The sequence below is a fragment of the Molossus molossus genome, unplaced genomic scaffold (genome assembly GCF_014108415.1).
Source record: "Molossus molossus isolate mMolMol1 unplaced genomic scaffold, mMolMol1.p scaffold_m16_p_1, whole genome shotgun sequence".
Lineage (NCBI taxonomy): Eukaryota > Metazoa > Chordata > Mammalia > Chiroptera > Molossidae > Molossus > Molossus molossus.
Genome location: NW_023425344.1, coordinates 142,865,696 through 142,937,784, shown reverse-complemented (window position 1 = coordinate 142,937,784; position 72,089 = coordinate 142,865,696). Strand labels below are relative to the sequence as shown.

Sequence of the window (72,089 nt, the reverse complement as noted above, 5' to 3'; positions counted from 1 at the left end):
ACAGGAAGGCATATTAGTGCATAATGCTACTAAGCATAGCAATTTTAGCTTCTACCCCAGCTTTAAATACTTAAAAAAAATCTTAGTCATGTGAATGAGGAACCACAGAGTGTCTCTAATTTGCATTTCTTTGATTACATAGGGGGACCACAGTTAACAGTGTTATTTGCACTTTGGTGAACTGCGTATCATTTGTATGTACTACAGACCCACTAGGGTCCTAAAGTTGTCAACTTGCAGGAGGCTTTCATACAATATTTTCTGTTTATAGCCTGGACTGCAGTGGCACTGTTGGTTGGGTATCTTCCCAGGAACCCTGGGATTGCCTGTTCCATTGCCAGGCAGGGCACATGCCCAGGCTGCAGAAATAATCTCCTGTAGGGGGCATACAGAAGGCAGACAATGATCTCACATTAATGTTTCTCTCTCTCTCCTTTTCTCTCCCTCTCTCTCCCTCCTTCCCACTCTATCTGAAGACAAATAGAGAAATATCCTTGGGTAAAAAATTTTTTATTTTTTTAAAAATTCTTGTTAAAAAAATTGCTGTACCACCCTGAATGCACCCGAGTTTGTCTACAACAATTTTACATATAACTTGTACCTTTTGCTCATTGCAAATACTGCATCACTATATTATAAAATGGTTTTAAGCAGCATTTTTCACAAAGGCATTCATTTCAACATGATTTCAATTTATTCCAATTAAATAGAAATGTCAGCAGTTTCTGAGCCAACTGCTGGGCACCTGGTTACTTAAGGTTTCCTGCATTTCCTGAACTGCTCTATCCCCATACTATACATTGTATTTACTATACATTGTATTAGTTTTGGGGCCCACAACACAAAATTTAGAGTCTAACAATTACCATGTACACTAATGATTTTATCTCTCTGAGTCCACCCTTTCTGCCTCAGTCAGGTGACTCCTACCTGATGGCCTTCAGCTAGCACACTCCCCAAAGGCACACAGCAGGCTCCTGTGCCCCAGTCTCCTGCTCCTGGAGCCTGGCTTCCAGTTTCCTGGCCTCTGACAATCCTCACTCTGGCCTCCAACCGCCTCTGTAGCTGCCTCACCTTGGATCTCAGTATTGCCTGAATTTAATCCTCAATCCATTTGAATGACTCACTGAGCTGTTACATTTCATGCAGTGAAGTATACCTTTCTTCTGTATGTATTTTTAAAAAGTACTTTGCTCTGTGTCTTGGACTTTTAAGAACATTTCTAAAAAGTAATTTTCCTCCATTTCTTCTCACATTATTTAATGTTACCATTTTAAGCCTAAAGTTTAATTACTTTAATGCACTAAAACAAGTGATGTGTGAAAAGGTAGTATCCCCAAGGCTAATCACATGACGTGTCATTCTATAAATGCTATTTTTATGTGCCAGGCATCTGGAGCTGACATTCCTGCTCTATCCAGCCTGACTTTTCAAACCATGGACAACTCAACTGATGCCACTCAGAGCCTGTCTTCTCACACATAATATGAATATAATTCCTATATTACCAAACTCAAAATATTACAAGGATCAAATAAAATGCATGTGGCATTTATATACGACAAATTGAGTACAAAAAATTGACAAAGTATTCACAAATTAACTCAAAACCAAAATATGAACATTTAGCATTTCACCAGAAAGTATGAAATGTCCACTCATTAATTAAACAGCATTTTTACTTCATATGTGCTCTGTCTGCCCCTTAAAGAAAAAAGAATGAAAGTCACACAATTAACAAGATTTTCTCTCAGGGTTTTTTGTTTCTTTTTAATAAGCAAAAAGACAATTCCCCTGATTCTGTTCACGTAGATTACTGGATGTCCTCTCCTTCCTTTTTTAATGTAACTTATCCTGGAGATCACCACATAGCAGGATAGAGATAGTTTATTCTTTTTTTATAGCTCCTTAGCAGTCTACTGCAAGAACATATCAGTTTATTTTACCACTCTCTTACTGGAATTAAGTTATTTGCAATATATTTTTTGAAAATAATGCAAGGGAAACAATGTGAATATGTTGCTTCCTATTTGTGGGTTTGTCTTCAGAGTAAATCCTCAGAGTAGGATTCCTGATTAATGCATCTGCACTGTGGGGTGAGTATGCCAACATCCCTTCCTGGGCGGAGCCATTCTGCACTTCCACCAGCAACATATAAAGTACTGTTTCTTCACAGCCCTCCCAAAACACTGAGTGTCAAGTTTATGGATCTTTTCCAATACCAGAGAATCTACAGTACAGTTTTATTTGCATTTATCTGTGTATGAAGTCATGTGTAAAAGTCATCTGCATGTGTTTTTCTGTGCCTTGTCACTGATGTCTAAAGCACTACATTTAGATTGACCTCATTTCTCTAAGTCAGCCTATTGGGGCCCTTACTGTCTGGTGTGTTTTTTTGCAAGACACTGTTGAGTCTCACTTGAAAAACTGTGCCAGCCTTCTACCCACCTCCCTGCTTCCTCCATGCTTACACAGTCACTTCTCTCTCACGCGCTCTCTGTTCCTCTCCCTCTCTTTATAGAATTAGCATCATTTCTCTACATATAATCCTCCAATGGTTTCCCATTTCAACTAGACTGAAATTCACATTTGTGTCAAGGCCCCCTCGGCACACAGGTATAATGCACCATATTCCTGCTCCTGGTGTCCCTTCATCTGCAGTTGCCCCATGTTTGCTGTGACTGGCCTGCACACTGGATTCCCATCTGGGGAACCTGCATGGAAGCCTTTTCTCCCACGGGTTCATGGGGCTCCCTTTAAATTCTAAAACTGCTCAGTGTCACTTAGAGAGAGCAGCTGTCATTAACCCTGACTTCCTTGCTGGTTCATGTGTTGTCTGACTCAGGATTTTTTAAAATGTCAAAGCCTGAGTTAAGCTGGGGGCTCTGCCTTGAACATCATTGTCCTGCATCTAGAAAGGTGCCCAGTAAATATCTATTCCAGTATTCCCAAAACCAATCAAGTTACTCCCAAGTTTTTAGAGTTTCTAAAATTTGATCGAATGTAATCTTTTGATTTGTCAATTAAGACCAGCACTTCTTTCCGATCTTAGAGTAGTATTCATTCAAATTTAGACACAAAACCCACAAAAAACTTATAGAAATCCTAACGCTCAGTGAAAAACCAATGGTGACTTAAAGTTGGGATACAAATATTTAATGTTAAAATGTCTTAACCACAACATGACATCCTAATTAAGTTATAAGAAAGTATACCATCTGAATTTTACAATGAATCTGTTTTTGTCTGTGTCCAAGAATAAAACATCATAATGGGTTGTGTACAGTTTCCCTCTGAAACATGGCCCATCATAACGGGTGGGCCCCTGAATGATGCTCCAACCACTTGAAGGTACAGAATGGCTGTTAAAAGGCTGCAGGGGAGCTCCTCAAAGTTGCATGAACGCACATCCTACAGTGCTCTCAGGGTCAGCACAGTCCCGGGAGCTTGCTGTCATTGCTTCTCTTTACAACACAGAGTTATACAGAGCACACGAAGAGTGACCGCATTTGTGTAAACTAGACAAAATGTAAAGTTTATACTCATACAACAAGTTCAGGAGAAATAAAATCATAAATATTAATACAAGTTCTGGGTATTCTCAGCATCAGTTAATGGCTTCTGGATTTTGTAAATCTTTTACATCAAATGCTTTTTTATACTGTCACACAAAAAAAGAATTGAGGGTTTAAAATAGCTACTGGAAAGAGTCAAGATCTGTTGCACAGAGGTAGTTTTACATAATGTTGCCAATTCATTCCCCACTCAGTCCTCAGGAAGGGGCCACTTGAGAGAACACCTTTAGCCAGAAAATTAGCAAAGCTCCCAAGGTCAGAACATAAAGGCTGGTGAACAGTTGATGAGCAATCTTGAAATTGGATAAAAGGACCTAAGGGGCTTTTTTGTGTGACTGATACCATCCATTGTTAGATGTACCATTAGACAAAGGCAAGGTAGTAGAAAACTTATTTTAAGTCTATCTGAAATCTATACATGGCTCTTAAGAATATCTTTTTGAAATGACTTTAAGAAATCATGTTTTGTTTCAAAAGGGAGAGTATCATTCAAATATAATTTTGTGTAAGTAGTCAACTCAATTCTCCATTGCAGAAATGCTGGACTGTATTACATCAAAGCAGGTATTTCTTAATTTCAGAGAAACTGATATAAAATTGTCTGAAATAAAGACATTAAATAAGCTATTGATGAAAAGAGATCCAGAATCATAGACGAAGGGAACAGACTGATGATCTCAGAGAAATGGGGGTGGGAGGGATGGAAAGAAACAAACCAAAGGACTTATATGCACATCTGCACAACCAAGCTACAGGGACACTAGACTGGGGAAGCAGCAGGGGGGTGGGAAGGTAAAGAGGGGTCATTGGGAAAAAAAGGGGGGCATTTGTAATACTTTCAACAATACAAAAATTAAAAAGTCTATATAGCATAAAAGATAAATAAATTAAGACATTAAAAGCAAACATTCAATGTTCTTGTACTTTATATTTGGCATGTTGAGCTTGCTTCTATGAAAACTCAGTAATAGGCAAATGCTGAAAATGAGGTTTTTCATATCATTTTATTGAGTGTCTCCCCCAAACTAAAACCAAACTAAAATGCAATGGTAACTATCATATAATACATAAAAATGTATATTCTATACTTATGAACTCTATTTTTCAACCATTCTGATTGAACATTACTTATGCGTAATCCTTGTTACGTCCTTGGCCCTCGTACCAGCTTCTCCTAAAGTCCCTCTGTGTCCAGAGCACTCTGGCATCAATATCCAGTCACACGAACACACTCTCTAAAATATATCAACTTATTAACTTGGTAAATTTATGCTATTTCATGATTTCTGCTTTTATTCTTATCCACTGTAATGAATTTATAGATATACGATGGAGTGGTAATGGTGGCATCTGACTGGTACACAATAATTTCAAAAGGAAATAATCAAGACTGGAGTAAGTTTAAATAAGCTCACATCATGGAGAAATGATCAAATACAAGCTGTATTCTAAAGAGCTTTTCAGCCCCACAGAGATGGAATCTGGCACATCTGCCAGCTCCACGTCAGCCCTTCTGCTCAGTAGCCGTGTTCCAGTCAGGTCACACCTCTCAGTCTCTGTTTCCTCAGCAGCAGCAGCAGCAGCAGCAGAATACACATGGGCCTTGTTTGCAGTTAGAAGGCCAGAGAAGATGTACATGGGACTGAGCTGTAAATCTTCAAGACTTACATAGAGGTCCGACACTACCCATTACTAACTGGTTTATGAAATCACTCAGAGGCTTACCTTACAGCACCACACAGAGCAGAAGTTTTCACTGCTATTCACTTGCTTTATGTTTAAAAATAAAATTAATTCACATCATTTGTTCATTTTTGTCACAATATTTGAATAATCTGAAAAGGGAGTACTTTTCAGTTACAAAGCCACGTCCATCATTTTGGTAAATCTACAGGCTTAATTAATTATTGCAACTTTTAAGAAAATTAAAAGTTCAACTAAAGTTTAAATAAAGTAAAAGCTATAATACATTTTGTGTATCAAATAATAAAATAATCCCTGGCATTTATATGAAACAAATGGACCAATGGGATTTCAACATCTTTGTGAAAGAATCTACTTCAAAAAACACCGTCTTCATTAGTTACCCTGTGACCCAGAATTTTTTTAAACCAAATGTTTTCTCTCTTCTCCCTCCTCCTCCTCTTATCCACTCCTTCTCTCGCTTCACCCATCTGGTCTTCAGAACTTTTACCTCAACATTCTCTCAGTTAAACAGAAATTGCCTGGCAGGAGGGGGAGAGGGAGCCATGGAGACAAACACTGTCATGCACATGATCTGTTACCTTAACTCCCAAGGCTTTATGTTACAAATTGAAGTCTAAATTCCTGTGCTCTTCTCTTTGGACACTTTTGACCAACAGTTTCATGTACATGCTCCCTCCCCTTCCCCTTTACAACAGGCAATATACAAGTGAGGTCTGTAAGTCACGATGGATGACTGAGACATATTTGTGTCAGAGTGGATACATGAAAGTGATCACAACTCCCTGGGTTCTCCTTTGTGGAAAAAATAGACAAAGAACCAAAAACTATTCTTTGTAGCACTGGCAGTAACATTTCACATTATCAGTAATTGTAAGTTCCCTCTCCCAGTGTTCAAATGACAGTTGGAAGGAATAAAGCAGCTGTTACCCAGGCAACTGCAAACAGCCTACATAAGAACAACATATAGATTCTATGTCAGTTTTGAATTTAAATAAGAAACTTTAAACTCTTTGCAGCTGAACTGTCCTAAGTACCAACTATCTTTTTAAAAATAAGAAAGAGATAGGAACATCAATGACAGTGAACATCAATTGGCTGCCTCCTGCATGCCCCCACTGGGGATTGGGCCCACAACCTGGGCATGATCCCTGAGTAGAAATCAAACGGGCAACCTCTTGGTGCATGGGTTGATGCTCAACCACTGAGCCAGACAGTACCAACTATCTTAACAGGTGGGGGCAATGGTAGCACCAGGCCCTACCTGGTTCCTTCACTTAAGTACCATATGGATAGGTAACAAATTCATAGAGTCCGACAGATATTAACAGAGCCTTAAGCAGCACTGTCTTAGGCTGAGATATAAAATAGGAATAAAAGAAAAACCTGAGCATTTGGGTAGTAAACAGGAATAGAAACTGGCCACACATATAGAGAAAAGAATAAGATGTGGGGATGCCATGAAGAGCCAGCTCTTGGAAAGCTGGCTCCAGACAAGAGGGAGCCTGAGGTGGTGGTTCCCCTCGAGGGGATCCTGGGAGCAGTGGGGGCCAGAGGTTCGCTTGAGAGCAGAGAACACCTAGTGCCTCCTTACCTGTGGGCATTTTTATGTCACTCATGCGCCACACAGGTTGTCCCACGTCGAAGTCTAGGTCATCCAAATCTCCATATTCCAGGGCAGCTATGGTTGGAGGTACTGCCACTGAGATCCTGGTGCTTGGCACACAGACATTAAGCTCATCGACGACTTGATTCACCAGCACAGAGTGCAAGACTGGACTGGGGCTGGCATTGGGGCTGGCATTGGGGCTGGCACTGGGGCTGGCACTGCGCTTCCAGCAACAGGACAGTATGTTGCCCATGACGGGACTTCACTCCTTACTGTTGTCAGTCTTTGCTCTGGAGTCAGCCCCTAACCCCCAACAGTGACAAAGTCTGGTGCACCCCAGGGGCCACTGGGCTGCCAGGCCCTGGGCAGCCCTGAGGGCCTGGCCACGCCCTTGCTGCTGCCTTGAGCTGCGGTCAAGCTGTTACCACCTCCACTGAGTTGACAAGTCTGTGAGGATGGTGAGTAGCCTGACTTACTAAAAAGATAATCAGTTAAAGACTGAAAAGTATAACCGCTGCAAGAAGAGAGCACAGCAGAAGCTCCTTCTCCCTCCACAGCTGCCTCTCAACTGAAGGCAGTTCATCTGGTGGGCACCAGCCAATCAGAACACATTCTGTGGTCACCTGGTTACGAGGGACCAATCACACCCTGAGTTCCATCCATGTGCCCACCTGACAGAGAAGGCATGTGGTTCAGAATGCTCCCCTTCTCCCTTTGCAGCCACACCACTGCTCTGTCCTTTCCAAGCACACACAGTGGCCCAGTCTTGGGCTCCACACACAATTTCCTACATTGTCAACTATTGTCAGGAAGGCAAAAAATCTACTGATGCCATTGGCTATGGCAACTGGGTGAAGAAGTGAACAGGACATGAGAGAGTGAGGAAAGCAACTGAGGGCTTCTCTTCCCAAACATTTGGCTGAGAAGAGAGAAGTGGTAGCTGTGAGAAGGATATACACTGCAAGGATCTTTTATTTTAAGATAAATAAATGTGAGTATATTTATATGTCAAAAGGTAAGAGTCAATGGAGGAACAAAGTGACATTACAGGAGAAGGGGAATGAACAAACAGGGCCCACAGCAGGCAGACATGGGTACACTCCACAGCAGGGGCAGGTTAGATCTGGAACCACAGAACAGCAAGGAGAATGAATGACTGTATGGCTATAGATACATTTCTGGTACAAGTGGGATTTCAGGTGGAGCTCATTTGATGACCTCTGTTATTCTTTATGTATTTTATTATTTTTTAAATGAATTTAGAGTGACAGGAATGGAGAGGGAGAGAGAGATAGAAACATCAATCAGACAGAAACAACATAGACTGGCTTCGTCCTGCACACCTGCTTAGGGGACAAAGCCTACAACCTGAAGCATGTGCCCTGACCAGAAACTGAACTCATGATTTCTTGGTGCATGGGTCCATGCTCAACCACTGAGCCACACCAGCCAGGAAATGGTTTATGTTAATAACTTTCTATTTGGAAAACTACTCGAGGAAAGAGTGGATAATGTGTAGAAAAGTATACACTTTAGACAAGTTCAAAATGCCTAACAAGAATCAAATAATATCTTCCTGCAAAGGTGGCTACATTGAAAAGAATTTTTAGCAAAGGCCAAGGAGCTCTACAATAAACAGGTATGTTTCCAAAGTAGAAAGGGAGCCTAATTATTTCTCATAAGTAGTCAAGAGATATAGCAACACCTCTGGAGAAGAATAAGAAAAAAAAATATGAAGAAAATGACAAGCAATAGAGAAAAGTGTAAACATTAACAAACCCTTTAATTACATAAGAAGTACCCCCAAATAAATAAAAGACCAGAGGGAGTGTTCCCCTTTATTTAAAAATTAGCACGAAGGAAAGGTCATTACAAATATCAGGGAAGCAGGGATGATTAATATTTAATTTAATAGTTTAAAAGAATAAGCTATATATTGAAATGTGGAAGACCACAGTGGAATGGGAAAGGATTTCATGAAGTTCTGATTCCGTAAACAGGATCTCGTTGAATCCTTAGGGACGAGTGACTGCATTCCATGGTAATACATTACTGTCTGAAGACCTAGAAATTCCACTAGATACATTTTGGTAAACATTAGACAACGCCTAAGATTATGTTACAAAACACTGCCTGCATTTAACAACAGATATGCACACAAATAAAAATGCATAACCTTTGCCCTGGCCAGTTTGGCTCGGCGGTTAGAGCGTCGGCCTGCGGTCTGGAGAGACCCGGGTTCGGTTCCCGCTAAGGGCATGTACTTCGGTTGCAGTTTGTCCCCAGCCCTGGTTGGTCGTGCGGGTGGCAGCCACTCGATGTGTCCCTTCACATCGATGTTTCTCTCTCTCTCCCCCTTCCTCTCTCTCCCTCCCACTCTATCTGGACAAAAAATGGAAAAATATCCTCGGGTGAGGATAAAAAAAAAAAAAAATGCATAACCTTTTTTTTTTCCTTTTCTTGTTAATCCTCTCCCAGAGATATTTTCCCATTGACTTTTAAGTAAAGTAGAAGGGAGCTTAGGAGGTGATAGAGAGAAACACTGACGTCAGAGAGACACATCAATTGGTTGCTTCCATAACAACTACCAGAGCCAGGGATCAAACCTGCAACCCAGGTATGTGCCTTTGACCAGGAATCAAATCCCAGACCCTTTGGTCCTCAGGCCGACACTCGAGCCCCTGAGCCAAACTAGCAAAACGAGAGAAAATGGGAGACATCTGTAATACAATCAACAATAAAGAAAAATGGATAACCCTGAATAATAAAGAAGTTTAAAGTTGCTAAGCATAAATATAACAAAAAGAATTAGAAAAATCGATTACAAAATATTTTGTTTGACAAGAACACTAGAGAGAAGTAAGAAAAACTGTCTCCTTCTACAAGAGTAGCAAGTCTGGGAGCGCAAAGGGCATCTAATAGAAGGAATATGATTTAAGTTAAGGAAGAGTTTGATTTTGTGATAGAAACAGACACCTTGCCTTTGTAACTGATGCTGAATATCCCCTGGGAGGGCTTTAAGGTCAGTGTTTCACATGGTCTGGTGTAAACTCATTCATTCAACCATTCATTCAATACCCATTCAATTCCCAAGCCTTTACCACATGTTACACACATTTTTAGGTGCTGGGAATGTTGTTTTGACCACGATAAACAAAATGCCTATTCTCATGAAATTTATTTCTAGTAGAAGGGTCAACACACCGCATTGCCCATTACACCTCAAACTCAGGTTCTGGATGGTTACTGGTCTCTACCTCTTTTATCTTCTTTCTAGACAGCAGGGTGGAATAAGATAAGGGAGATTTTTTTCAGAATACCCACATAGCACAGTGCCTACATATTACTGGCTTAAAGCCTAGTCACATGGCCACACAGAACTGCAAGCGAGGCTCAAAAAAAGTCATCACATAGCTGAGTAACTGACACAGAAGGGAGAACTGGATAGTGGAAAGTAGCTAGCACTCTATGCCACACAGTCTGTAAACAGAGGTTAGAAAAGTTTCAACTTCGTGAATAATGACAAAACTTCCCAATCCTTGGAAAGCATATATGAAAAATTTATACAAGCTGGTCTGTAATAATCTTTTCTGAAGGAAATAGGACAGAAACATTGGAGAGACACTTAACCTATACAATGAAACAAGGTTAGATGCAAGAAAGACTTGCTGGCAGGCAGTGATCAGGATTACAGAGCACATGCGTACTGGGACTAACAGGGCTCCAGCCTGAGTATTATGACCAGTGGTTCTTCCAGAACAGGAGTTTCTGTGTAAGTAACAGGTACATTTCTCCTGGGCTTAGTTTATCCTTATCATCATATTTGCTAAGACATATATAAACAAAAATGCTAAGAATATATCCCATTTGATATAAAATAACTCTCATTCTCAATTTCAGAAAATTATAATCTGGATACTGAGAAAGATGGGCATTCAATGGTGCTGATATTCACATTGTAGTAAACTGCCCTGTGTCTCTTTACACACCTTCTGAGCACTTCTTTCACCTTCTCTCTTCTCACAGCATGTAGGTTTCTTTCTGCCAAGTGAGTCAGTTGAGATGAAAATGCTAAGTGATTTGATATGATGTTCTCAGAATAATAATAAGGTGTTAGTTTACCTTACCATTGGGGCAGTTAATACTTACTGGACAGGTCAGTTTTGTCCCCTAAGGTCCACTGTGATTACAGTACCAAATTTGGGGCATTTTATGAGACAAGTTCTAAGAAGGGCCCGCAGTGTTTAGAATAGTGGTTTATTTTCCTTTCCTTTCAGTTCTGTTTAGGTATTCAGTAAGTTTATTAAATAATCCCAGTAGAAAAAATGTCCTTTCTCTCTCTGGTGAGTTCAGTGAGCTGTATGAGCATCACATATTGAATGGGATCAGGCTGGCTGCCTTTAAATATCCCTTCAAAAAGAAATAACCTGCCTCAGGTCAGCACGGGCTTCAAAGTTGACTATTCGTCATGGTTCAGCTGTATTTCCTGGTCCTTTAACAGAAACTGGAGCTTCAATAACATGACAAAAAACAAAGGTACACACAGATATATCTGTGCATCTAGACAGTCCACACCCCTCAGTAACAAAAATGTGCCAGTCAGTGAACAAATAATTCTATACCAGTCTATTATGAGAGCCTCATGCCCATCTTAACTGCTGTGCATATAGAATGTTAAACTGGAGTCTCAGGCAAAAAAAAAATTGTTAAATCAGATGAAAACATGAATAACTTCTATAAAAAAAATCAACAAAAATTTTAAATAATACATTTTTTTTGAAAAATGTTCTCCACCCTGGCCAGTGTGGCTCAGTGGTTGGAGCATCTGCCCACACACCAAAGGCTCACAGGTTCAATTACCTGTCAAGGCACATACTTCGGTTGCAGGTTTGGTCCCTGGCACAGTCAGCACATGCCTGAAGCAACTAATCAATGTGTCTCTCTAACCCTGACCTCTCTCTCTCCTTCCTCTGTCTCTACCCCCATACCTTTTTCCAACCTCTCTAAAGTTCAGTGGAAGAAATATCCTCTGGTGAGGATTAACAAAAACTAAAAATAAAAACTCTCCACTCAAAAATGTTTTTGTGGTATACAAGTCGTCAGAAGGTTCTTTTGACAGCTTTATTGAGATATAATTCACATCACACCAAATGTCAAGTGGATAATCCAAGGAGCTCTTTCTGTCTTCTGAGCATGCCCGGACCTTTCCCTCCATCCTTCCCCCAGGCTCATTCTGCTTTTCTTTTTCCGAAGCTCCAAGTGTCCTTCTTTTGCCTTGTAACTCATGTCGTGAACCTATTTCTTCTATGGCTCACTTCTTCTCCCTCGGTGACTTCCTAAATAAACTTTGGCTTATAGTTGGTTTGAGTCTAGACTCTGAATTCTTTCTTAGCCAGAACTCAAGGTCTGGTCGGACTCCACTGATCTAAAACCTGGTGTAGTTTTCACTGCCACCAACAGAAAGAGATGACTGAGCCAGTTCTTTTGGTGTGACAGCAGATGAAAACTGTCAGTATAACCAGAAATGACAGCAGACCACCGGGGTATGATTTTTTAGTTGTCCTGTCTGTTTTATCCACAGGACAATAGATCATCAACAGTCCTCCAGGTCAGTACTGCTGGATCTAGTTCATTTTTAAAAAATAGATTTTATTTTCCAGAGTAGTTTTAGGTTCACAGCAAAAGAAGTTATACAAATGTCCCATTGAGGTATCATTTTTCTAGAGTAACACTTGGAATTACATGATCCATTCAACAACAAACAAAATGATTCATACCACAGGAATAATCTCATGACTGGGTGAAGGAGTCACTATTTACTGAACTACTCTCACTTTGCAGATGAAGGGGAGACCCTCTGAGTGGCCCCGGGCCTAAGTATGCATGAAGATGCCCTATGTTCCTCTCTTGGCCAGTGAGAGCTTAGGGTCCTGCTGAGCTGGGGCACCTGCTTCCATAATTGTAGCTGGAACCTCATTTTTAAAGTTTTTAAATATATTTTTATTCATTTTTCAGAGAGAGAAACATCCATGGACTGCCTTCTGTGTGCCCCCTATAGGCATGTGCTATGACCAGAATCGAACCAGGACCTCTGAGTCCAAGGGACGATGCTCAATGCACTGAGCCACAGCACTGGCCTGGAACATCGTTCTTTACTCCTTACCTAGCGCATCCATGATCAAGTTCTGCTGATTTTAATTCCAAAATGTATGTCTCAGAGCAGGCCTCTCTTTCTCATCTTGTTAAAAATGCCTTATTTCAGGTCCGTGCCATCAATCACCCAGACTGCCACTCAGCCTCTTCACAGAAACTGCCACTGTCCTCAGACCTGACCCTTGAAATCCTACTAAAGCCAGAAGGATCTATCTGAAATACTGATCTGATCACATTCTGTCCTGTTTCAAACCCTTTAGTGCCCAGATGTGGCTGAGGGCCAGATGTGGCCACATGAGGTAAGAATGGTTTTTATACTTCAATATGAATTGTCTGGCATTCAAATTCCAATGTGTATAAATAAAGATTTATTAAAACACACCCACCCCTGGTCATTTGTACATTGTGAGGCTGTTTTCACATTGCAGTGATGTATTCAGAACTTTTGACGTTGACCACACGACCTGCAAAACCTGAACTATTTACTCTTGGCCCCTGAAAGAAAAAAATCTGCCAACCCCTGACCTATGGGATACATTTCAAGGTATCGCAGGCAGGCCCCACCTGACTCCCACATACTACCCACAGGCCCCAGTCACTGTCCCACACTTTCCCTCCCTCCTTCCTGTCCTCCCTCCCTCCCATGTCCCATCTGCAGGAAATGCCTTTCTACACCTTCCTCTCATGTTGCTAATTCCTCTTCATCCCTGAAAAGTCCTAGTTAAAGTGTATTTAAGAAACTGCTCCAGACCCAGCAAATCCTCCCCATCTAGCTTAGAGGCCCGTCATCTCCAGCCCTGGACACTGCTCCTTCCCTGTCCCCATCTCCGTCACACTCACTGCGGCCGACCCTGAGGGCAGACAGTGGGGATCAGGCCCTGGCCCCGGGGAGCTTTCAGCTGTAGATATTAAATGAACACCAAGTGTAACTACAACATAGGAGCAGGGCCTCAAAGAAAACGGGGTGTCACAGGACAGCACAATGGAGGGGCATTCATTGGGCGGGTCAGGAAAGGCCCTCTGAGGAGCTGTCACTGAAGCTCAGGCCTGAGGACACACAGGACAAGCCACACACACAGGCACAGGCAGAGCTGCCAAAGCTGAGTCAGAATGACCTGCTGCTTGAATGGCATAGAAACCAGGGAGGGGGAGCTCAGTGTGGAGGCCCTCGTGCCTGCAGAGGGGGGTCCACACCACACACTCACACTGCCTCACAGTAGCTGGTGTGCTCTGTGGGTCCCTCAGGAGTACAGGTTCTCACTTTTTAAAGTTAATTTTCATAACCTTTAAGGCCTCACCTGGTACCCAGAGCCAGCAGGTATCGATGAAAACGTGTCAAATGCACGAATGCCAGAGTGAAAATCATCGTCTCCCAATACTGCACCGTCCGTATGGAAAACACTGGCCACATGTGGGCATGTCAAGTTACATTTAAATCAATTACAACTATCACAGTAGAAGTGCAGCTCCTCAGCCACACGCACACATTTCACGTGCCCACCAGCCACATGTGGCAGTGGCTCCAGACTGCACAGAACAGACCGAGATTCCATCATTGCAGGAAGTTCTCCTGCACAGCACAATTGCGGGTTACAGTCTTCGCTTAGAATCTGAGTAAAGAAACCCTGAGGATCGGAACAGTTCAAAGAACGCCCAAGGGTCTGAGCGTGACTCCGAGCCCTCAAGGATCTGACCTTCACTTGAAGTCCCTGCAGTGACTTAAAAGGCTCCAGATGGTCTCTACCCCCAACCAAATACCCCCCTGCCCTCAATGCCTAGTCCTTCCCTTCCAGAGCATCAAAAGGACAGTGTCCTTGCTTGGCACACTGTCCCAACCCACCCCCCAGACACCTTCTCTGCTGCTCCCTCACCTCCCTCAGTCGCTGCTTGAATGTCACTTCCTGAGCGAGGCCCACACTGTCCACTAGCTCATGTCTTAAATGATGATGGAAATGTAAAAACCCAGCTAAAAGCAGAGAGAACCCCCTCCACTGATAAACAGGTTCCAAACACCCACTCTCCGCCGTTGCTGTTTATCTATCCACTGCCCACCCCATCGTCTTCCCTCCTGCCCTCTCACACACATTTTTTTTTTTTTTTTTTTGCTGGACCATTTTTGAAGCAAACCCTAGATATTATATTCAGTCACATTAAATTTTCCCATGAACATTTCATATAATAAAAACTTTTAAAAAACATACCGAAAATTACATTATCATTTCCAATACATGTATCTACCTCTTTATACCATTGCTCACATAGCCAGCATTCAATTTTTTTTACATTTTGACCATCTTATTTAACGTGTCTGTCCAACCCTGTCTGCCATCTTTTGATTAAAGCTGATCAGAACAGGCCCGTGAGTCCATTCTTCCAAAGTGTCACAATTTTTCCATTAAGTCACAGGAATAAATTACCTAAAGGTGAATACGTTTGGCTATGTTCAAGTTCCTATCCTGACAAGAGCTCCAGACGTCACTTAGCTCTCTAGGAACTGCCCAGATACCAGGACACTGGAGCCTAGAGGTTAGAAAACGTATTCCTTTTGCTAGTTTCTATAAACAAAATACCAAACACTTGGAAATGCAATTTCATTTTTTCACTTAACTTTTTTTTTGAAATAGTGGGTACATTTAAGCAATAAGTTCTATACAGATATTGATACTCTTCCTTTCCCATTCTAATTATTTCTAAATATATTAAAATCAAAAGCTGCCTCTAAAATTACACCACTATGGTTCCGGCATAGCCCAGACTAGCAGTGTGGCAAAGCCCAAGGTGGAGAGTACTTATGTATCTGTGAGCCCGCTCTGCGTCATGTTAGTACTTGTGCTGAGGTTTCCTAGGTGCTGTAACAAAGAATGCCGGTAGAGTATTGATTAGTGGGGTGAAGGAGACGGCAGATGTATTCTTTGTATTTACAGACCCAGTGGTCCTTCGCTGAGTATTTACTATGTAACTCAGTTGTGATTTATCTAATCTACAAAGATATACTAATGCAGCTAAATGGTATAATAGTCTAAACTGAGAGAATTTAAGTCCTTAACATTTAATGGATAACCCATACTTCTAGCTTTTTCTGGATCTCAAAGCAAAGGTTGAGAAATCTCCTGAGCCTGGTTTCCATCCTAGGCTAATCCTTCAGGCAGTGGGGCAGTAACAGCCTGGACATGTGTAGAATGTCCCTATGTTTTGTACCACAGTCATATTGATAAGGTGAGGTAACGGCTACAGACATGGAAAAAAGTCACTGTCAGCTGTGAAGAGGACACTTCTGTGGCCTGACATTTACGTGAAATTACAGTTTTCCTTTGTTTCCCCTGAGCCAACTTTAGTACCGGGAGCATGTTTATACGGCAATCTATGGGAAGAGGGAACCTATGTGTTTCCAAATACTGTTAAATGTAATAAATATATATTTACAAATGCCAATTGGAAGAGCAAAACCATGCAAGATGCATACAGCAATCCTAAAAAAGGTTATTTTCTGGTATGTGGATGACCTTGGATATTTCATAAAGCCTCTGGAAGACTTGTAAGATAATGAAAGTAAAAAGTTCAAATTCTGTTTTAGTGTTATTATAAAATTGTTGATTTCTTGGACCCCTGAAAGGGTCTCAGGACTTTCAGAGGTCCTTGGACAAACTCTGAGAACTGCAACCTCAAGTCTCTGAAGGAAGGAAAACTGAGTAGGAGGATGTAGATGAGGACCCTGCAGGGAACATATGTCCAGGCAATCAGGCAGGAGAAATTCCATGAACTCCAAGTTTTTACAGCAACAGACGGCAGAAGAGAACACACTATGTCAGCCCTAAAAAATATAAGGTCCTAGAAAACAGGGAGAATGTTTACTTTTTCTGACCAACAATGGCTTATTTACCTCAGGACCTATACTTGATTCTTTCTGACATCATGATATTACAGGCTCTTTGGAAATTTCTAGAGAAGCATAAAATACATTTTAAAATGAACAATAGAAACAAATTACAGCTGTTCTTCAGGAAATGATTGGGAGAACACAAAGCTTAGATAAAAATGGTAACTTTGGCAAAATCAAATATAGTGAACTAATAATGTTATCGGAGTAGTCAATAAAAAGCAAAAAATATTTTCCAGTACCTGAGACAATCCTAAATTTCACAAGCAAACTCCATATCTCAATAAGACTTCTTTCCCATAGTGCAAATAATATGCATTACTCACTGTACTCTGTACATTAAAATCTGTGTAACATCTGCTTAAAAAACATGAGGAATAAAGCTTAGAGTCTATAAAAAATACAGATCATTGTTGTTATGTCCTACTATGTGGCGAAGAACCAGCCCAGGCTGGTGAGGCTCAGGTGTACTGGGGATGTACAGGAGGCAGCCAATAGATGGTCTACTCTAACACTGATGTTTCCCCCTCTCTCTCCTTTCCTTTCTAAAAATCAATAAAGCAGAATAATGGAAATGACAGCGGAGTGAATGGAAGCTACACAGACCATCTCCTAAGACCAAACTGGAATTACAACAAAAATAAAGACAAATCATTAGGAAAAAGCAACAGAAAAGCAGCTTGGAGGACCATATAACCAGGGACCCTGACTTAATCCTGGTAGGATTGCGGAGGCACCAGAGGGGAACTGGGAGCCCACAGACAGCAGTGGCCTTAGCTGTGAGCAGTGCCCTTGGGTTACACTCCCAAGTGGCTCCACAGTGTGGAGCCGGAAAAGACGTTAAAATAGCCACAGCCACTCATCTTGGGCTCTGGTAGAGGGAGGGAGGACTGGATTGGAACTGTGTGGGGACACTCGGGATTTGGAGGGCACTCAAGAGCTTTTGCTGAGGTGCGGCCATGCAGGACATTGGTCATCTTACTCCTTCCCAGGGCTCTGGGGAGAGGTGGTGGCCCCTCCCTCAGAGATTCAACCCCACCCAGTGACCACTGAAATGCAAATTGAGGCTCAGCAACAACCAGCATCGGCCCCACCCTCAGGATATCCTCTACTCTGAACACCTGAAGGAATTTTTCATTCCACTGAGAAGCCAAGGCCCTTGAAGTAATTGGGACAAATTGCCTCTAGGCAAAAAGCTAGAGAATAAGCGAACCATTCCTGGGCTTGCAACTATGCTCAGAAAGGTAACACATTACAGTGGTATATAACAGGGTCCTCCCTGGCTCATCCAAACCCAGTAGAGGGAGCCACAAACAACAGAACATCAACACCCACAGGGAAAATTTGGCAGGTTCCAAAGACCACTGAGATACCCAAAATGGTGAAACAAAGAAACAAAAGCCAAATGAAAGAAAAGAGACCTCTACCGAAGATGAGATAAATGAGGTGCAGTTAAACAAGCTAACAGAACTAGAATTCAGAGCCATGATCTTGAGGAAGCTCAACAGCATGTGTAAGGACATGAGCACCATGAGTAAAGACATAGAAATGTTAAAAATCAAACCAGATGGAAATTAAAAACCACCAAGAAGAAATGAAGAATGACATATCAGAAATAAAGAACACATTGGAAGGTCTAAACAGGAGACTAGAGGAAACGAAAGACCGGATCAGTGAATTAGAAGACAGGGTAGAAAAAATCAACCAAACAGAAAACCTAAAGAAAAAAAAAAAAAGAAAACAGTTAAAAAACAGAAAGACAGCTTAAGAGAACTGTGGGACAACTGGAAACGTAATAATATTCGCATCATAGGAGTCCCTGAAGAGGAAGAAAATGAGTAAGGGTTAGAAAATATATTTGAAGAAATAGTGACAGAAAACTTCCCTAATTTGGTGAAGAAAGAAGGCATTCAAGTTCAAGAAGCACAGAGAGCCCCAAGTAAGAAGAACCCAATCAGGCCCACACCAAGACACATAAAAATCAAAATGCCAAAAATTTAAAACAAAGAGAGAATCCTAAAGGCAGCAAGAGATAAGCAACAGGTTACCTACAAAGGAACCCCATAAGACTCTCAGCTGACTTCTCAACAGAAACACTACAGGCCAGAAGGGCATGAAGTAATCAAGGTCATGAAAAACAAGGATCTGAATCCAAGACTACTCTACCCTGCTAGGTTATCATTCAAAATAGAAGGTATAATAAAGAGCTTCCCAAACAAAAAAAGGTTAAGGGAATATATTAGCACCAAACCAGCACAGCAAGAAATATTAAAAGGACTGCTTTAATTAGCAGGAGAAATAGGAAGAAAAATAGAACCACACCAAACAAAAATGGCAATAAATAAGTACATATCAATAATCACCTTAAATGTAAATGGACTGAATGCTGCGACAGAAAGACACAGAGTACCTGAGTGGATAGGAAAGCATGACTCATCTATATGTTGTTTACAAGAGACCCACCTCACAACAAAAGACTCACATAGGTTGAAAGTGAAGGAATGGAAAAAAATCTTCCAAGCAGACAAAAAGGAAAAAAAACAACAACAACTGGGATAGCAATACTCATATCTGATAAAATAGATCTGATAAAATGAGACTCATGAATCCATAAAAATCCTAGAAGAAACGGTAGGCAACAAAATTTCAGACATCATACGCAGCAGAATTTTCACAGATACATCACCTAAGGCAACAGAAACAAAAGAAAAAGTGAACACGTGCAACTACATCAAACTCAAAAGCTTCTGCACAGCAAAAGAAACCACCATCAAAATGGAAAAGCAACCCACTGTATGAAAGAGCATAATTGCCAATGATATATCAGATAAGGGGTTAATTTCCAATATATATAGAGTGCTCATACAACTCAACAAAAGGAAGACAAAGAACCCAATTAAAAAATGGGCAGAGGAGCTGAACAGACACCTCTCCAAACAGGACATACAAATGGCCAAGAGACATAGGAAGAAATGCTCAACATCACTAATCATCAGAGAGATGCAAATTAAAACAACAATGAGGTATCACCTCACACCTGTCAGAATGGCCGCCATCAACAAATCATGAAACAACAAGTGTTGGTGAGGGTGTGGAGAAAAGGGGACTCTAATACACTGCTGGTGGGAATGCAGACTGGTGCAGCCACTGTGGAAAACAATATGGTGTTACCTCAAAAAATTAAAAATTGAACTTCCATTTGACCCAGTGATTCCACTTCTAGGAATATACCCTAAGAAGCCTGAAACACCAATCAGAAAGAATATATATACCCCCATGTTCGTAGCAGCATTATTTACAATAGCTAAGATGTGGAAACAGCCCACGTGACCATCAGTAGATGAATGGATAAAAAAGCAGTGGTACATATACACAATGGAGTATTACTACTCAGCTGTAAGAAAGAAAGGTCTTTTATCCTTTGAGACAACATGGAGAGACCTGGAAAGTATTATCCTAAGTGAAACAAGCCAAGCAAAAAAAGACAAATACCACATGATCTCACTTATTTATGGAATATAATGAACATAACAGTCTGAGGAATAGGGTAGACCCAGAAACATGGAAGTAGGGTACAGACTGACAACCCTCAGAAGAGGGGGTGGCGGGGGAGGGAAGAGTTCAACCACAGAATTTATATGCCTGTATGCATAACCAGTGGACATGGACAAAAAAGCCAGGGCTGGGGCGAGGGGGATGGGGAGGAGGGTGTCAATGGGGTAAAAAAGGAGAAAAATATGTAACAAAAATAAAATTTAAAACAAACAAACAAACCCAAAAATGAAGCATATCGACCTCCACAGGATTCCTAAGACTCCCTCTTCAGTCCACATTCATTTGTATCTGTGGTTGTGGAAACTGCAGGCGCGCTGCCGGAGGCCGCCGCCAGGGGACGCTCATGCACAGCCGCGTCCTCATCCCAGGCGTCCTGAGGCGCTCTCTCCTTCTCTCGCTCATCTCAGCTTCCGCCGGAAGCTGTCCCTGTAGCGCAGCGCTCGGCCCCAATCTCTGGGCTGGCTGATTGTAGTGGGTTTGCCTGCGGAGCCGGGTGAGGTTTGGCGGGAGGGAACTGGAGCTGAAACCCAGCCCCGACGCGGACGCTCTGGAGTCGCAGGTCCGCTAGAGCGCGGTGGTGCACGACGAGGACTGTTGCTGGTGAGGAGCCTTGAAGCGCGGGGGCGGCGGAGAGGGAGGCTGGAGTGGGGAGGGCGCTGAGAGGGTTTTGAACCCACGCCCCCGTCGCGAGGGGCAGGGCAGGAGGCGGTGGTCGGCCCGCCCCACGCCTCCTTTAAAGCGTCCGGGCGAGGGCCGGGCACGGTGAGCCTGGCGGCGGGGAAGCGGCGAGCCGAGCTCCCGAAGCGCAGCGGGACCCAGCGCCCAGGGCTGCCCCTCCCGGAGCGGGTGCCCCGAGTTCCCCGACGCCCCCTGCGCCCCGCGGCCGCGCGCCCCGCTCAGGTGGCCGGCCATGCGCCCAAGCTAGTGCCCGGGGCGCCGCGCCCCCGCCCGGGCCGCCCCGCCGCCCGCTCCCCGCCGGCATGCTGCGCCCACTGCTGCTCGCCGCGCTCTGCCTGGCCGGCCGGCCGGGCCCCGCCCGCGGCTGCCAGCTGCCCACCGAGTGGAGACCCCTGAGCGAGGGCTGCCGCGCCGAGCTGGCCGAGATCATCGTGTACGCCAGGGTGCTGGCGCTGCACCAGGAGGTGCCTGGCCTCTACAACTACCTGCCCTGGCAGTAGGAGGCCGGCGAGGCGGGGCTCTTCTACTCCGCCGAGATCGAGATGCTGTGCGACCAGGCGTGGGGCAGCATGCTCGAGGTCCCCGCCGGCTCCAGGCTCAACCTCACCGGCCTGGGCTACTTCTCGTGTCACTCCCACACCGTGGTCCAGGACTACTCCTATTTCTTCTTCCTCAGGTGAGCCCGGCCCCTCGCACCCACAGCACCTCCTCTGCCGCTCTGGGTGACCGACCGCCTGAGGTCACCGTTATCTGGAGCCAGGTCAGGACTCCCACAGAATCCTGTCGGTGCCCTATGAGAATATGCCCTGGGGTCCTCCCCTTACTCCTCACTGACGTCTCTCCAAAGGTACCCAGTATCTCTGGCTAAGGGTGGTTAAAAACAGGAATGATTTGTGAGCTTCATGCAAAAAGTGTTCTCAAACCAGTTTCCAATACTTTATTTGAGTCAACTGTGTGTTTGTGTGTGTTTTTATTCCTCACCCCAAGACACTTTTCTATTTATCATCAGATAGAGTGGGAGGGAGAGAGAAAAAAACATCATGTGATGTCACATCAACTGGTTGCCTCCTGCAGAGGACCCGTGCAGGGGACAAACTGCAACCAGGCTGCGTGGAATCGCACCCGCGACTCGCCGGGCTGCCAGCCGACTCTCCAACCGCTGAGCCAAGCTGGCCAGGCCAGGGGTGTGTATGGTGTGTGTGTGTGTGTGTGTATGTGTGTGTGTGAACTGGACTCAGTGGGAGTAGCTTGGCTGGTGAGAAAGAAAAAGAAAACCCTTTGAGATCAGACTGTTGGAATTCTGGTTCTGCTCCTCCTGATTTTGTGCAAGTTACTGACCTGAAGAACCTCAGTGTCCTCACCTTAGTGACCTGAAAAGCAAGGTTGATTGAGACTGCAACACAGTAACTCACGGAAACACCTAGTGCAGGTTAGATGCAGAAAGAGTCACACTCTTCTCCCCACCTGCTTGAATGTTCGGAAGTGAGTGGTGTGGAATGCAGCCCAGCTGTCTGTCCTCTTGCTTCACTGATATTTGTTGGTATCAGTCTCATATCAGCTGCCAACAGACCTCAATGCTGAGCTATTCAAAATAGCCAAGGTTTGGGGGGGTGGGTTTCTGGGGGTAAGACTCTGAGTCACAGTGCTTCGAAGGAGGTAGAGGTGAATCAGGCAGGAGGCCCTCCCTGATTGGAAACTCCTGGACTCTTGTGACTTTCCATGAAAGTTGGCCTGTGGTCAGGATCGAGTGCACTTGGGTGAGAATTCAGTCAGTGGTTCCACTGAAGTCTGAAGCTGAGAGCAGCCGCCGGAGCCCTAAGTGCACTGGTTGTTTCCAGTTGAAATAGGAGGGGGATCCAGAGCCACCGAGAGAAGCATCAGCATGGAATCTAATACTTCTATTCAGAGAGTGAATAACCGACGTGGTGACTGGCACAGGTTCCAGTCTGCCCGGTGTGTGAAGTAGCAATAAGGGTGTTTGAATGATTGTGACCTGGGTCTGCAGATTCACTTGGAGCTCTTGGGATTCCACATTTCTCTGAGCCGGGAAACAGTGAGTTCCACAGAGGGCGTCCGTAAGCCCATGGCAACACATGTTTTCCATATTGGAGCCAGAATATCTAAGTTTAGAATACATGGTGTGCTTTGTGTTGACTTGAGTGGTTTAACTAAGTTCAGTTGATTTTTTTTTTCTTTGTTGGGGAAGTATATTTTCTAAATAAAGTCAGCGAGCACTGAGATTGTACCTTTCTTAAACAGGGAAGCTTAATTCATATTTTTCATATATTTATTTAGAAAAAACACCAAGAACCCAGCTATAAACTATACAACAACAGAACTTAATTTCTGCAAAGAAAAAAAAGCTGGAGTACTTGAATAGAAATTGGAGCAGGTGCTGCTTTCCCAGATTGGGATACTAAAGCTCAGAGGAGTTGAAAATTTTGTTTCGCGTCAGACAGGAGATAAGTAAGTAGCAAGGGCAAGATTTGAACCTGGGTCATTCTAACTAGCGTTCCGTTCACCAAGAGACGAGGAACACTCTCTATGAGAAGGAAGGCCTCTTGGGAGATATACAAATAGACAAAAATACGCATGAGCACACACCTTCCCCCTGCTTCACCTGAAGTCGTCGTTTTGAAAACCTTAAGAAGAGATGCATGTACCTGAGGCAGAGAAATAATTAGAAACAGTAACTCCTCTGATGAGGCCATGTGAGGCGTTGTTGTGTAATTGGCAAGCCCGTCAGTCTTCGCTGACACTTTGATTAAAGCTGGTACACCCCATAGGTGTCTCGTCTACATCTGCTTTTTTCGCCTTTTCCCACTAGGATGGATGAAAATTATAACCTCTTGCCTCATGGAGTCAATTTCCAAGATGCCATCTTTCCAGACACTCGAACAGAAGGATGTTTTCCAGCCTTTTCCAGTTTTCCAACTGCTCCCAAAGTCAGCAGCCGGCAACTTTCTCCAGTGACTGGGAGATCCAGGAAGACAACAGGGTAAGAACTGGCTGTACCCTGTGCAGCAGCAAAATAATAGAATAGCCACATCTTGTCTGAGTTTTGTGACTAAAAGAGTCATAAATACTCTTCCCGAAACCCATACCAAAGAGTATTATTCTCCCTTCTCCCTCCCTGGCAGCAGTAAAAACACTGTTCAGAAACTTCGGATTCCTGAGGCTTTCCTGTTGGCAGGGGCCTCCTCACAAAGTGAGGGAACAAGATGGGAGAAAGGTTGGCCCACTGTACCTCAGTCTCCTCTTCTGTAAAGTGGAGACAACAGTAGCATCTACACCATAGGGCTGATGCGATGTGATTTCACCATGTAAAATGTGCAAATCTGTGAAGCCCTTAGCATAGTGCTTGAGAGGGTAAGCACTGTACACGTGTGGGCCGTTGTGACTGTCCTCATCATCATCGTTGTTCTGGTGTTGCTATTGATAGCACGGGACTCTAAGAGATGTTCTAAGAGGAAAACATGTCCTTAAGGAAATGAAATGGAAGAATTATCATAGGTAACACTTCTGTGATTGTTCACTAGAGTTGTTAAGACGTAGAGGTACAGGGTGGTCCAGGTGGTGGTTGGATGGAAGGGTCAGGATGATTGGGGGAATGAAGATATCAAAGGAATCTTCCAATCTGGGGCAAATGCCAGAGTTGGGGATAAATTTTGAGGACTGTAATTTTGCCAAAGTGATGGCATTGCCACCCTGGAAGTGAGATGATTGTAGACCCAGGCAAGTCCTGTCTGAGACTTGTTAAGGCAAGTGGCAAACTACTAGAGAGAGTTCTCTGTGGGGTGTGGGTGTCCTGTGGGACAAGGACTGTTTTATGGGTCAATGAGCCAGTGCACATGTTCAGGAGAGACCCGGGTTTGGTTCCCACTAAGGGCACGTACGTACTTCGATTGCAGTTTGTCCCCGGCCCTGGTTGGGTCGTGCGAGTGGCAACCACTTGATGTGTCCCTTTCACGTCGATGTTTCTCTCTCTCCTCTCTCTTTCTCTCTCTCCTTCCCACTCTATCTAAACAAAAAATGAAAAAATGTCCTCAGGCGAGGATAAAAATAAATAAATAAATAAATAAATAAATAAATTTTTTTATCGAGATTCACATACTGTAAAACTCACAGTTATTTATTTAATTATTTATTTTTTTAAATTTATTTATTTCTGTTATGCATGTTTCTCCTTTTCCCCCCACGGATTCCCCCCTCGCCATCCCTCCCTGAGCTGTCCCCAGCTTTGTTGTCCATGTCCATTGTTCATGTATACATGCATATACGTTCTGTGGTTTATCTCTTTGCCGCCACCCCCTCTTCTGAGGGTTGTCAGTCTCTGTTTCGGGATCTGCTTCCATGTTTCTGGATCTACCCTATTCCTCAGACTGTTATGTTCATTATATTCCATAAATAAGTGACATCATGTGGTATTTGTCATTTTCTGCTTAGCTTGTTTCACTTAGGATAATACTTTCCAGGTCCCTCCATGTCATCGCAAAGGATAAGAGATCTTTCTTTCTTACAGCTGCATAGTACTCTATTGTGTATATGTACCCCTGCTTTTTTATCCATTTGTCTACTGATGGTCACATGGGCTGTTTCCAGATCTTAGCTATTGTCAATAGTGCTGCTACGAACATGGGGGTACATATATTCTTTCTGATTGGTGTTTCAGGCTTCTTAGGGTATATTCCTAGAAGTGGGATCACTGGGTCAAATGGAAGTTCAATTTTTAATTTTTTGAGGTAACACTATACTGATTTCCATAGTGGCTGCACCAGTCTGCATTACCACCAGCAGTGTACTAGAGTCTCCTTTTCTCCACACCCTCGCCAACACTTGTTCGATGATTTGTTGATGGCGGCCATTCTGACAGGTGTGAGGTGATACCTCATTGTTGTTTTAATTTGCATCTCTCTGATGATTAGTGATGTTGAACATTCCTTCCTATGTCTCTTGGCCATTTGTATGTCCTGATTGGAGAGGTGTCCATTCAGCTCCTCTGCCCATTTTTTAATTGGGTTCTTTGTCTTCTTTTTGTTGAATTATATAAGCACTCTATATATATTGGAAATTAACCCCTTATCTGATATATCATTGGCAATTATGCTCTTTCATACAGTGGGTTGCCTTTCCATTTTGATGGTTGTTTCTTTTGCTGTGCAGAAGCTTTTGAGTTTGATGTAGTTACATGTGTTCATTTTTCTCCTTTGTTTCTGTTGCCTTAGGTGATGTATCAGTGAAAATTCTGCTGCGTATGATGCCTGAAATTTTGTTGCCTACTATTTCTTCTAGGATTTTTATGGATTCATGAGTCACATTTAAGTCTTTTATCTATTTTGAGTTTATTCTTATGTATGGTGTAAGTTGATGGTCTAGTTTCATTTTTTTTTTGCATGTAGCTGTCCAATTTTCTCAATACCATTTATTAAAGAGGCTGTCTTTATTCCACTGTATGCTCTTACCACCTTTGTCAAATATTATTTGAGCATATTGCCTTGGGTCCATTTCTGGGTTCTCTGTTTTGTTCCACTGGTTTATATGCCTGTTCTTGTGCCAGTACCAGGCTATTTTGATTACAGTCCATTTGTAGTATAACCTGAAATCTGGTTTTGTGATCCCTCCTACTTTGTTCTTCTTTTTCAAGATTGCTGTGGCTATTCGAGGTCTTTTTTTGGTTCCATATGAACTTTTGAAGTATTTTTTCTAATTTTGTGAAGGATGTCGTTGGTATTTTGATGAGGATTGCATTTAATCTATAGATTGCTTTGGGTAGTATGGACATTTTAATGATGTTAATTTTTCCCATCCATGAACAATGTATGTGCTTTCCCTTTTTACATCTTCCTCTATTTCTTTCTTCAATGACCTGTAGTTTTCTGCAAATAGGTCCTTCATTTCTTTGGTTAAGTATATTCCTAGGTATCTTAATTTTTTGCTGCAATGGTAGATGTGATTTGCTTAGTTTCTCTTTCTGTGAGTTCATCATTGGTGTATAAGAATGCCATTAATTTCTTGACATTAATTTTGTATCCTACTACTTTGCCAAATTCATTTATTAAGTCTAGTAGAATATTTTTGATGGGGTCTTTAGAGTTTTCTATGTATAATATCATGTCATCTGCAAATAGTGACAGTTTCACTTCCTCCTTTCCAATTTGGATCCCTTTTATTTTTTCTTCCTGTCTGATTGCTGTGGCTAAGACTTCCAGTACTATGTTAAATAAGAGTGGTGAAAATGGGCATCCTTGTCTAGTTCCTGTTCTTAAGGGAAATGCTTTTAATTTTGGCCAGTGAGTTTGATGTTGGCTGTAGGTCTTTCATATTTGGCCTTTATTATGTCGAGATAAGATCGCTCTATTCCCACATTGCAGAGCGTTTTTGCCAGAAATGGATGCTGGATTTTGTCGAAGGCGTTTTTGGTCTATTGATATGATCATGTAGTTTTTATTCATTTTCTTTATGTGGTGTATCACATTTATTGATTTGCAAATATTGTACCAGCCTTGCATCCCTGGAATGAATCCCACTTGGTCATGGTGAATAATTTTTTTGATGTATTGCTGGATCCGATTTGCTAGTACAGTGATACCTCGGTTCTCGAACGCCTCAGATTTCGACCAAATCGGTATTCGACCAGGAGATTCGAGAAACTTTTGTCTTGGAATCCGAACAAATATTTGGAACTCGAACTTCCGAGATGAGCCGAATGGCGTTCATTCGGCCCAGCGCGCCTTGCTTGCGTCATCAGTGTGAGTGCAGAGAGAGAGTCACGCTTTGTGGAGAGAGTCACGCTTTACACTGAATTTAACCCTTAGACATACTGTACACTTTTATTTCTTGTTGAGACTTATGTTTTTCTACATATTATATACAAATTAGGCCAGTAAATAGGCATTTTCTGGGGCTTGGAACGAATTAATCCAGTTTCCATTATTTCCTATTGGGTTTCATTGCTTCGGTTCTCGAACAATTTGGTTCTCGACCGTCCTCCTGGAACGAATTATGTTCGAGAACCGAGGTATCACTGTATTTTGTTCAGGATTTTGGCGTCTATGTTCATCAGGAATATTGGCCTCTAATTTTCTTTCTTTGTAATGTCTTTTTCTGGTTTTTGAATTAGAATTATGCTGGCCTCATCAAATGAGTTTGGAAGTCTCTCTTCTTCTTGAATTTTTTGAAATAGTTTGTAGAGAATGGGTGTTAGTTCTTTTTTGAATGTTTGGTAAAACTCCCCCGTGAAGCCATCTGGGCCTGGGCTTTTGTTTGCTGGGAGAGTCTTGATTACCTCTTCAATTTCCTTAGTTGTTATTGGTCTGTTCAAGTTTTCTCTCCAGTCTAGTTTTGGGAGACTGTGTGTTTCTAGAAATTCGTCCATTTCGCTTAGATTGTCGAATTTGTTGCCATATAATTGTTCATAATAGTTGTTAACGATCTTTTGTATTTCTGTGGTGTCAATTGTTACTTCTCTTTTATTTCTGATTTTGTGTATTTGGGTTCTCTTTCTTTGTTTCTTCGGGAGTCTAGCTAAGGGTCCATCAATCTTGTTTATCATTTTGAAAAACCAGCTCTTTGTTTCACTGATCCTTTGAATTGTGTTTTTGGTCTCAATGTCATTTATTTTGCTCTGATCTTTACTATTTCCTTCCTTCTACTTGCTCTGGGGTTTTCTTTTTGTTTGCTCTCTAGTTCTTTAAGTTGTGAGGTTATATGGTCTATTAGAGATTTTTCTTGTTTCTTGAGGTAGGCCTGTAGTGCTATGAACTTCCCTCTCAGAACTGCTTTCGCTGCATCCCATAGATTTTGTGTTGTTGTGTGTTCATTTTCATTGGTTTCAATTTCTTCCTTGATCTCGGTGACTCATTCATTGTTTAATAACATGCTATTTAGCCTCCATGTGTTCAAATGTCTTTGCATGTTCTTGTTGCAATTGATTTCTAGTTTCATGCCATTGTGATCTGAGAAGATGCTTGATATTTTTCAGTCTTCTTGAACTTGTAGGGACTTAGTTTGTGTCCAATTATGTGGTCTATCTTTGAGAATGTCCCATGTGCTCTTGAGAAGAATGCGAATTCTGTAGTTTTGGGTTGTAATTCTCTGTAGATATCTATGAAATCCATTTGGTCTAGTGCTTCATTTAGAGTTTTTGTTTCCTTGCTAATTTTTTTCTAGAGGATCTATCCATTGATGTCAGCGGGGTGTTGAAGTCCCCTGCTATGATTGTATTGTTATCAATTTCTCCTTTGAAGTCTTCCAGAAAATTTTTAATATATTTTGGTGCTCCCATATTGGGTGCATATATGTTTATCAAGGTTATATCTTCCTGTTGGATAGATCCTTTCAATATTATGTAGAGGCCTTCTTTGTCTCTAGTTATGGCCTTCATTTTGAAATCTATTTTATCAGATATGAGTATTGCTATCCCAGATTTTTTTTCCTTTTTGTTTGCCTGGAAGATTTTTCTCCATCCCTTCACTTTCAACCTTTGTGAGTCTTTTGTTATGAGGTGGGTCTCGGGTAAACAACCCAAATATGACTCATGCTTTCTTATTCAGTCAACTACTCTGTGTCTTTTTATCGCAACATTCAATCCATTTACATTTAAGGTGTTCATTGATATGTACATATTTATTGCCTTTTCGTTTAGTGTGGTTCTATTTTTCTTCCTATTTCTCCTGCTATTTATAGCAGTCCTTTTAACATTTCTTGCTGTGCTGGTTTGGTGCTAATGTATTCCCTTAGCCTTTTTTTTTTTGTCTGGGAAGCTCTTTATTTGACCTTCTATTTTGAATGATAGCCTAGCTGGGTAGAGTAGTCTTGGATCAGATCCTTGTTTTACATGACCTTGATTACCTCATGCCATTCCCTTCTGGCCTGTAGTGTTTTTGTTAAGACGTCAGCTGAGAGCCTTATGGGGGTTCCTTTGTAGGTAACCTGTTGCTTATCTCTTGCTGCTTTTAGGATTTTCTTTTTGTCTTTAATTTTGGCATTTTGATTACTATGTGTCTTGGTGTGGGCCTGTTTGGGTTCTTCTTACCTGGGGCTCTCTGTGCTTCTTGAACTTGAATGCCTTCTTCCTTCACCAATTAGGGAAGTTTTCTGTCACTATTTCTTCAAATATATTCTCTAACCCTTGCTCATTTTCTTCCTCTTCAGGGACTCCTATGATGCAAATATTATTATGTTTCCAGTTGTCCCACAGTTCTCTTAAGCTGTCTTCCTGTTTTTTAATTGTTGGGGTTTTTTTTGTTTGTTTTCTGATTGGTTAATGTTTTTCTACCCTGTCTTCTAATTCACTGATCCGGGCCTCCCCTTCCTCTTCTTTGCTGTTTATACCTTCCATTGTGTTCTTTATTTCTGCTGTGTCATTCTTCATTTCTTCTTGGTGGTTTTTAATTTCCAACTGGTTGATTTTCAACATTTCTATGTCTTTACTCATGGTGCTCATGTCCTTACATGTGCTGTTGAGCTTCCTCAAGATCATGGCTCTGAATTCTAGTTCTGTTAGCTTGCTTAGCTGCACCTCATTTATCTCATCTTCAGTAGAGGTCTGTTGTTCTTTCATTTGGCTTTTGTTTCTGTTTTTCACCATTTTGGCCATCACAGTGTGCTTTGGAGTCTGCCAAATTTTCCCTGTGGGTGTTGGTGTTCTGCTTTTTGTGGCTCCCTCTCCTTGGTTTGGATGAGCCAGGGAGGACCCACATTAAATACCATTGTCAAGTCTTACTTTCCTGGTTAGAGTTGCTAGCTCAGGAATGGTTCGCTTATCCTCTAGCTTTTTGCCTGGAGGATATCCGTTGCTGTTACCTGTAGAGCCTTGGCTTCTCAGTTGAATGAAAAACTCCCTCAGGTGTTCAGCATAAGGGGATTTCCTACGGGTGGGGCAGATGCTGATTTTTTAATGGTCCTCATTTTGCATTTCAGTGGCCACCAGGTTGGGTTGAATTTCGGAGGGAGGCCCTGTTGCCTCTCCCCAGAGCCCTGGGAAGGAGTAAGATGACCGCAGTCCTGCGTGGCCGCAACTCAGCAAAAGCTCTGAGCGCCCTCCAAAGCCCAAGTGTCCCCACACAGTTCCAGTCCAGTCTGTCCTCCCTCTCCCGGAGCCCAAGGTGAGTGGCTATAGCTATTTTAGCCTCTGTCCCAGCTCTGCACTGTGGAACCGCTTGGGAGTTTAATCCGAGGGCGCTGCTCACAGCTGAAGCCCCTGCTGTCTGTGGGCTCCCAACCCCCGTCTCACACCTCCACAATCCTACCAGGATCTATCGGTGTCCCTGGTTATATGGTTCTCCAAGCTGCTTTTCTGTTGCTTTTACATGTCGATTTGTCTGTATTTTCGTTGTAATTCCAGTTTGGTCCTGGGAGATGGTCTGTGTAGCGTCCATTCACTCCGTGGCCATTTTGGAATCCCTCATGGCTGTAAACTCTTTTAAAAATATAAAAATAGCCCTGGCCAGTTTGACTCAGCAGTTAGAGCATCGGCCCGTTGACCAGAGAGTCCTGGGTTCAGTTCCCGCTAAGGGCACATACCTTGGTTGTGGTTCATTCCTGGCCCTGGTTGGGGTTGTGTGGGTGGCAGCCATTCAATGTATCTCTCTTACATCGATGTTTCTCTGTCTCTTCCTCTCTTCTTATTCAACTATTCAAAAGCACCTTAGATGATCTTTATACATTCTAAAGTTTAGAAACTCCTAACGAAGATTTTGATAAATCAAGGATAACTTATAAGATGACCAGTTCTAGAATTTTGTGACCAAACTAGTAATAGAACCTTACATTAAATAAGTCATGTGTTATTAAATTAGTAATATTTTTGTAAGCAGAATAATTAAAATATGCTAGTAGTTTTAGGCAATTTAATATCTTCATAAGAACATATAGTAACAGATGATGTTAAAACAGATAGCTTATATTGTTTTACATGCTTAAGCAAAATGAAGTGAATCAGGAACCTTATCAGGTTTTAGTCACCTGCTTACTCTCTTCCCCTTCCCATTAAGTCAACATTTAGAAGCAAGAGTCATGGTTTCCTTCACCTCAAAAAATGCCTGAACATTACATTGTAGACATTCTAGTTATCTAGTGATTATTTATAGAGGCAAACAATATTCATTTCTAAGATCTGAGAAGATTAAAAGAGGCTACCATAGCATGTTTTGTTTTTTTATTTTATTCTCACCCGAGGACATTTTTCCATTTTTTGTTCAGATAGAGTGGGAGGGTGATAGAAGAAGAGAGAGAGAGAGATAAATATCGACGTGAAAGGTACACACTGAATGGCCACCACCTGCACAACCAACCAGGGCCGGGAACAAACTGTAACCAAGGTACGCGCCCTTAGTGGGAACCAAATCCAGGTCTCTCTGGACTGCAGGCCAATACTCTAATTGCTGAGCCATACCGGCCAGGGCTACCATGGCTTCTTAAACTCATCTCCGTATGACCAAGATCTAAATCTCACTCCCCTAGAAAACAGGAAATTTGCTCGACATCTGAACAAAGTATCCTTTTGCTCAAATCAAAGACTTTCACTGACACTTTGTTTGCCTGAGTAGTTTATCTGTTGGAAGACTTAAGAAGAGCAAGCCCTTCCTTAGGTAAAGAGAGCTAGAGACCCACTTATCCCAGTCATACTGCCCTTGGGGCTGTGGCTGCACAGGAACTTCTCTTAACTAGAGGTATTGAGCTTCTGTGTGTGTTAAAACCAAAAAATATGCAAAATCATGAACCCAGTGACAGATAATGTAATATCATACATCGTGATCAAGTGAGCTTTGTTCTAGGGATGCGAAGTTGGTACAATAGCTGCAAATCAATAAACATGATGCACCACAAAAACAAAATGAAGAGTAAATATCACATGTTCATATCAATAGATGCAGAAAATGTATTTGATATAATCCAGCACCTTTTATGATAAAAACTCTTAGCAAAGTGGGAATAGAGGGAACATATATCAACATAATAAAGGCCATATATGAAAAATCTATAACCAACATCTTCCCCAATGGGCAAAAACTAGTGTTACCCTTAATTTAATACAGGAATAAGACAGGGATGTCTGCTTTGACCACTCTTACAACATAGTACTGGAAGTCCTAGCCACTGTAATCAGACAAGAAGAAAAAATAAAAAGCATTCAAAAACTACTAGATTTAATAAATGAACTCAGCAAAGTGGTAGGATACAAAATTAATATCTAGACACTGGTGGCATGTTTATATACCAATAACGTCTCAGAAAGAGAAACTGAGAAAAGCTTTATCATTTCAGCAAAACAAATAAGGTACCTCAGAATAAACTTAAGGGAGGTAACAGACCTATGCTCAGAATACTATAGGACATTGAAGAAAAAAACAGAGGAAGATTCAAACAAGTGGAAGCATATACTGTGTTCATGGATGGAAGAATTAACATCATTAAAATGTCCACACTCCTGCCCCAGCTGATTTGTCTCAGTAGTTAGAGCATTAGCCTGTGGAACAAAGGGTTGTGGGTTCGATTCTCAGTCAAGGACATGTAGCTGGGTTGCAGACTTGATACCCAGCCCCCGTTGGGGTCATGCAGGAGATAACCAACCCTTGTGTCTCTCATATTGATATTTCCCCCTCTTTCTTTCTCTCTCTCCCTCTCTTCCACTCTATCTAAAATTCAGGGAGAAAATACCCTTGGGTGGGATTAACCAAATAAATAAAAATAAAAATAAAAAATGTTGCCCTGGCCGGTTTGGCTCAGCAGTTAGAGCATCGGCCCGTTGACCAGAGAGTCCTGGGTTCAGTTCCCGCTAAGGGCACATACCTCGGTTGCAGTTTGTCCCTGGCCCTGGTTGGGGTTGTGTGGGTGGCAACCACTCCATGTGTCTCTTTCACATCAATGCTTCTCTCTCTCTCTTCCTCCCTCTCTCCCTCCTGCTCTATCTGAGGATAAATGCACGAATGTCCTCGGGTGAGGATTAAAAAAATAATAATAATAAAAATAAAAAATGTCCACACTACCCAAAGCAATCTATATATTCAATGGCATTCCTATTAAAATACCAATGGCATATTTCACAGATCTAGAAAACATATTCCAAAATTTTATATAGAGCCAAAAAAGACCCCAAATGGCCTCAGCAGTCTTAGAACAAAGTTGGAGGGATCACAATACTGTATATCAAACTATACTACAAAGCCAATGTAATCAAAACAGCCTGGTCGTGGCAGAAGAACAGGCATATAGATCAGTGGAACAGAACAGAGAGCCTAGAAATCAACCCACACTTTTTTAGTCAATAAATATTTGACAAAGGAGGCAGGAGCATTCAGTGGAGTCAAGACTGTCTCTTGAATAAACGGTGTTGGGAAAACTGAACAAGTGCATGAAAAACAATGCAACTAGACCACCAACTTACACCATACGCCAGAATAAACTCAAAGTGGATGGAAGACTTAAGTGATAATCCCAGAAGAAAGTGAGCAGTAAAATCTCAGACACCTTGCATGGCAGTATTTTTGCTGATACATTACCTAGGGCAAGAAAAACAAAGGGAAAAAAGTAAATAAATGGGACTACATCAAACTAAAAAGCTTCTGCACAGCTAAAGAAATCACCGACAAAATGAAAAAGGAACTCAGTGTATGGGAGAACATATTTTTCCATGGTACATCTAATAAGGGGTTAATTTTCAAAATATATAAAGAACTTATACAACTCAACACCAGGAAGAGAAACAATCCAATTAAAATGGACAAAGGACCTGAATAGACAACTGTGCACAGAGGACACTCAGATGGCCAAGAGACATATGAAATAATGCTCAACATCACTAATCATCAGAGAGATGAAAATTAAAACTACAACAAGATCCATGTCACACCTGCCAGAATGGCTACCATCAATAAACCAACAAACAACAAGGGGTAGAGAGGATGTGAACAGGGAACCCTAGTGCACTCTTGGTGGGAATGCAGACTGGTGCACCTACTGTGGAAAATAGTATGAAGTTTCTTCAAAAAATTAAAAATAGGTCCGGCCGGTGTGGCTCAGTGGTTGAGCATCAACTCATGCATCAAGAGGTAACTGGTTCAATTCCCAGTCAGGGCACATGCCTAGGTTGTGGGCCAGATCTCCAGTGGAGGGCATGCAGGAGGTGGCCCATTGATGTTTCTGTCTCTCCCTCCCTCTCCCTTCCTCTCTGGGCAAAGGGGGAGAATGGGGACACAAAGAGACTTTGCTTGGGGGAATGGACGCATGATGCTGTGTGCAGATGTTTTGGTGAGTTATACCCTTGAAACCTGTTTTGGTGCGTTGTACCCTTAAAACCTGAATGTTTTTGTGAAGCAATACCACCCCAAAAGTTCAATAAAAAATTAACTCAAAATGGATTCTAAACATAAGAATTAAAACTATAAAACTTGTAGAAGAAAACAGAGAGCAAAAGCTTCACAACATTTAACAGATTTCTTGAATATGACATCAAAGGTAAAGAAAACAAAAGAAATGTAAAACTTCAGGCATCAAAGGAAATAATGGAGTAAAAGGCAACCCTTGGAATGGAATGGGAGAATTCATTTTCAAATCATATATCTGATAAATGATTAGTATCTAGAATATTTAGAAATCTCCTAAACCTCAACAACAACAACCAAACAACCTGATTTATTTTTTTCTTTCCTTTTTTTCTTTTATTGATTAGAGAAAGAGAGGGAGAGAGAGGAGAGAGAAACATCAATGAGAGAGAACATCGATTGGCAGCCTCCTGCATGCCCCCCACTGGGGATCAGGCCCACAACCTGGGCATGTGCCTTGACCAGGAATCAAACCAGCGACCTCTTGGTGCATGGGTTAGTGCTCAACCACTGAGCCACACCGGCTGGGGCAAAAGAACCTGATTTTAAAATTGGATAAAGATTTGAATTTTTCTAAAAAGATACACAAAAAGCAAAAGATATTTCTCCAAAAATGGTATACAAAGTGCTACGAAGCACATGGAAAGATGTTTAATGTCGCTAATCATTAGGGAACTGCAAATCAAAAATGCGGTGAGATACCACCTCACACTCATGCATTAGGACAGCTGCTATCAAAGGAAAAGAAGTGTTGGCAGGGGTGTGGCACAGTGGGTGGGACTGTAAAATCAGACAGCCTCTGTGGGAAACAGGATGGCATTCCTCATAAAACTAAAAATAGACTTGCCATTTAGTCCAGCATTCCACTTCTGGATATATATCCAACAAAAGAATGGAGAGCAGGGTCCTAAAGAGATACTTTTCACCCATAGTCTTAGCAGCACTACTCACAACAGCTTAAATGTAGAAGAAACCCAAGTGTCCATCGACAGATGAATGGATATGTAAAATGTGAGGTACACATACAATGGCATATTATTCATCCTTAAAAAGGAAAGGCATTCTGACAGGTACTACAACTTTATGATAAGTGAAATAAATCAGTCTCAAAAAGACAACTGTTATATGATTCCACTTATATTAGGCACCTAAAGTAATCAAAATCAGAAAGTGGAATGGCGCTTGGCAGGAAACAGGGAGTGTGGAATTACTGTTTAACGGGCATAGAGTTTTGGTTTCACAAAATAAAAAGTGTTTTGGAGATGGGTGGTGCTAATGGTTGCACGACAATATGAATGTACTTAACACCAATGAACTGTTCACTTGAAAGTGATTAAAATGGTAAACTTTGTTATGCATACTTTACAATTCAAGATTTTTTTTTTTAATTAAAGAGAAAAACAACCAAAATTTAAAACTCTGCAAAACATGAACAGGCAATTTAAATATAATTCATAACCATAAAAAAAGATATTCATTTTCAATAAAAAGAAAAGAAATACATACAAATAATGGGCTGAGGTATTTCTTACCTGTAATACTGACCAATATTAAAAAGCTTGGCAACACATCATGTGAGCAAGGTTGTGGGAGAACAGGCATTCACACCTCAGTAGTATGAATGCAAAATAGCACAACCTTGTGGAAGGGAATTTGACAACATCCAACAAAACAACATGTATGTTTACCTTTTGATTCATTAATCCGACTTTTGGGAATATTTCCTAAAGATACATCTCCACCCAAAAAATGAATACATTTATTTATTTTTATATTTATATACCTATATATTTATTTTATATTTATATATTCATTTTATATTTATATCTATGGTTATGATGATAGCATCGTGAGAAATTATAAGATATCAGAAACAATATAAAAGATAAAACAGAAATATAGTTAAATAAACTATGGAACATCTACACAACTGTACAGCTGTGGGAAAGTGTGAAGAATTCTAAGCACTGTTTCAGAATTATTTTCAAAATATATTGCTAAGTGAAAAATCAAATACGGAAGAGTGCAGCATTTGGAGTATGGTACCTCTGGGATAAGAAAAGGGGGAGTGAGAGAGAGGGAGGAAGGGAGAGAGGGGAGATAGAGAGGGATGGAGGGAGAGAAGAGATTTACATAAGAGTTTATAGTTTAGTCCTGGCCGGTTTGGCTCAGCGGTTAGAGCGTTGGCCTGTGGTCTGGACAGAAGGAGAGACCTGGGTTTGGTTCCCATTAAAGGCACGTACCTCGGTTGCAGTTTGTCCCCAGCCCTGGTTGGGTCGTGCGGGTGGCAACCACTGGATGTGTCCCTTTCACATCGCTGTTTCTCTCTCTCTCTCCCCCTCTCACTCTATCTAAACAAAGTATCAAAAAATGTCCTGAGGTGAGGATAAAAAAATAAAGAGTTTATAGTTTATATTTCAGACATGAGGTGAAGTGGTACTGGTTGCTGGTTTCCTTTGGAGGAAGAACAATAACCACTATCCCAGATGCCTTCAGGTATCATCCAAATGTCATCTTTTTTTTTAAATCCTCACCCGTGGATATTTTTCTAATAATTTTCAGACAGAGTGGGAGGGAGGGAGGAAAGGGGAAAGAGAGAGAGAAACATCAACTGGTTGCTTCCCATATGACTCCAACCAGGGCCGGGGACAAACTGCAACCAACCAAGGTACGTGCCCTTGGCAGGAATCGAACCCACAACTCTTTGGTCCATGGGCTGACGCTCTAACCGCTGAACCAAACAGGCCAGGGCTCAAATGGAATCTTAAAATAAAATAATGTTCCAACTTTCCATCATGATCTCTCTGACATTGACCACCTTGGATTAGATAGATATACATTCTTCACATTACTTTTTTGCAAATGTCATTTTTTTCAAACGTCAATAATCTTTAGGGTGCATTCAAAATGAAATTGTCAAGCCGAGTATAAATACTTTTTGTTCAACCTCAACTAGTATCATTCGAAAATAGATAGTTGTAACCTCTCCAAGTAGGCAGTGATACAGATTTTACACGTGCCTGTGTGTTTCTTTCATAAATAAAAGATGGTGCAAAGTACTCTGAACTTCCCCATCATTATCAGAACTGTTGCTGTTAGTTGAGCACTGCTTTTTGTAATTCAAAGTCTTAAATTCAGCCTTTGGAAAGCAAATATAAATCCCTAATGAATGGTTTTTCAAAATCTTGTTTTACAGACCAACCTAGTACCATCAGCTCAGCAGGAGATTAACTAAGGATGCACAATTTAATATAGTTCCAGAGGACTTGTAGCACATTTACAGATGTAGAAAACAAAGAAAATATAATCCCAGTTCAAAGATATAGCAGCCCTGGCTGGTTTGGCTCAGTGGTTGGAACACTGGCCTGTGGACCAGAGAGTCCCAGGTTCTGTTCCCGCTAGGGGCATGTATCAAAAAAAAAAAAAGATATAGCATATAGTAAAGATACAGCCCTGGCCGGTTTGGCTCAGCAGTCAGAGCATCAGCCTGCGGACCAGAGAGACCCGGGTTTGGTGCCTGCTAGCAGTGGTTCTCAACCTGTAGGTCACAACCCCTTTGGGGGTCGAACGACCCTTTCACAGGGGTCACCTAAGACCATCGGAAAACACATATTTCCAATGGTGATTCATAGCAGTAGCAAAATTACAGTTATGAAGTAGCAACAAAAAGAATTTTATGGTTGGGGGTCACCACAACATGAGGAACTGCATTAAAGGGTCACGACATTAGGAAGGTTGAGAACCACTGCGCTAAAGGCACATACCTCAGTTGCAGTTTGTCCCTGGCCCTGGTTGGGATCCTGTGGGTGACGACCACTGTGTCTCTCTCTTTTGTTTTAATCCTTACTCGAGGACATTTTTCTATTTTTTGTTCAGATAGAGTGGGAGGGAGGGAGAGAGAGAGAGAAAAACATCGACGTGAAAGGGACACATCGAGTGGCTGCCATCCACACAACCCAACCAGGGCCGGGACAAACCGCAACCAAGGTACATGCCCTTAGCGGGAACCGAACCCGGGTCTCTCTGGACCACAGGCCAATGCTCTAACCGCTGAGCCAAACCGGCCAGGGCCCACTGTGTCTGTCTCACATCAGTGTTTTTCTCTCTGTCTTCCCCTCTCTCTCCCTCCCGCTCTATCTGAATATAAATGCAAAAATGTCCTCGAATGAGAATTAAAAAAAAAAGATATAAAAACAAAAGAATGGGTGTGTACTTGTGCATGCTCATGTACACCATAAAAAAAGAAAGGAAAAGTCTAATTTATGTCCTTGCACTTTTTCTTAATTAGCTATTCTATTAATACTTGTTATCGCTTCTGGACTCTGTACATTGTGACAACAGGGACTATGTCTCTTACTCTCAGTTGTATCCACAATGTCTCAACAAGTATTTATAGAATAGCAAATGATAATATGAGACCAGTCTGACCACAGAGATATGTAGTACTAAGTGAAAATTAAGGCTGGAGGAACCCAGTATAGCCAAATTATGGAAGCTTTTAAAAGCCAACTAAGCCCTGGCCAATTTGCCTCAGCAGTTAGAGCATCGGCCCGTGGACCAAAAAGTTGAGGGTTTGATTCTGGTCAAGGACATGGACCTGGGTTGCAGGTTTGATTCCTGGCCTTGGTTGGGGGTCATGTGGGAGGCAACCAATCGATGTGTCTTTCTCACATCAATGTTTCTCTCTCTCTCCCCCTCCCTCCTTTCCACTCTATCTGAAATCAATGAGAAAAAAAAATCCTTGAGTGAGGATTAACTAACTAACTAACTAACTAGATGCCAACTAAAAAAACCAAATGAAAGTGACATATAGAGTAGATAATAAGTACTTGCTGTACATCCTCGATCAGGGATATGACCTCATAAAAATGGCATTTAAGGGAAACTACAGGAATAAAACAGATTAACAAAAAGGAAAAACAGGGAACAACAAAATAAGTTGGGAAGTAATAGCTGCAGTACGAGTACCAAGTGGTAAGGCTCAACACTTATACTTTTTTTTTTTTTTTTAATTCTCACACGAGGACATTTTTCCATTTTTTGTTCAGAGACAGTGGGAGGGAGAGAGAGGAACAGAGAGAGAGAGAAACATCGACGTGAAGGGACACATCGAGTGGCTGCCACCCGCACAACCAACCGAGCCGGGGACAAACTGCAACCGAGGTACGTGCCCTTAGTGGGAACCGAACCCGGGTCTCTCCAGACCGCAGGCCGACGCTCTAACCGCTGAGCCAAACCGGCCAGGGCTCAACACTTATACTTTTCCTGAGAAACTACATGCACATACAAATAAGAAGAATAAACAATAGCTAGAGAACACCTGCTACTAAAGTAAACTGACAGAAATAAATGCTAAGTGGCACTGCTTTCTGTGTATCATGCATCATTGTTCTGAAATAGAAAATAATGTGATACTGTAAAATTCACACTTGAAACTTCGAAATTCTTCCCACAATCTACAGTCATTTGAAAAATGTAAAAAGGCTCCATGGTCTCAATTGCTTCTTACTTTCAGCATTAAGTAAATAAAGTTTTCCTGACACCGAGACTATGACTTCATCCTGTATCATTTATTTATTTAATATATTACCACAAACTTTCCAATTAAAGACTGAACATACTTATTCCTCCCTAGATAACTTAAGATAGTAGTATTAGCCATATGGTCAACATAGAGAAAAATTATTCATGTCAACAAGTTTTGTTAACAAAGAGATCTGTCTTTAGCTTTGGAGTAAAGGTATGCGTTTTGGGTTGAAAGAAATTGGTATGGAAGGAATATCAATAAGCGGAAGTCACAAGAGTGAACAGACAGTCTAGGTCTGGTACACTGAAGTCACAGCAGAACCTCCACTGAGCCCTAGCCATGTGCCAGGCTCTGTCCAAGTGTCACACAGGAGGTAGCTGTGTTAGTCCTCACAACAACCCTAAGAGGCACGTTCTATTATGACTCCTACTTTAAAACTGTGAAAACAGGGACAGAGAGAGGTTAAGTAACATGTTCAAGGCCATATGATGGGACGAGTGGTGGATGAACTTGGCCCTCTTTTCTTGGAGCCAGCAATCTGAAACACTGTGTTAGGCAAGAAGCATCTTACCCCTCTTGTTTTCTCATATGGCTGCCCCTGTTTTGTGTATAAAAAATATTGATCTCACCTAACCCTTTCAGTAATCTTGAGTGTAGGCATCCATGAGGATAATACTACGAGATAATATCCAGTCTTATTATAATAAGGATACTGAGTCATAGAGTTTAAGGACACTTGCTAAAGTGAATCATTTTAGTAGATTGTGAATTTGAGATTTTAAGCCATATACTTCCAAACCCAAGCTCTCTCTGCCACACTGACTTTTTAAAAACATATTTGCCACAACCTTTGTCTTCACAAAAACCCCTAAGTGCACTATTAGGAATAAATACGAAGCTGCCTAGAAAGTTCCAACAGCATTCACAACTGAATTAAGTAACGCACGATCACCTCTTCATGTGCAGGCGCTACAGATGGAGGTGTAGCCTGAACCAGGACAGCTTCCTGCCAGGAGAGGGGCAATAACATTGTGGTCTCCACTGAGTCTGTAACTGGTCCAGTCCCTAAGCCCTTTACACACACGCTGCTCATTCATTCCTGTATTTGCAGCAAATGCAAATTTTCCTTTTGTACTTGTTAAATTTTTCTTTTTAGGTCTAATCTCCCTTTCTAGGGTAATAAACAAAATCAGACATGTTGACTTATTTTTTTATTTTATTTTTATTTTTTATCCTCACCCGAGGACATTTTTCCATTTTTTGTTCAGATAGAGTGGGGGGGGGGGGTAGAGAGAGAAAGAAACATCGATGTGAAGGGACACATTGAGTGCTGCCACCCGCACAGCCAACCAGGGCCGGGGACAAACTGCAACCGAGGTACGTGCCCTTAGCGGGAACCGAACCCGGGTCTCTCTGTACCGCAGGCCGACGCTCCAACCGCTGAGCCAAACCGGCCAGGGCCAGACATGTTGACTTAATCTAAGATTTCTCAGAGCCTTAATGAGCTGAGATGCACTTTGACTCACAAAGAAAGAATTAGTTACCACATTTTTGAGCCAAGAAAGATATTTTTTATATAACATGTACTAACTACCAGTTTGAGATACTATTACTTCAAAGATGCTGCCATAATCTTTTGAGAAGCTGATTCAGTCATTTTAACATTTATTTTCTTTTCCAGCTTTATCTATAAATCTACAAATTGGATAGCAGATTCTCTTTATCTATTTGTTTACATGATGGTTGCTCTGCCAGTTTGGCTCAGCAGTTAGAGTGTCGGCCTGCAGACTGAAGAGTCATGGGTTCAATTCCGGCCAAGGGCACATACCCAGTTGCGGTTCGGTCTCCGGCTCTGGTCGGGTCATGCGGGAGGCAGCCAGTCATTGTGTCTCTCTCACATCGATGTTTCTCTCTCCCTCCCATTCCATCTGAAGACAAATGGAAAAATATCCTCAGGTGAAGATTAAAAATACATAAATAAATAAATGATGGTATAAGCACTGGAGAACATCATTAGGGACAGAATTCTTTATCACGCCCCTAGAACCCTCTCTGGCAGTGCTGTCCAATGAAACTTCCTGTGGTAACAGAAATGCTCTGAATCTTGGTTGTCCAATGCAGCAGCCTCAAGCCACATGCAGTTACTGAGCATTTGAAATGTGGCCAGTGCAGCTGCAAAACAAATTTTAATTTAACTTTAGTTCATTTACATTTATTCATTTACATGACTAATTTACCGCTGCACGTGGCTAGTGCGTCCTTAATGGACAGCACAGCCACTAACCACCACCACGACGTGGCATTCACAGAACCGAGCTTTGACCTAACTGCTACAACCAATGATCAATTAAGAATCCTTAACTTTCCTTAAATCTAAGTGTCCACTTTGACATGAGGCCATCACAAAAGGCTTTGTCAAATGTTACGTATTAATAGTTAATTACATTTTATTCATCTTTCAGACTAGGAACTGAGTCAAAGAAATAAATTATAGTAACCTATGTAGTTTTTTTCAGGACTTATTTTGGTATCATCTGATTTCTGTTTCCTCTTGAAATTGTTCACAAATAGTTTTTAAACTCTGTGCTACATTTCTGTTCTCCATAACGACATGTGCCCGGTGGCTTCCAGAATGCACTGCTCAGCTATCAATCACCACAGAAAGTCCTATAGGTCGGCACTGACTTAAAGCAGGGTCTGGCAAACTGCAGGCTACATCTACCTGAAACCTGGTTTTTTTTTGTTTTGTTTTTTTTTTAATCCTCATCCGAGGACATTTTTCCATTTTTTGTACAGACAGAGTGGGAGGGAGAGAGAGGAAGAGAGAGAGAGGGAAACATCGATGTGAAAGAGACACATCGAGTGGCCGCCACCCGCACGACCAACCAGGGCCGGGGACAAACTGCAACCGAGGTACGTGCCCTTAGCGGGAACCAAACCCGGGTCTCTCCGGACCGCAGGCCGACGCTCTAACCGCTGAGCCAAACCGGCCAGGGCTGAAACCTGTTTTTTATGGCTATCAGCCAAGAATTGTTCTAGCCCATTTAAGGGTTGTTTAAAAAATAAGAAGGATATGTGACAGAGATCATGTGTGGCTCACAAATCCCAAAATATTTACTACCTGGACACTTAAGAATAAAGTCTGCCAGATAAGAACAGTGGAAGAAGAGGGGCTGTGGGGGGCATCATGTACACCCCATACTGGCTAGAGAATGTTCACATGCTCTACAAGCTGAAGGTGCTCACCAGCTCTGCTGGAGACAAAGCCAGCTGCCCAGTCCACCTTTCCCAGCCAGTGAAGATGGTGTGCTCAGAGGAGTGACTGTCCTTCACCTTGCAGATGTCCGCAGAGTCTGACTCCACCCAAGATAAGCAGACACTTCCAGTGGGATTTCTGTGAAGCCACATGGTGGAGAGCATGTGTGCTGGCTGCGTGCCAGCCCAGGAAGGAAAAGCCAAGACTCACATTTCCAGACTCCCTCCTGGCACTGGACAGTCCATAGTGATCGAAGGTGGGGTCTGCCTCTCGGAGAGCCCAGGACCTGAACTTCAGGCTGAGCATGAAGCGCCTGAGAGGCATTTCAGAACTTTAGCTTTCCTGTGTTTTTAACTGAAGTTGGATGTTCTGTCATCTTTATTTTGTAATTCCTACTGCAGCCTCGTGCAGCTGCAGCTAGTGCTTAGTGACATGCGGGCCTCTGGTGGGCGGGGGACTGAATGCATGTGTGTGCAGCGTGTGGGCTTGCTTCTACCTTGATAAAATAGAAACTCTTCTGTATTGTAAAGCTAAGATCACGAGTGACTCAATCCTCTTTACAAAACGTGTTCTTTAACTGTTTACATGTGAAACCTAAAGTTGCAGGAAACATTTCTGATTTCATGAGAGGTACCCACTGTCATTGATGTAATGTGCCTGAACTGAAGAATAAATCAGATTGTTGCAATGATCTGACAGTGGTAGTGCTCCATTGAATAACTAATAAGTAAGTAGTTTTTACTTATTCACCAGTTTAAGTGGACCCTGTGGTAACTTACACTGTTATTCTCATCCCTCATATAAGGCTTTTTTTTTTTAAACAAAGAATGGTTTCAGTGAAATATCCTAGCAGAGAATTAAGGTCAGAACCTTTTTAAAAGTAGTCTTATTTATAAAGTTTGTAGTTCTTCCCTCACATTCTTCTAAACTTAAATACTGCACAGCTTCGAACTGTATGTACTGTATTATAAAAGGATGTGTAGAAAAACATACAGTAATCCACAGTCCTTAATTTATGTAAAATGGAATGTTATTTACAATGTGACGCTGTCAGTGAGAAAGAATTTATGGGAAAGTTCAATATTATCTTTGTTTCTTGTTTATATTTTTAAGGTAAAGGCACAAAATTAAAGAAGCATATTACTGAGTATGGTGTGCGACTCCTCAAACTAATAAATTTATCTTTTGAATCCTAGAGGGAAAGAAAGACAGAAGGAAAGAAAGAAAGGAAGGGAGGGAGGGAGGGAGAGAGAGAAAGAAAGAAAGAAAAAGTTTGACAACCTCTGTCCGAGAGTAACATGTATTTTAGACCCCACCTAGCAAAGCCCAAAAGCAAGTCCCCAATACGATCCATAGGAGAGACAGAGTTTCGAGGTTCAGTCTGGCCAAATTAGAATAGCTAAAGAAATATTTTGGGTTTTTATTGTTAGCAATAAAAAAAAAAAAAAAATTACTGATAGATATGATAAACAGATCAGTCTCATAGACATTACACTTAACAAAAAGCTCAGATACAAGAGCACATAATGTATGGCTTCATTAACATGAAATTTTAAAACAAGTAAATCTGTGGTGATAAAATCAGATCAGTAATGCCTGGCACAAGAGCTGGAGATAAACTGATGGCAAAGAAATACTAGAAAATGCCCTGGCTGATCTGGCATCGGCACATGGACCAGAGAGTCCCGGGTTCGGTTCCTGCTAAGGGCACCTAGGTTGCAGTTTGTCTCCAGCCACAGTTGGGGTTGTGTGAATGGCAACCAGTCGATGTGTCTCTCTTGCATCAGTGTTTCTCACTCACACTCTATCTAAAAATAAATGCAAAAATGTCCTCGGGTGTGGATAAAAAAATATACTAAAAAAATTTCTTGAGAGACAAAAATGGTATAATCTTAATTTGGGTGATGGTTATACAGATGTATACCATTGTCTAAAGTAGGTGATCTTAAAACATATTTTATCTTTTATTTATAAACTATACCTCAATAAAGTTGATTTAAAAAATCTATTCTAGAATCTCATTTAAAAATAATGCCAAAGGTATTTATTTTTAATACACAGTATGCATTTATTTTTCCTATCTAAAATCAAGACACTTGCCCCCTCTAGTCTATCAATATCTTTCCAATTTTTCACAGATACCTTAAAATCTCAACATATAGGATATGATTTATCTAGAACAGGAAGTAATTCAAAGCAAATAAATGTTCACTTATAAGGTCTTCACTCATACAGGGTATTTTTTTCCCCCTTATAAACATTCACTATATCTTTTAACAAAGATTTTTGTTGTTGTTGTTAGAACAACTCAGCAAAATAAAATTCCTGTTTATTGTTGAACAACATTGTTTCACACATACATCAAACGGGCCAAATAAATAAATAAATAAATAAACAGCAACTTCATAGACAAAAAAAGAAAAAAAAGAAACCCTTTTATCTTTGGCCTTTTTAACCATCATACAAACCAACTACTTATAGTACAGCTAAGTACATACACAAAAAGTTACTGGAATGCTCGGAATAAGATTGGTTTTTTGTTGTTTTGCCTTTTTTACAAGGTTTTCTTTCTCCGTTGAGATTATAGTGAACATGGTCGCACCACAAGTAAAGTCAGAAGCAGGACAGAGAACGCTCCAAAGGCTGGTTTCATCCCGAGACCATTAAAAATGGCTGACCCCTAACAATATGTACAGAAATACAAAATGTAAATAAAAAAATACAAACAAAATTTCCTTTTTAAAGTACTGTAAAGATAGAAGCAGGGCCTTGGAAGCTTTGGTTCTTTTCCCTCCCCTGTTGCAAATTCACGTTGTGGTTCCGGTTGGGTGGTGGCGAGTGGTGTCATCTGCGGGTGGCACTGCCCGCGGCGGGCGGCACCCTCTGGTCCAAGGTGACCACGTTTAGATTCTGAGACGGGAAGTGGAGGGTGAATAGGTCATGGTGGCCTTTGTTTTTTTTTTTTTAAGATTAACTTTTCCTTGTTTTGCTGTCTAGTCATCCTCATCAGTCTTCTGCTTCTTGGTGTCAGCATCATCCTCATCGTCTTCAGCTGCCCGTTTGCCCGTAGCTGCTTCAGCCTCCTCATCTTCATCTCCATCCTCTTCCTCTTCCTCCTCCCCTCCTCCTCCTCTTCTTCCTCTACCTCATTGTCAGCCTCCTGCTCCCCATGTTCCTCATTAGCTAATGGGGTAGCGTTCCCATTAGCAGGTGTGTCTCTTCCATTCTCTGCCTCCACACCTTCCTCTTCTCCTTTATGTCCTTGGTGGTGAGCTGGGAGCTGGTGTCCAGCCGGGATCCAATGCAGCGGATTTTTTTAAAAAGAGCGAGAGTTCGAGGACTGGCGAAGAAGCTGCCGGAATCCGCGAGCTGAGAGGCGGCCACAGGAACAATGCACAGACGGCTTTTCAGAACAGCCAGTGGGGGGATTTCTTTCTTTATTACTCTTCAAAATAATCTTAGAGAGCGCACACTGTAAGATGACTGGAACATGACTGTTTTTAGCAACTTGAAAGAATTCAATACCACCATTGCAGCTAAAGAAAATAATTTCTTAGTTGCTTCATTCTAAGGAAAAAAATAAAAGTTCATATTGGCAGTATCAAGAGTAGTTATTGGAAAAGTTTTTGAGAGGAAGATAAGACAATGTAAATTTTGTTGGGCAAATAAGGAAAGGTAAATATATATTAAAACAGCATACTAAGGAAATAAAAATGTTAAAAATTATATAAAATGTCTTCCATGTTTATTACCAATTTGAAGAAATGTCTGAATATTATTTTAATTTTAATATGTCATCCATCAAGTATTTTAAAGACCTACAAAGAGGAAGCATTTTGAGTAGGATTTAGGGAGTGAGTTTAAGTTTGAAAGTGACTTCATTATAACCAACTTAACATCTAGTTATTTTAGTCTGAGTTCATGTGTGAATATTTTAAAAGATTTTTTCATGTTCCTAACACACAGCAAGCACTCAGTCCCTGCTTCTACACTACTTTTTAACTGGCAATAATATTGACCTCATATGATTTCTATTCACATTAATAGAAATTGTATATTTAAAGCTCTAGGGAAAATGTTAGGCATACAGTAAACATTAAATTGGTTAATATTAAAATACATTTTATAGATTACATAAATGTTCTAGGTGCTAAGTATACAGATTGTACTCTGAGTCAATAGAGAGATTTAAAAAATTAAAAACTTTCCCTATGGAGTTGAAATTTTAGAAGTTTAGTAATTGATCGTTTTTTTAGATAATTTCTATTGTTTGCCAGAAAGGTAGTAAACAGATAATAGAGCTCCTTTTCTTTTTTAATTTTTTTTCTTTATTGATTTTAGAGAGAGAGGAAGGGAGAGGGAGAGAGAGAGAAACATCGAGGAGAGAGAACATTGATTGGCTACCTCCTGCGTACCCCTCACCGGGGATTTGGCTGACAACCTGGACATGTGCCCTGACTGGGAATTGAACTGGCGACCTCTTGGTGCATGGGATGATATTCAACCACTGAGCCACACAAGCCAGGCTTAGATCTCATTTTTTAAATAAAATAATTTATTGCACTACACAAATTTTCCATCTATGTATACTATTGAAAGCTCAAGATTACTCAAAGTTTAACTTTATTTTTTTAAAATATGTTTTTATTGATTTTAGAGAGAGAGAAAGGGAGACGGAAAGAGAAAGAAACATATCTGCTGTCATCATTTGCCTCCTGCATGCCCCATACCAGGGACTGAGTCCACAATGCGGGCATGTGCTCTGACTGGTAAGTGCACCAGCAAACTGGACACCGCTCAACCAAATGAGCCACACGAGCTAGAGCCAAAGTTTATTTATGTTTTCCTTTTATTTTTATTGATTTTAGAGAGAGAGAAAGGGAGAGGGAGAGAAAGAGAGAAACATCTATGAGAGAGAACATCAACTGGCCGCCTCCTGCATGCCCCCTACTGAGGGTCAGGCTTACAACCTGGGCATGTGCCCTGACCGGGAATCGAACCGGTGACCTCTGGGTGCATGGGTCAGTGCTCAACCACTGAGCCACAATGGCTGGGCGAAAAGTTTATTTTTTAATATAAGAAGTAGTATCCCAATTTCTGTTACCTTTTAATAATCTTCAAATATACAGGGAAAGTAATTTCATTTTTATAGTAGATTATGTCTTCTATTTTAATTTTTTGAGCACAGTTAAATTTCAGACAGGTAATCTTGGGGTCAAAGATATGTATGAAAATGTTTAAAAAATGACTTAGTGAACCTTCATAAACATAATATACATGCCAGTATTATCTGAGCTTGACTGCTATTTAAAGGAGATAATCAGGTAAGGGATACCTATCTTCAAATGAAAATTAAAGTTGAGAAATGCAGAGAGCACTCCTTTGCACTTCGGTGGGAAAAGACTCTTTCCAATAGTGTGAAGCGAGAGTAGTGTCTTCCAAAAATCACATTTAACAGCATTGTCATGGTTGGCTCCAACCCAGCAGCAAAATAATCTGACAAGGTCATTTAAAAAAATGGGCCGGAAGTAGATGATAGAACAGCAATTTGCTAAATTTCAAATAGTAACCTGATTACTGGTCTGGAAAAAAGTGATAAGGTGACCTGCTATCTGACTTTGTGCCTTATTTTCAGTGATCTGTCGTTGAATTCATCATAAGTCTCATACAGTGATGAATATTGTGGTACATTTATGAATAAAATGACTAAAAAGTCAAAACCAGACCCATTAAGCAAAGTGACTTTAGAGGCTAAAGTGCTAAATCAAATGAAAGGATCTTACTTGAATTGAAAAAAAAACAAGTAAATGGGACTGAAGCTGTCATATGAAAGAATGAGGCTAAGCACAACAATATAACAGGCACTAACCCCTGGTTTGATAAAAATCAGGGACGTCTTGTATCCATTTTGTTATGATGCTAACAGAATACAAATTAACCCTGACTTTAGTAAAATAAGTGTAATGATAAGAAAATAATTTCAGGAGTTAAAATGTCAATCACATTGATTTTTCTAGTTGAATAAATACAATAATTTAGTGGAAGTAACCAAAGAAACTTTACAAGTTGTCAATTTAAAACTAAAATGCCAGCATCATAGCTTGATACCTGATATTTTATATATTTGTTGAATTTTGCATGAAGTAGTAGTTTATCTTTCATCTTTGATTTTAATTTTAAATGATGTTAATAGATGCTTTTTATTAATTAAATACAATTTAAATGTTTATTACAAATGGGAAATTCCTTTTTTACAAACCTACAGAAGATAAATAAAAAGTAAAATCTGGTAAATATTAAAAAATAAAATGAACATTCTCTTCTTAATTTTTTTTGGTATACAATGAAATACTTTATTGTTAGAAACAAATCAGTATGTGTAATATATGTGTTAAAAAGTTCTCTAAAAATAAATTGCTATGAGCAATATAAATTCAATACCTAAGACTTTTTCTTTAATCAGTACTTTATTATTCTACTTTTCTATCCTTCTTTATTGCTTTGTTAACTGTGAAATTTTTTATTTTATAATTTTTATAAATGTAGAATGGATACCTTAACAATGCATCAAATTTAATTAAAATACTCTTTTATAAAACTATACATAATTTTTTATATATCAGTGTTGTCATGGGTAATTTTATGTGTCTACTAGACTAGCCCCAGGTGACCAGATTAATTAACCATTATTTCTGGGTGTGTCTGTGAAGGTGTTTCCAGAAGAGATTAGCATTTGAATTTGTGGGCACAGTAAGGTAGTTTGCCCTCCCCAGTGTGAGTGGCCATCATCCAATCTGCTGAGGGCCTGAATAGGAAAAAAAAGGCAGAGGAAAAAGAAATTAACCTATTTTCCATTCTGCCTGAATGCTAGAGCTGAGACGTAGATATTTTCCTGTTCTCTGTGCTGCTAGCTCTCAGATCTTAGGGGTCAACTTCCATAGGTTTCCAGTTTGCAGAGAGCAAATTGTGGGATTTCTCAGTCTCCATAACTATGTAAGCCAATTCCTATAATAAATTTCTTCACTGGTATTTATCTGTCAATCAATCTATCTATATCCATCTATCTTTCTTTCTTTCTGTATATCTATCATCTATCTAATTTTATTGGTTTTGTTACTCTGGTGACTGCTGATTAACAAAAATGTTTAAATTTCTCTAGTAATCTTTGGCCCTGGTTTATCTCTCCATTTATAAGAGTTGTGTTATAAGTAGTGAGGTTTATTTTTCTTTTGCAAGTAAATATAGTAAAACCCCTCAGATAAATGCATATCCTTAAGTAGCTAACCCAAACTCCTCCAGATATTCTAAAGTATTGTGTAAACATAAGCTTAAGATTGGATTTCTGCTGCACTAAAGTTTAAAATATTTTACAGTTTATCTATTTCAAGAGAAAAAAAAAGCTGGTTTCATAAAATATACAAATAATACAAGCTTGAATTGTTTTGAGCATTGTAAAGCAGGAGATTGAGGAAGTGCCTTAAAACACAAGATTTCATATTAAAAATAATGTGCAGATAAAAGGAACATTTCCTCGTCTCCCGGAAACCACTGGATAACATGGTAATAGAAGAAAATTGAGACAGATAGAGGTAAAATCACCACAAGCATATTGACTAGACTTATAAAAATATTAGAGTGGACTTGGTACTGGTATTCTCATTACAGTCCTTATTTAAAAGAAGTAAAGACTGAGGAGTACATTTTAGCTGCAATACACTGAAATAAAAGTTGTTCTTTCTGATTCTTAAGATTGAGTAAAGATATTCTCTGAAAAGGCAGTTAACATAAGTATAAACGAAGGACTAAATCAAAAGCTTGATATCTATAAAGAGTAAAAATACAGATTTATTTTCAACTTATAAGAATTGCTTTTCTGGAGAATATTTACAAAAGCCAAAATGGCTGGAGGCCTTTTATTCTCAAAATTTCTAAAAGCCAAATGAGTTATTTGAAATTGGAATCTGGGACTAACTATAATGATGATTTAAATCAATATTTGCCTCACAGTCTAAACCAGAGGTTCTCAAAGTAAAGTATTCACTAGAACATATGGAAAATGTGTGAAATACAGATGACTGCTCAACTGTAGGGTTTCTGATTCAGTAGGTCTAGAATGGGGCCTGAGAATCTGCATTTCTAACAAATTCTTAGGTGATGTTAATTCAGCTGCTCTGGAGAATACCCTTTGAGAAACACTGTCTAGATAAGGTTCCGCTTATTTCAGGAATTATTTAGCATGCAGAGCAAACATACTTAATTAGGTAGGGTTGTCATGTCACTAGACATAGACCAGCAGTGGGCTAACCTCAGGCCAGCCTGTAGTGTGTGGGTTCTTGATTTCATGCAAGAAAGATTTACAAAATGGGTCCAAGTGATTTTGAGAGTACATTTATTAAAGCTGTGGACAGCAATACAAAGAAAATATTGTAGACCAATGAGACAGACCAGACTCAGACTCCGAACTGGGTTCAAATTAAGAGAGCAGCCCCTAGCTCAGGGGGAGGGTTGCTTATATAGTTGTCTTAGCCCCTGTTAAGGAATTTGGGTTATGGGTATGCGAGCGAGCAAGCACCTACAGAAGCAGATATTTGCAGTTAGCTGTTATGCCTGAGGGAGCAAGCAGTTTCTGTGTACACAAAGCAATGGTTATCTGTACAATGCAGTGGTTATCTATTAGCAGCTAGTTCTTGCCATTCCCTTAAAATCCAGGGGGCAAGGTCATGTGTTTGTCCTTTACAAAAGGACTTAGAATAGAAGCAACAGGAAAGAACTTAGGCAGTGATCTGCTTTGGCTCCCTAGAAATGTAGGAAAGACATGAGCCAAGGTGGGGCTGCCGTTAGCTCACCGGAAAGTCAGAGGAAAAAAGGAACCTTGGGCACAGGATGAGGAGTGAGCCAGGGCCAAGCCCTGGACAAGCTGTAGCTGTCCACTGCTCCCCTGCAAGTCTCTGGAGACCCTTAGAGTTTAGGAGAAAAAAAGTAAAAAGTTCATGCCTGAGAACGGGCATAGGTAACCTTTGTCTTGAGAGTTTTACCTCTTTACTGCAGGTGAGAATCTTAGAGGAGGCTTTTCAGCAGAATATCCATCAATGTTCCAGGTGCTTTTAAAATATGCTGATGCATCAAAATGAGCAATAGGAGAATTTGGGATTGTTCTTTGTTCTTCTTTATTGTTTTACTTTTATCTAGGGTCTGCCTGGCTTTAATCTGGTTTTTGTTACGTGTTTGTCTGACCTCATCTGTCCTTGGGTTTATCTGGCACAAATGGCATTAATTGGGTCTCTGTTTTCTATCACCCTGACCAGGGTGATTGAAGCTATATACTCTGTTCAGGGAGGAAATGCACAAACCATTTTATCTCAAGTGTCCTTGGTGAGGGAAGATAAGGTCTTGTGATTCGCTAGCTGGCTCCCTCCATGTTGGTAACTTACTCAGTTTTGGTAAGTTCCTGGGTCTCTCCCGTGTGTGGGTGAAAAGGAACACTGGAATAATTCTAACTGAAAGTAGCCCCAGAGGGTAATCTGATCATAAATTCCAAAATGGACAGGTCATGGTGGGTAGTCATACCCCAGGATAAAGGGTTTATCTTCACTTTAAGCAAGGCCTGTCCATTGTTTTTCTGCATCTAGATTACACACCCTTGAAGGCCTCTGTCAGACCTCTCAGAGGTGTCACCACCTTCAGGAGGACACGTCACCTTGACAAATAACCTGTAATCCAATCACAGTGATCTCCCTGGCTTCCTTTCTCCCAACTTCATGTAATTTTCCTTAAGTTCCCTCCTTAATTCCAAATGTACAGTGCGGATTGGTCAACAGTTCTTTGTATGGAAAATAATACAATAATGAGTAAATAATAACATAAGAATAAACACTGTGTTTCACATACTTACAACTGTAAACCTACATTTGCCCCGCCCTGTATAAAAGAAACTGCAAAACTGTCATTCTGTATGGAGCATTTGAGATCTTACTTCCTAGCATGTCATCAGTTTGGCTCAAATACATTTAAATAACCTCTTATAAAAACTTTCTACAGGTTTGAACACTCTTACATTGACACAGGTATACCGGAGATATACATGTTATTACATTTTGATTTGTCTTTGTCCTGTTCATCTGCTTCATGTCAATTTGATTATTAGACCAGCCAGAAGTTACTTGGAAGGGTAGAGGAACTTTCTGTCCTATAGAAAGATAAGGAAGTTGTCATGCTAAAAGACATGCCTGAGTTATACAAACAATTGAGGATACACTTGTCTTATAAATTCAGAAATGTAGGCTTCCAGATATAAGTATCAAATGTCTTTGAAAAAAATTAAGACTGTGGTTTCATTTCAGAAATCAAAGAGCAAGACCCAGTGAATCGCTCCTGTCCTCGGGAGACTCTCCTTGCAGTCAGTGGTGGTGAACCACGTAGGAGCCCCATGAAAGAGATCAGCCGCCTACCAACACGGTGTCTTCATTTCCTAGCAACGTGCTCTAGCAACAGGGGACTTTTACATGTATGCTGGCAGTTGGAAACCAGCTGTTGGTTAGACAATGACTCTTCCAAGTGTCTACTGGCATAAAAAAGTATGCCTCACATTGAACTTGAACTTTATTCCTTCACCTTCCCTTGCCTGGAACAGTAGTGTGATTAACCTGTCATTTGTTTGGAGTATGCTATTTCTTTATTTGGCTTATTAAGAGACATTATCCTGCATACTATTGGCTTGTGAATTTATTATAATTCCCACAGTGAACCTGTGCTAAATAAATTGCTGGCAAAGACAACTCAGTCTCTGAGAATAACTTTTGCTGCTTCAAAACAAAATAAAACAAAAACAAAAGATAATCACTGCCAACTGAAGACAGCTTATTGGATGGGTAAAGCTGTCTGCGGGAGGGGAGGATTTTGGGTGGGGGGGGGGTGTGTAAACAAGTTGGGAAGAGCATTGAAGACAGTACAACTTCGCATGGTGACCAAAGCTCTGGACATTTTCCCTACCTCCCTGGTCTCTTAGGTGGGGCGGCATCCCATCCCATTTTAGCAGATCATCACCCTCTAGGTCTTTTCCCTTTGAATCATCCTGGTGGGGTTGGTGGGGTTCAGAAGGCTGTTTCTTCTTTGGAGCCAGACATTTTCCAGCTGCTCTTCTGGGGAGATGCAGGTGAGTGAGTGCCCTCAGGGCTCACCATGGAGGTCTCTTGCTGAATGGCCCATGTTGCCCTGGTGTGGGACCCAGCCCTCGCCTGGGAGGTGCATGGAACACTGGGCCAGAGTGGGCAAGGGAAGATGGGCAGATGTCACCAACATCATGATCTTAAAAAAAGAACTACAGAAAGCTGACTGAAGTGCCCAAGGACATCTTGTGACCACCCTCCTGCAGGATCCTCCGTGAGGTCACCTAGATTCCATTTCAGGTGGTTCAATACAATCAACAGACCACACCTCATGCGGTTTCTTTTTCTTTTTTGAATCCTCACCTGAGGATATTTTTCTATTTATCTTCAGACAAAGTGGGAGGGAGAGAAAGGGAGAGAGAAACATCAAAGTGAGAGGGACATATCGACTGGTTGCCTCCTGCATGACCCTGACTGGATGAACTGCAACCGAGGTACGTGCCTTTGACCAGAAATGAACCCATGACTCATTGGTCTGCAGGCTAAAGCTCTAACCACTGAGAAAAACTGGCCAGGGGGCCTCATGCAGTTTCTGTAGAGGTGGTTGGGTCACTCAGTTGGATCTAATCTGAAGACTCCTTTAGGTGAGTCACAGCAACCAGGGTTTCCTCTTAGAAATTCCTCCTCCCACATGAATCCAAGAGTTGAGGGAGTTCATTAGACTATATCTGTGGTTCTCTGAGAAGCTTCTCAATGAGTATTAACAATCATCATCAAGGGAGTCTGGCCTGTGTGGGTCAGTGGTTGAGCATCAACCCGTGCACCAAGAGGTTGCTGGTTCGTTTCTCGGTCAGGGCGCATGCCCAGGTTGTGGGCCCGATCCCCAGTTGGGGGCGTGCAGGAGGCAGCCAGTCGATGTTCTCTCTCATCAATGTTTCTATCTCTCTGTCCCTCTTACTTCCTCTCTCTCTCTAACATTAATAAAAGAAAAAAAATAATCAAGGGAACTTCAGATATGCTGTGGCTGTTGCAGGCTGACCCTTGGGCTCTTGGAGCACAAGAAGTAAAAATGAGAAGGCACTTCACAGTATTATTGGCCAGAGTACTGTGGATGGAATATTACAAGGTCATTTGCCAGATTCCTTCATAGAAACCCCACAGAATACCCTTTTTTCCGTGAAACTGAGCTGACGACTAATATAACTTGACGGCTAGCGCTGACACACTGACTTGGGAGTGGGCGTGAAACACGCTCCTGACTCTTGAGCATTTCATCACTCTCATAGGACCGAGTCCACTTTAAATGCAGGAGGCCAGGATCAGAAGGGATGAGGGTGTTGGGTGACCATGCACGGGGCAGGCAGCAGGTACTTAAATGCCACACTGAAGAAAAGATGCCGCATAATTGGAATTATTGGCACAACTAGCTCCTAGGTGAACCAAACATGAATAAAAGGCAAAGAACCCCAACCAGCATCAGCCTGCTGCTGTGCGTTATGGAAGGGGAGGCAGGTCTCAGCACAGTCAACTGCACAGCTAACACTGTTATATTAGCAGGGTAATCAGAAGAGGGAGAAAATCTCATTTCTGTGTAAAATGTGTGTGTGTGTCCCCGTACCTGCCATGGGGATGGTATGTGAAATAGGTGGCAACCTTGTGTCTCTTCTATAGATGTCCCTGCATCCGAAGCCCAAGAGTTGGGTAGAGGGAGAGATGCTCTCTGCTGTGAGCAAGGGAGAGGGTTTGTTGTCCTTGACTGACCTTTGTTAGTCTTAGACATTCCAGGCCTGCCCATGGGGGTGCAGTGCCCCCCTGTGGTTGTTGTGGTTCTTCCTAACTTTCCCCAGTTCCTGGTTCCCTTCCTGAGTCTCCCAAGGTTCTTTGGTTCTTCGTGATTTTGCACAGTAGTTACATAAGGAGGGCCCGATACCATAGTCGGTGGCTCCTGCCCATTTTCAAGATCAGAGTTTAGAGGCTCACAGGAGAGGTGGGTGACTTTACAGAAGCTGAACGACAAACTCCTTACTTTTTGTCTCTGCTTCAGCCTTAGGACTCCTGTTTCTCTCGTCCTCTCAATCTCAAGGAATGTGTTTCCCGACTTTAGGGACAGAAATCCAAGATAGCTAAGAGACGGTTCAATGGGAAGGAGAATAAAACTGAAGAATGCAGTGATGAGAGCCTTGTGGTGTCCGCTTGAAAACTGGAGCTCATGAAGAGATCTGAAAGGGTAATTCCCCGAAGGTTCACACAGTGAGACTGTAGCAGAGAGATGGGTGTTAAGTTCTAGAGTACTCCTTTCTGAGCCCCTGCAGGCTGGTTGTATTCCTCTACCAAAGGCCACAGCTGTTCGTGGATGACTCCTTCCCTCAGCCTAGGCGACAGCATTGCTATTAGTCAGCCCCAGGCTGTGTACCCTGACTGGGAACTGACCCCGCAACCTCTTGGTGCGTGCGTCAACGCTCACCACTGAGCCACACTGGCTGGCTGGTTATACATTTTCATTTAGTTTTGCCTTCATCCTGGCTTCTCACTGGTCCCTGAGTATGTAAGCTGGGCTGGCGAGAAGGTATATACATGGTAATTTGTGGGGAGGGTAGTGGGGAGGGCGGATGACAGAAATAAAATGAGACAAGAATGAAACTCTGGAGACCTGCCCATGTTAAGGACTGACTCTTGGGCTTCTTTCTACACTGAGAGTATCTGAGGGGCAGCCTGGTGGGGGGGCCTGAGCCCACAGGGCACACCTTCTCTTTCCCTGTCTGTCCACCAGTCTGAGACATTCCTCCGCCTCATGGGTCAGGGGCTGGGCAGCAGCCGTCCTGATTCTCCTCAACTCCAGATCATCGGTTTTTGTACTAGGGCAGTTATTAAGAGAAGTGACACGTTGTAGGGGTTACTCACCTGCAAGACAAATGCCCAGTGGGAGGGCCCGAGGCAGAGTGGCAGGCAGGCGGGCAGAGGAAGGCCACCGTGTCACAGCAGAGCCAAGCGATCGCCCTTGGAATCTATGGCGCCTTTCTCCCTTCCAAACACTGCTTCTTCTTTTTTTTTAGTTAAATTTTTTTTAATTACAGTTGACCTAGAATATTATATTAGTTTCAACATATGCACACAGAGTGATTAGACATTTATATAACTTACACAGTGACTCCCCTTAAGTCTGGTACCCATGTGACACCATATACAGTTATTATATTATTGATGATACTCCTTATGCTGTATTTTACATCCCCAAACACACTGCTCCGTAATCCGGCAGCACAAGGCAGCTGGGAGACAGAAGCTCAAAGACGAGCACCCACGTCCCTGAGGCCACACAGGATTCAGTGTGAAAAACAGAAACCAGGTGTTGGCTGGCTCCATGAGCCTCATCTCAGGAGTCCGTTGTTGCAAACAACCTTGTTACCAGGGAGTGAGGTAGGTGTGGTTAGTGTAGCAAAAAGCTAGATCCCCATGGTTTCTGTTTTTAAACCTTTACTCTAACTGCTGGGAACTCTGGCTCAGTTTCTCAACACCTGTGGGTAGTGGGGGAGCAGGTTGCTGGAATTTCAGCAACGCTCCCACATCTGGGGACATGGCTACAAATGACAAAATGGCTCGGGGCTCTGATTCCAGAAGACAAGACTGCCTCCAACACTCACCCTTCCCATTCCCCGCCCCACTAGGCGGCTCTTGGATAACCCGGAGAAGCGGTGTAGAGCATGCTTGAAGGGGGAGGAGGTAAAATGGACATTTTATTGCACACAGTAGCAAAAATGGAACAAGAGTCAAATCTGGGGTGATGGTCTTTACATAAATTCTCCAGTGTATCAGCACTCACCTAAATACACATCCTTTTCTCGGTCCTGGGTGAGCAGTGGGATCTCACTTAGGAAAAGGTGGAACCCGGTTCATGGGGATGATGTCTAGTGAATGGCACGCTGTCTCAGTGGAGAAGTGTCTGAGGGCCAGAGCCATATGGGAGGTGTCTTCTGGGGGTAGGGACATCATTCTAGATGAGTCCATCAGAAAAGTCAGGAAGCTCTCAGGCCCACAAGGCAATAAAGGCCATGAAGGTAAAACCACCGACTACACAGCACCACATGACCAAAGGGGACTCAGAACCAGATAGCTCCTTGGGCAGAATTTCTAGGAAGGTGACATACAGGAAGGTCCCAACTGACACCCCCCCTAACACAGCCTGGGCTAAGTTTCCCTCTTCAGAGTCTCCTCCAGCCACAGCCAGCCCTAGGATGAGGCCCAGGGGGGACATGAGAGCAAATGTCAGTATGCAGAGCGCAGCCCATCGTAATGCAGTGCCTGTCTGCACCAGCCGAAGTCCTATGCCAAACACTACGAGCCCCTTGTGAGCCAGGACAGCAAGACACAGCTGCACAGTAGCTACTACTGTGGTCTGCAGCCCCACAGCCATCCCTTCAAACACCGAGTGGAAGGAGAGTGAGAGCAAGAGGACGAGGACTCGAAAGGGACTCCGAGAGGGTAAGGGTCGAGATCCATGGCTGTGGAGTCCAAGGACATGAGCTGCTCCCACTTCCTCCTCGTGCACTTTTGATCCTCCACTGGCTCCAGGACAGCACTGCAATGCCAGCGACTCCAAGAGGAAGATGAGGAAGAAGCCCAGGGAGATGATGAGTTCTCCATAGGGATAGTCCATCTGGGAACAGAGAGAGGGGCTGTGGGACGGGAAAGGACGGAAGTTCAGGGGACAGAGGTGGGGTGGGAGACTGGAGAGAACGGGAAATGGGGGGCTAGAACATTAGAAAGGGTAGGCGATGAAGCCCAGAAGAGACATGAACACGCAACAAGGAAACCAGAGGGGCCAAGGGTGCAGTGTCAGTAGGGCTGAAATGATGGGGAGCTTGTCTAAGGGTCCAGAGAAAGAAGGACAGAGCAAAGCAAGGGCTCTGTCTGGTGTTCCGTACACCCCAAAGGACGGAGTTGGCTCCTCCTTTCCCTACAGTGTCTGAGCGGAGGAGCAAAGGGATTCCTGGTGTTCCTCACGTCCTCCCTCAAAGGGTCTGGGTGTGAGGAGTCTCTGGTTCCCCTCACCCCAGGTCAGCGGTGGGAGACACTTACATCAGCTGAATTAGCAGCACCCTCACTCTCTGTCTTGTTCTAGGGAGAAAAAAGCAGAAATTAAATGGGGGATGGAGCAGCTCAGCTTCCTGTCCTGTCCTGACCCTCCAGCTCCACTGCTTTCCTTAAAGCGCAGCCCGGCCTGTTGTCGTTCACACAACACAAGAGTTGTCCCCTTCCCTGTCGTTCCACCCATGTCCTTGGCTCCATCACTTCCCCTTCTCCCCTTGGTTCTGCTCATCATTCTGGCCCCTCAGCTGCTCACCCGCAATGGGAGCTTGTGGCCCTCCGATTCAGTTCCCTTCAGGGCCTCGGCAGTCATGTGCATGAACCCTGCTCCCAGGAAAACACCGGCAGAAAATGCAGCGCAGGAGGCTGAGGACCCAGTGGCGACGACCAAATGAACAGCAGGAGTTATAGTCCAGCAGGCAATGACACGGACAAAGGTGACTGAAGAGCAACAGGCAGCACCCAATACCCAAGCTTGGGGACGGCAGGAGGATCAGAGCAAGGTGTCAGGGTAGGGTGATAGGGTGGAGTCAGACTTAGGTTATGGGGGGAAAGATGCCGAAGGGCTATACCTCTGGTTGCCTCAATCTGGGACCATTTGAACCAGATGGGAATAAGGCCACAGATCAGGGTGATAATCAGCAGGGCAAATAGGGAGCTAATTTTCGCTCCTAGTAGTGGCTCCATCCTTGGGGTACAGGATAAGCAGAGGCCTCAGAATGACAAATGGAGTTACAAGCTTTGGAGCAGGAGTGGTGCCTTAGGTGGTTCAAGCTGTAGTGTTCACCCCGAGTTGGACGCTGTTGGATCCTCCCTGTGCTACCTCTGCTTGCGCAGCCTTACAAAGCTGACATAGGCCCTCCTCTGGCTCACACTGACACAAGAAACTCCAGACTCCCAGCAGGCACAGTTCTGTGTTCTGTGTTCTACTCTTCAGTTCCATGACTAATCCCAGGGCTGTGGACTGTCTTAGTTTATGCCTTGGGCTAGTCTAATCTAGTTTGTGGTAGCTACTCCCCAACTGTTTTGGTTGGGGACATTTGATTTAAGCCTTCCATATCCTCTCCACCTCAACACAAGTCTTTTTAATTTTTTTTATTATTATTAATTTATTTTTGTTACAGATGATTCTACTTTTTCCCTCATTGACAACCTCCTCCTGCTCCCCCTTCCCGCACTCCATCCCCAGCATTGTTGTCTATGTCCATGGTTACGCGTTCCTGCATCTAAGTTCTGTGGTCTATCTCTTCCCTCCCCCACCCCCACCCCCTCTTCTGAGGTTTTTCAGTCTGTATCCTACTTTTATGTCTCTGGGGTTATTTTGTTCTTTCTTATATGGGCTTTATTATTTCGAGATATGATCTCTCTATTCCCAAATTGCTGACTGTTTTTATCAGAAATGGATGCTGGATTTTGTCAAATGCTTTTTCAGCATCTATTGATATGATCATGTGATTTTTATCTTTCATTTTCTTTATGTGGTGTATCACATTTATTGATTTGTGAATATTTTACCAGCCTTGCATCCCTGGGATGAATCCCATTTGGTCATGGTGAATAATTTTTTTGATATATTGCTGAATTTATTTTGATAGTATTTTGTTCAGGATTTTGGCATCTATGTTCATCAGGGATATTGGCCTGTAGTGTTCTTTCTTTGTAATGTCTTTTTCTGGTTTTGGAATTAGAATTATGCTGGCCTCATAAAAGTTTGGAAGTCTTTCTTCTTGAATTTGTTGAAATTGTTTGAGGAGAACGGGTGTTAGTTCTTCTTTGAATGTTCAGTAAAACTCCCCTAAGAAGCTGTCCGGGCCTGGGCTTTTGTTTGCTGGGAGAGTCTTAATTATGTCTTCAATTTCCTTTGTTGTTATTGGTCTGTTCACGTTTTCTATCTCTTCCTGGTTCAGTTTTGGGAGACTATGTGTTTCTAGAAATTTGTCCATTTCACTTAGACTGTCGAATTTGTTGCCGTATAATTGTTTATAATATTTATTAACAATCTTTTGTATTTCTCTGGCGTCAGTTGTTACTTCTCCTTTTTCATTTCTGATTTTGTGTATTTGGGTTCTCTCTCTTTGTTTCTTGGTGAAGCTAGCTAAGGGTTCATCAATCTTGTTTATCTTTTCAAAGAACCAGTTCTTTGTTTCATTGATCCTTTGAATTGTTTTTTTGGTCTCCATGTCATTTATTTCTGCTCTGATCTTTACTATTTCCTTCCTTCTACTTGCTCTGGGGTTTTCTTTTTTGTTTGCTTTCTAGTTCTTTAAGTTGTGAGGTTAGATAGTCTATTAGAGATTTTTCTTGTATCTTGAGGTAGGCCTGTAGTGCTATGCACTTTCCTCTCAGAACTGCTTTCGCTGCATTCCATAGATTTTGTGTTGTTGTGTGCTCATTTTCATTGGTTTCCAGGAAGTTTTTAATTTCTTCCTTGATCTCCATGGTAACCCATTCATTGTTCAATAACATGCTATTTAGCCTCCATGTGTTCAAATGTCTTTGCATGTTCTTGTTGCAATTGATTTCTAGTTTCATGCCATTGTGATCTGAGAAGAGGCTTAATATGATTTCAATCTTCTTGAACTTGTAGAGACTTAGTTTTTGCCCTCACATGTGGTCTGTCTTTGAGAATGTCTTATGTGCACTTGAGAAAAATGTGAATTCTGCAGTTTTGGGTGTAATTCTCTGTAGATATCTATTAAATCTATTTGATCTAGCACTTCATTTAGAGTCTGTTTCCTTGTTAATATTCAGTGATGTGAGTGGGGTATTGAAGTCCCCTCCTATGATTGTATTGCTGTTGATTTCTTTTTTGAAGTCCTCTAAAAGATTTTTAATAAATGTTGGTGCTCCTATATTGGGTGCATATATGTTTACCAAGGTTATATCTTCCTGTTAGATAGATCATTTCAATATTATGTAGTGGCCTTCTTTGTCTCTAGTTATGGCCTTCATTTTGAAATCTGCTTTATCAGATATGAGTATTGCTACCCCAGCTTTTTTTTTTTTTTCTTTCCATTTGCTTGAAAGTTTTTTTTTCCATTCCTTTACTTTCAACCTATGTGAGTCTTTTGTTGTGAGATGGGTCTCTTGTAAACAACATATAGATGAGTCATGCTTTCTTATCCAATAACCTACTCTGTGTCTTTTTATCGGAGCATTCAAACTATTCACATTTAAGGTGATTATTGATATGTACTTATTCATTGCCATTTTTGTTTAGTGTGGTTCTATTTCTCTTCCTATTTCTTCTACTAATTACAGCGGTCCTTTTAGCATATCTTGCAGTGCTGGTTTGGTGTTAATATATTCCCTTAACCTTTTTTTGTCTGGAAAGCTTTTTATTTGACCTTCTATTTTGAATGATAGCCTTGCTGGATAGAGTAGTCTTGGATTCAGATTCTTGTTTTTCGTGATCTTGATTACTTCATGCCACTCCCTTCTGGCCTATAGTGTTTCTGTTGAGAAGTCAACTGAGAGCCTTATCGGGGTTCCTTTGTAGGTAACCTGTTGCTTATCTCTTGCTGCCTTTAGGATTCTTTGTTTTTACTTTTTGGCATTTTAATTACTATGTGTCTTGGTGTGGGCCTATTTGGGTTCTTCTTACTTGGGGCTCTCTGTGCTTCTTGAACTTGAATGCCTTCTTCTTTCACCAAGTTAGGAAAGTTTTCTGTCACTATTTCTTCAAATATATTCTCTAACCCGTGCCCATTTTATTCCTCTTCAGGGACTCCTATGATGCGAATGTTATTACGTTTCCAGCTGTCTCACAGTTCTCTTAAGCTGCCTTCCTGTTTTTTAATTGTTTTTTCCTTTTGGTTTTCTGATTGGTTGATATTTTCTACCCCGTCTTCTAATTCACTGATCTGGTCCTCAGCTTCTTCTACTCTGCTGTTTAGTCCTTCCAATGTGTTCTTTATTTCTGCTATGTCATTCTTCATTTCCACTTGGTTGGTTTTCAATGTTTCTATATCTTTACTCATGGTGCTGATGTCCTTACTCATGCTGTTGAGCTTCCTCAAGATCATGGCTCTCAACTCTACCTCTGATAATGTGCTTAGCTGCATTTAATTGATCTCATCTCTGATAGAGTTCTCTTGTTCTTTCATTTGGGATTTGTTTCTTTGTCTCACCATTTTGGCTATCTTAGTGGGTTTTGGAGCCTGCCAAATTTTCCCTGTGGGTGTGGGTGTTCTGCTGTTTGTGGCTTCCTCTACTGGGTTTGGATGAGCCTGGGTGGGCTCACATTAAACACCACTGTTAAGTCTTACTTTTCTGGGTAGATTTTCAAGCCCAGGAAAGGTTCAGTTATCCTCTGGCTTTCTGCCTGGAGGCTATTAGTCTCAGTTTCTTGAATATCCTTGGGTTCTCAGTTGAATGATTTGTGGCATTCTTTATAGAACTAAATAATCAAGTACCTTAAATTTTTCTTATCAAATCTTTAAAGTTCTTTAAAAGTGAAAAGTAATAGCCATATTTTTTCTAGACTTCTAAAAATGATGCAGATTTTAAACACGTTTCATTTAGTGATAAACAGACAATCTTGATTCCTAATGAAGTGTTTGATGCAGTAAAAAGCAACATGATCACTTCTATTAACTTCAGTAAGTTATGTGAAATTCCACAAAGGTAAGAACTGTTCATGATGCCATTTCTTTCAAGTTGTGACTCATTGTAAGTTTTGTTTCATCTTAGTTGCAAAAATATCCATCATATTTTTTAAATTTGAAAGTGTATGTAAAATTTTTTGTATTAGTAATACTTGAGGGTTTTAGCAAAATTTACTAAGGTATTTCCTGAGATACTTTTAATACTTATGATGAAAGGGGTGTATATATATACACATACATATACATATACATATACATATACATATACATATATATATATATGTTTTTAAAAAACTGTTTCTTTTTTTACATTTTAAACTTGGATAACGTTAGAATTATTAAAAGTATTAAATAGTCCAACCAGTATACTCAGTGGTTGAGCATCAACCCGTGCACCAAGAGGTTGCTAGTTCGATTTCCGGTCAGGACACATGCCCAGGTTGTGGGCCAGATCCCCAGTGGTGGGGCATGCAGGAGGCAGCCAGTCGATGTTCTCTCTCATTGATGTTTCTTTCTCTCTCTCTCTCCCTCTTATTTCCTCTCTCTGTAAAATCAATAAAGGAAGAAAAAGTATTAAATAACTTTTTCCCACATAAATATATGAGGAAAGTTTTAAGAGCCTCTCCAAAGCCAGGTTCATGTAGATTAATAGGGATTTTCATTTGGGGCTTTATATTAATGAATTGCCAAACCACTGAATTTCCCCCTGGTAGCAACAATAAAATGGACTGAATCCTGTTAGTATTTTCCGCATCGAAAAGGATTCTTCACTTCCAAATATTACAAGTCTTTTGCATTGCATTTTGTTTAATAAATCTTTGTTGATGTAAATTATAGCAACAGTTTTGGATTATGAGAAAAAATTAGTATATGTTGAACTTTTACAATTGACTGTTCTCTTGCAGTAAACTATATACTCAAAGAAAGGTGACAAATAACCTTGCAATTAAAACAACAGTGTGGGAGACAGGATAAGGCAATGTTAAAGAATTGAGACAGTAGAGTCAATTGCTTGTATTTATATCCCAGTTCTACTAGCTGTGTGGCTTTGGACAGGTTAACTAGCTGCTCTTAGTCTCCTCATCTGTAAAGATAATAATTTATTTATTAGTACCTATTTATTAGAATTAAATTAAATGACAATCCACATAAAGCATTTAACCAGTGCCTAGCATTTAGTAAGTAATTGACTACTTTTTTTAAAATAAGAAAAAATGATGTATTTGGAAAATAGATTGGCTTTCATCTGACTGCAAAAACTTTTTTAGATTTTTAAAATTTTTATGATGTCAAATTATAATTTGCTTTATAGAACATATTTTGGGAATGTAGATCTTGAACGATGATAACGAAAACATTCCACTGCAAACAGAGATCTAGTCCATCTTCCCATTCTCTTTTAGTTAACGGGCTTAGAAGATATTTGATAGAAAGTTGAGTACTACATTTGCTCTCAGATGGAATAAGTTTGTCTCGGGGATCCTGGTTCACCGTCAAAGAAGATAAAAGGAGTTAAAAGACTTTAACTTATTGCTTTCTCATTTTATCCCACAATCTGGTTATGTAAAACAGTGTTATTCTGTTACTAGAGTTATTTTATCATAATTTTAGCAGTTTAAAAGGCCAAGGAAGAAATATAGTGAAGACACACCTCCTCTAGAGTTTCTGAACCACTTTCCATCTTTCTTACATTTTATTTACAAGTCCCAGTTTTCACCATATTATTTTCTGGTTTTAAAAAGAATATTTATTCATAAAATTTCATACTAAATGAAGGGACAAATCTCTTGCAGTGCCATCACTAATTTATTAACTAATGGCACATTTTATTTTAAACTGTTCCCATTTACAGTTTGTATCTTGACTGCTTTATTTTCCACAAGTATTTCCCTATGTTGTAAATAATACTTTAAAAAAACAAATTTATCTATATATTATATAGTTGATTATGGCAATAAATTAAACAAACAAAGAAGGCCATATTTCTAGACAAATTATTAAATCGAAGAATATGGCTCTGTCTATATATATCCAAAAGCTTTCCAAAAAAGTTTTATCAGTGACATATCCGAACTCACTGTATCTTCTTTAGTATAATATTTGATATTTGTCTTTTATTGCTAATATTGATAAAAATGATTTATTGTCATAGTTTAATTCATTTCTTGGCTAACCATATGTAACATTTCTTGTTCTTATTATTAAATTAATAGCATACTTTTAAACTACTGAGCTTGATTAGGCTTATTTAGAAATGTTTAATTCTTTCTCTTCAAGTCTTTGTCACTGACTTCAGTTGTTTAGTGGTGACACTTACCAAACTATGAATTAATGTTTTCTTGCAGTCATGATTAAATGTAATGATGATTAGGATAATAAATACTATACTGTTAAAGTGTGGATATATAATATTTAAAAAACATTTTGAAGTACCCAGATGATACTATGTTATGCAATGTAAAAAATAGCCTAGATTTGATTTTTCTTCTCTGTCCATAATTGTTTTAACTATAAAATTAATGGGTTTTTAAACTTCAACATACATTTAAGGGCTAGTATTAATTATGGGACAGACAATATTAAGGCTATTTTTAAAAATCTATTTTTATCAGTTATATATTCAAACCGATTGAAATTTTTGTGAGAAAGCTAAAAGTTACAGAAAATTTTAATTAGCAAAAAATATAGAATTCCCCCCATCTCTTTGGTCTTCTGGTTGTTTTGAAGTTCTGAATCCACGTGCTAACAATTAAAAATAATTTGTGTTTCAGGATTGTAGAACTGAAGGAAATGGTTTCTGATTTCAACCTCAGTTTTAATAAGCTTTACTTTATGTCCTTGGAATTATGTATGCTTCAAAAATTGACATTTTTAGATCTCAGGTATGTACTGATACTATTCTTTACTTTTTCCATTATAACTTGTCTTCGAGTTTTGCCTAACTTTTGCCCTTTCCCTCATATTTTCCTAAGCATGGAAATTGGTCCTCAGTTTATTAATAATATTTTAGGATAACTAAAATTAAGCACTTAGTAAATATTGTAACCAAATCTCTATCATTTGTAGTCAATTTACAAGTTAAGTGATAATGACAAAATTATTTAATATATTAACACATTCTTTAGATTCATGCTTACACAAAATTATAAATAACGTGGAAAATATTTGCTTCACATTGTTCCTTTTCTGAACGTAAATAGCATAAAACTGTCAATCCTATGCTGGCATAGCAGGCTAGCATGACTTCTCTTAAAGAGAAACATTTTGGTCGGCCAGTGTGGCTCAGTGGTTCAGCATCAACCCATGAGGTCACCGGTTCGATTCCCAGTCAGGGCACATGCCCAGATTGTGGACCCGATCCCCAGTGGGGGCATGCAGGAAGTGGCCAATTGATGTTCTTTCTCATCAATGTTTCTCTCTCTCTCTCTCTCTCTCTCTCTCTCTCTCTCTCTCTCTCTCCTTCTCCTCTCTCTGTAATATCAATAAAGAGTAAAAAGTTTTTTAAAAAAGGAACATTTTGGTCCCAAAATATTATATTAACTGCATGGCTGGAAATAATGAAAAGGAGCAGTATGAGTGGCAACACAAAGAAAAGAAACTACTTAAGGTTCTGCAGATGTAATAGGAATTTAAATTTAAATATGTTCAAAGTTGCCCTGGCCAATTTGGCTCAGGAGTTAGAGCTTCAGCCTGCAGACAAATGAGTCGCAAGTTTGATTCTGGTCAAGGGCCTGTACTTTGGTTGCAGTTTGTCCCTGGCCCTGGTTTGGTCGTGCAGGAGGCAACCAGTCAATGTGTCTCTCTCACATTGATGTTTTTCACTCTCCCTCTCTCTCCCTCCCACTCTATTTGATGATAAATAGCAAATAATCCTTGGGTGAGAATTACAAAATAATTATAATAAATAAATAAATAAATAAATTACCCTGACTGGCGTGGTTCAGTGGTTAGAGTGTCGGCCTGTGCACCAGAGGGTCACGGGTTTGATTCCCGGTCAAGGGCACATAACTGGGTTGCAGGTTCTATCCCCAGCCCTGGTCAGAGTGCCTGCGCGAGACAACCAAGCTCTGTAAATATCAATGGAAAAATATATCCTCAGATGCGGATTTAAAAAGTAATAAACAAATATGTTCAAAGTTGATGTGACAGGATTACAAGTATCATAGTTCTCTGAAGGTAATAATATATATCTCAGGGTTAGATAGTCATTTATTTGCATGGGCTTTAAAACTTTATTTATAAACTATATGTCTACTACCTAGAATTCCTACTGCTCATATATGGTTACTAGGTGTGTTTTTTAGTTTATTTAAAGTATAGCTCCCTTGTTCTGCTCACACAGTTGTCAAATAACAATAAGCTAAGTTACTTCTGTTTTATTTTTCCTGTAGAGAGAAAGATTATTTACTTATGGGATGAAATACTTTACTCTGCACCTACTAAATGTAGACATGTTTCTATTTTGGGGTGGCAGTTGCACTGGCAAAACAGTGTAAAACCATATTTTAGTTCAGTATTATTAGAGCAAAGAGAATGAATTTATGTCCCCATTGCTGCTTTTATTTCTTTTTGTCCCATTCTTCAGTGGTGTGTGTGTGTTGCCTTCATCTATAACCACAGCTGGCGGTTTCTAATTAAGTGACTAAAATATGCTTTTATGTCTGTTATCAGAAGGTAAAAGACTTTCTAGGAAAAGATAGAAACCAGCAGTAGGTTATTCAATACAACTTAATAAAGACAATAAGTGGAGAAAACTCCAGAAAAAAAGAACATAGGTTGAGCTGTAAAAAGTATGACTCTTAAATATTAGGCTTGACTTCTGAATGTAAAGAAATACGTGAGAGAAAATTATTCAATTGTAATATATAGCCATCTATTTGGATATAATTTTCCCATAGATATTTTCTATTAATGGGTGTATTGCCTCTATAATTCTACCTTTTTGTTAACCTTTCTCCTGCTATGATTGTATTGCTGTCGATTTCTCCTTTGAAGTCCTCCAGAAGATTTTTAATATATTTTGGTGCTCCTATATTGGGTGCATATGTGTTTACCAAGGTTATATCTTCCTGTTGGATAGATCCTTTCAATATTATGCAGTGGCCTTCTTTGCCTCTAGTTATGGCCTTCATTTTGAAATCTGTTGTATCAGAGATGAATATTGCTAGCTCAGCTTTTTTTTTTTTCTTTCTATTTGCTTGGAAGATTTATTCCATTCCTTCGCTTTCAACCTATGTGAATCTTTTGTTTTGAGGTGGGTCTCTTGTAAACAACATATATGTGAGTCATGCTTTCTTATCCAATCAGCTACTCTGTGTCTTTATCAGAGCATTCAATCCATTTACATTTAAGGTGATTATTGATATGTACTTATTTATTGCCATTTTTGTTTGGTGTGGTTCTATTTTTCTTCCTATTTCTCCTGCTAATTAAAGCAGTCCTTTTAACATTTCTTGCAGTGCTGGTTTGGTGCTAATATATTCCCTTAGCCTTCTTTTTTTGGTCTGGGAAGCTCTTTATTTGACCTTCTATTTTGAATGATAGCCTTGCTGGATAGAGTAGTCTTGGATTCAGATCCTTGTTTTTCATGACCTTGATTATTTCATGCCATTCTCTTCTGGCCTGTAGTGTTTCTGTTGAGAAGTCAGCTGATGGCCTTATCGGGATTCCTTTGTAGGTAACCTGTTGCTTATCTCTTGCTGCCTTTAGGATTCTCTCTTTTCTTTAATTTTTGGCTGTTTGATTACTATGTGTCTTGGTGTGGGCCTGTTTGGGTTCTTCTTACTTGGGGCTCTCTGTGCTTCTTGAGCTTGAATGCCTTCTTCCTTTACCAAATTGGGGAAGTTTTCTGTCACTATTTCTTCAAATATATTCTCTAACCCTTGCTCATTTTCTTTTTCTTCTGGAACTCCTATGATGCGAATATTATTACATTTCCAGTTGTCCCACAGTTCTCTTGAGCTGTCTTCCTGTTTTTTAATTCTTCTTTCCTTTTGGTTTTCTGATTGGTTGATATTTTCTACCCTGTCTTCTAATTCACTGATCCAGTCCTCTGCTTTCTTTACTCTGCTGTTTAGTTCTTCCAATGTGTTCTTTATTTCTGCTATGTCATTCTTCATTTCCAATTGGTTGGTTTTCAATATTTCTATATCTTAACTCATGGTGTTGATATCCTTACTCATGCTGTTGAGCTTCCTCAAGATCATGGCTTTGAACTTTATCTCTGATAACTTGCTTAACTGCATTTCATTGATCTCATCTTCGATAGAGTTCTCTTCTTCTTTCATTTGGCACTTGTTTCTTTGTTTCACCATTTTGGCCATTTCAGTGGGTTTTGGAGCCTGCCAAATTTTCCCTGTGGGTGTTGGTGTTCTGTTTAGGGCTTTCTCTACTGGGTTTGGATGAGTGTGGGAGGACCCACATTAAACACCAATGTCAAGTCTTATTTTCCTGGGTAGATTTGCAAGCCCAGAAAAATTTCAGTTATCCTCTGGCTTTCTGCCTGGAGGCTATTAGTCTCAGTTTCTTGAATATCCTTGGGTTCTCAGTTGAATGAAAAACTCCCTGAGTTGTTCAGTGTAAGAGGCTTTCCCGGGGGTGGGGCAGCTGATGGTTGTTAATGAACCTCAATTTACATTTTATTGGCCCAGCTGGGTGGGGTTGAATCTCCGAGGGAGGGGCTGCTGCTTCTCCCCAGAGCCCTGGGAAGGAGCAAGATGGCCATCGTCCTGTGTGGCCACAACTCAGCAAAAAATCTGAGTGCCCTCCAAAACTCGAGTGTGCCCACACAGTTCCAGTCCAGTCCACCCTCCCTCTGCCAGAGCCCAAGGTGAATGGCTATAGCAATTCAGTACTCTGTCCTGACTCTCTGTGCTGTGGAGCTGGCTTGGGATTTTAACCCCAAGGGCACTGCTCACAGCTAAATGACTGCTGTCTGTGGGCTCCCAGCCCCCCTCTTGCACCTCTGTAGACCTACCAGGCTTAATTAAGTGTCCCTGGTTATATGGTTCTCTCAAGATGATTTTCTGTTGCCT

General features: G+C 41.0%; 1 protein-coding gene and 2 pseudogenes across 1 annotated transcript; 1 reads left to right on the top strand and 2 right to left on the bottom strand.

Moving 5' to 3' along the window:
- Positions 1–21,453: 21,453 nt before the first annotated feature.
- Positions 21,454–24,449, top strand: LOC118642664 (annotated as a pseudogene).
- A 22,802-nt stretch (positions 24,450–47,251) lies between these two features.
- On the bottom strand, positions 47,252–58,939 carry LOC118642585 (annotated as a pseudogene).
- A 448-nt stretch (positions 58,940–59,387) lies between these two features.
- Positions 59,388–61,135, bottom strand: LOC118617084 (zinc transporter ZIP2-like). Its single transcript, XM_036242662.1, has 4 exons — positions 60,985–61,135; positions 60,705–60,814; positions 60,440–60,478; positions 59,388–60,017 (listed from the first exon to the last, which is right to left on the bottom strand). The coding sequence occupies exons 1-4, from the start codon at positions 61,133–61,135 to the stop codon at positions 59,388–59,390; spliced, it is 930 nt and encodes a 309-aa protein (XP_036098555.1).
- Positions 61,136–72,089: the final 10,954 nt, after the last annotated feature.

What these genes read in the sequence shown, in the direction of transcription:
- LOC118617084 (XM_036242662.1), bottom strand. Translation starts at nt 61,135, where the DNA reads ATGGAGCCACTACTAGGAGCGAAAATTAGCTCCCTATTTGCCCTGCTG. An exon ending in TCTTTCCCCCCATAACCTAA is followed by an intron (nt 60,815 to 60,984) that starts GTCTGACTCCAC and finishes CTGGGTCCTCAG; the next exon opens with CCTCCTGCGCTGCATTTTCT. An exon ending in GTGCTGCTAATTCAGCTGAT is followed by an intron (nt 60,018 to 60,439) that starts GTAAGTGTCTCC and finishes CTCTGTTCCCAG; the next exon opens with ATGGACTATCCCTATGGAGA.